Consider the following 72089-nt stretch of genomic DNA (forward strand, 5'->3'; position numbering starts at 1 on the left):
ACCAGCGGCCTTACGTTCAAAGTGGGGATGTGTAGTCAACGCATCGACACCCGAAGTCCTTATGCCGGCTTTCTAGACTGGGGTCCGCTACCTCTTACTTAAGATAACTCCCCCACGATGCTGGGTCAACATCAAAATTGTTGAGTGCCTCTCCGGAAATTGAACCCATGACCACGGGCACCGAAGGCAGGCTTTCAGTCTTCTATAGACGAAAACTATAGTTACCCACATTATCTAATACAGAAATAAGTTCTGATTTTCTAATAGCTGCTGATGGTGATAGTCAAGGTTCACCGAAGCATGAACCCAAACCCAAACTGAGATATTGATGTCACTGGAACGCCTCAAAAGTCATTGTGGGTAAGTGAATTGCCCGGATGTCCGGAATTGTCAGGATGAAGGGCGATGGTGATGTGAAATGCGGGGCTTTCAGAGGTACTACTTATGATAATTGGATTTATAATCTATGTTGGCATAAACCCTCTTCAAGAACATAACTGTTAATCTTAGCTTTGAAAATGTTACATAAGGAGTTTTATTGCTATTATTAGGTTGCATTAGGAATTATCGGATTTATTTTAACGCTTAATTTTCTATCTCTTCTAATTTACGAATATTTAAATCACAATTATACCCTTAAAGTCAATTAGTGATATTTTAAATCATGAAATGAAATGAAATCTTTAAGTTTAACGTCCCGCGGTTATGCCGGTTAGGCTAAAGGAGACAGTGATAATGAGAAATGAGTGAAATGGTGGAATGAAGGAAGTGGGAGGAAACGGGAGAACCCCGAGAATACCTACGAGCACGATGTTTGTCCAACACAAAGTCCACACGACGCGTGCTGTGATCGAACCAGGAAACCCAATCACCGGAGGTGAACGCTCTACCACGGAGCCACCGCACCCTTCATTTTAAATCATTTCGAACCAACTTTATATACGGTTAGTCTTACTATATTTGAATAATTGAGACCAGAAGCAGTCTACACAGCTAAGTCCAAAAGAATCTTGGCCGACCTCCTGATAAACCACGTCTTTCAGAAAGGTGAATTGTGGCAATCCGATACCCACATGAGGAAATCTTCGGTTCAGTGTGAAAGCTTCCATAAGAACCAGCACTCTCATCAGTGAAATGAGCTTTGGTAATTTTTATTCAATGTGAAAGTACCTAACTATATTGCTAAAAAATGGCATTTATTTCAAACAAGTCGCCATTACAGTTTTCGTATTTAAACACAACACTCATGAAAACTCATGTTAAAGCGCGACTTGCCCCTGAAAAAGAATATATATCTGTTTTTAGTTTCTCGTGTTCCTCAAAGTACACCCGGACTTAGTGCAAGTGCCTTCCGCTCGCACTACCTAGCTACAAACGCCTACGATCTTGGTACTAGCACTTGTTTCGGTTTCCAGATCTCAAATATTTATCTTTCAGCCTGATTCTATGTATGAATCCGAAATTTCAAATCTAGATAAGGGGCACCAAAATTCATAGTTTATTCTCGGTGCTCATATTGTGATTTATTAAATAATTATTAAATCTAATTGCAAGTTATACATTTGATATTTTGAGCAGACTGAGCAAGATAAATATACGTAAAAACTAGTCAATACTTATCTTAACTGTTTATGTTTTCTTAACTGTCAATGAAATAGGTGTATTTTAGAATTTTAAATATTCGTGTTTTGTATTCCGGTTTCAAATATAAATATGTATGTATTTCATCTCGGTCCTGCAACCGGGTGGACTTAGATTCGACATTCGAACTCTCATCCGGATCAAATCAGATTATTTTTTAGTTAGGCAAGCATTTAATCGTTAGTGTAGATTAAAGGAGACAAATAGACTTGCCAGTATTCTTCTTAATTTTCTGTTTTCTTCTTCACTGTCAGGACTTCGTGAAATTTCTTTCGGCGAATTTTTGATATTCAAGTTTATCACAATTTGGGTGGGATGTGGGTTTGGATAAGAATCAAGATCTGAGATCCGAATTTCGAACCCAGATCCGAATTTCGAATCCAGATAAGAGATCCGGACCCAGATCCGAGATCCGTATCCAGATCCGGATCTTCGAATCCAACCAGATCCGGATCCGGCCATCCCTAATATATATAACGTTACCCTCGCGTTCCCCCTCAGTTTTACCCCTACTATATATGAGAATTAACATTTCCCTTTGTAATTATTATGGACATAACAAAATGGATACTCAGAACAGTTTTGGTTTTCAAACACTAATGCCAAGAAGCAAGCATATCTCCATGAAACAAGCATATCGTTTTGTTTATTTCTTTCTTTCTTGACTCTTCGATCTAGTCAATCGCCTGAAGGCAAAACATCGCACAGCAAACAAGCTGCTTCGACACGTGACAACGACAGAACGAAAGTCTTGATTTTAGTACTGAAACTACACTCAGGCAAAAAAAAAGCAAAATGCCCGCACGCTTCTGTGCCTTGTAACATTGGGTTTAAAAAAAACAAACACAATGTCAGCTGTCAGACAACTGATAAGACTTTTATACAAATCGTCGTTGTTTGAAACCTCTTTATTCCTCATAAAAACAATATATCCAGATTCGCGAAAGCCCACAGAGATTGTATTAGAAAGTTAAAAAAATATCTTTATCATTCAGATCATTTATTATTATTATTATTATTAGTAGTAGTAGTAGTAGTAGTAGTAGTAGTAGTAGTAGTAGTAGTAGTAGTAATAGTAGTAGTAGTAGTAGTAGTAGTAGTAGTAGTAGTAGTAGTAGTAGTAGAATAACCACATAATATTTTTCGTTAGTCCATACAGCAATTAATACTTAACAGCAGAGGTAAAAGTGCTTGGGAATGCAGGGAACGCCGTCCCCCACCTCCAAAACATATGTACGGCGTCCCCCCAGTTCCTAAGAAATTACAATGGGCAGAGATAGGCATGGGGGACGGCGTGATGTCATGCCGCAACCTACCGTTCCCCTACCTTTTCAGATTCACTTTATCTTTGCTTAGCAGGAAATCGATACAAGAGTTAGTAGGACAGCCACTCTTTATTGATAAAAATCGTAATTTGGCGTTATTAAAAACAAAATTTCTGTGTCTAGAGGTAGAAGAGAGGGGACCATGGAAGTTACTATTGCCACGTACAAAAATGAAACCTGTATTCAACACTGACTACGTATAATTCAAGGATTTTTTTTAAAGCAAAATGCTTACACCTTTTCAAAAGTAAAATTAAAATAATTACTAAGAAATACATTCATTGAAAAACTCAGGGGTGGCAAGTCCACCGTTTGAAATCTGCTGCAGAGCGTTCGAGTCCAAATTCAAGTAAAGTTAACGTATGGAAGACCCAGGTTCGATTCCCGGTGGGAGTTCATGTCATTCGGATTCGACGTTAATTAGTAGGTCCACGTTTTATATAGCTTCGCTGCTGAAAGGGACGTTAAGTTCAAAATCAACTCAAGAAAAGTTAAAATAATGAGAATATTTTCTACTGTTTTGTCGTATGCAATCCTATGTTAAATAAAACTACATACACTATTTGTTAATGGAAGCATCGTCAGAAATACAGTATCCAATAAATAAAACTTTTCACGGAGGGTTTATCTGAAGATACATACAAATATTGAAAATAGTTTAAAAAGGTGCATAATGCGGAAATACTGTTTTATCGCGTATGAACTTAAGGCTTCTAGAACAGCAAGTTCTGACCAGATATTAACACCGCAGAAGCAGAATATGATCAAAGGATGGACTAAACCAGCGTTTCCCAACCGGTGTGCCGCGGCACAGTGGTGTGCCGCGAGGAAATCGGAACAAAATTAGTAATTTTATAGCAATCAAATTGCAAGACATACAGAAAAAGGTATATTTGTATTTCAAATTACTACTATGAATCTAAAATTTAAAGTTTCATACTGTGTTACTTTTCTGTAGAACATTTTTCTGTACATTTCTAATTTTGAAAAAAAGTATTTGTTATCATTGTTATGACCATTATTGCTTCTTTATTGTTGCAGACTATTTCGTAACTTGAAATTTTAAAATATTATTCAATCCTTCCGGCAAAGTAAACATGCATACGAATTACCTATATTTGTGTTTTAAAAGTAAAAGAGATTCGTTTGTTCGTTCGTTATTTAGTGATCCTCCTTCTTAATGAAAGGTTGGATACAGTTTTCGAAAAAAAAATGTATTTTTAACAACTTGAGCCCTATATCTGATTGTAATTCTTTTCTATTTTTAAATTAAAATGAAAAATAAGCATAATGATTTACCACGGGGAAAAACAGTGGTCTAGCGTTCTTCTCTGTGAGAAGGATGTCAGTAATCAGAAAAAAATACTACAGCATTTTATATTTTCAAATAATAATAATAATAATAATAATAATAATAATAATAATAATAATAATAATAATAATAATAATATGTGTGCCGCGAGAACTCAAGTTACCCTGAAGTGTGCCACAAGTTGAAAAAGGTTGGGAAACGCTGGACTAAACCATAGTTTCCAACTTTACCCAGTGTAAATAAAGTAGGATTGAAACCCACTCTATCCAGTGTACACCTGAGCGTCATGGGGGGGGGCTGTATCCCTATCCCCTATAAAATTCCTCTTGGATCCGCGCCTGTTGAAACCAATTCATATTTCATAACTTCATACACGGCACGATCAAGCACTGAATCTATTGAAATCTTACTACATAAAATAATTATCGAGTGTCTACACTTTTTCTATTAAAGCTCATAGTATATTCTATCATAATATAAATTGTCACTCATGTAGTGTGTGCTAATATAACTAGGGATGCGCACGAGACAAAATTTGTGGCTGTCTTGTCTCGAAAATGTGCTGTAAAAGTGATGTCTCGACTCGAAAAATGTATATTTCTCTATTGGAAGTGCCATGTCTCGACTCGAATTTTGTCAGGAAAATCCTGTCTCGATTCGTCTCGTGCGCATCCCTAAATGTAACTCATGACAAAAATGTTTTGTTTTAAAACAAAATTAAACGGTTGAAGTGGACTCTGGCGAGTAGAAGACATCCAATTTATTAAACCGCCTCGCAACTCACTTGGCAGCACACTTAGGTTACACTCTTCACCTTTTTCCCATGCTATCTAAAGTATCGGCTAATCTTAAATTCGCATTGCCGATTCGGGTTTTCTAACAAGAATTATTATGTTGCAACTTAATTTGGATGTGAAATCCTGACTTAATTAGCATTTAAGAACTTCGAAGTCTGCATTAAAATCATGACAGAAATATAGTTAAATCTCAGTTCTAAATTTTATGTCTACTTTGCATCTAAATACTTGTGCTGTAATTTCTTTCAATGTTGGTAGGAGCCGAAGTTCCAATTGATATCAATTTTTCGCTTTAATTCCCTCTATTTGTTCATAAAATTTTAGAGAAATATTATTAACAAGCAACACTTCTGAAGTGTAACACTCCGATCTTGATAAAATTTGGAAGGTAGATACTATACATGAAATAAACGAATGCGTGTTTCTTATTTTCTGCGGAGAAAAGGGTTTTACGGGGCAAGAGACCCCACCCACAATTTTGAAAGTTGACGCCCCAAAGGCAAAAACCAAGGAAACCGAAGTAAACGAAATTTTACACACATATTGCTGATATAAAATGAGGGAACACGTGTGTCGTATTTTCCTGGGAAAAACGGTTAGGTGGGGACCGTATCCCTCCAAAACTTTCATCACGAAATATCGAAAGTGATAATAGCAATATGACAAATGTGTGTAAAGGACACAGAGAATTGCAACGAAACTTTGTGTATGAACAACATACCAAAAAATAAAGGCACACGTTTTATTTTGTGCTGAGAAACGTATTCAGGGGGCAAAAGCTATCACCCAAAATTTTGAAAGTTAAGGCCCGGAAGGCCAGAGGAAGTGAACCGAACTGAATAAAATTGTGCACAGATATTGTCGACATAAAATGAGGGAATACGTTTTTCTCATTTTCCTGAGAAAAAAAAGAAAACCGTTTAGGTGGGACACACACATCTCCAGAAATTTGATCATGAAATATCAAAACTGCTAATAACAGAAGTGTTTGAAGGACATGACGAATTGGAACGACACATTGTGTAGGGACAATACGCAAAAAATAAACGAATACGGTTTTTCTTTTATTTTCTGCGGAAAAACGGTTTTAGGGGGCAAAAGCCCCTCATCCCAAATTTTGAAATTTGAGGCCCAAAATGCAATAAGAAGTTCACCGAATTAAATGAAATTGTGCGCAGATATTGTAAACGAAAAACGAAATAATTGGGTTTCGTATTTTCCTGGGAAAAGCGGTTGAGTGAGGCACGGACCTTCTAAACCGTTGATTACGGAATATCAAAAGTGCAAATAAGCATACGCAAATGTTCCTAAAGAATATGGAGAATTGGAACGAAACTTCGTAAAGGGACTATTTGCAAAACAGTATATGAAACGTGTTTTAATTTTTGCGGAAAAACAGTGTTGGGGCCTAGGTCCAACCCCCTCCCAAAAAAGGAAATATTACCGTAATAGCTCAGAAAGGAGTGGACCCAAGCAAATCAAATTGTGTGTAGACATTATATGTAAAATAAGGGCTCTCGTGTTTCTCAAGTGTTCCTATCCGTTTTGCTTCAAATTTGGCATACCAATAGCAAACTGGAAATAAATCGACACGTGTTTTTCTTTATGCTGAAAAAACATTGCAAGGGTAAAAGTGCCTCCTGAAATACTATAAAATACGCTATACTGTTTGTGTTTGCTGTTACTTCATCCGCCAGATTTGAAGAAATCGGATGGAGACACGACACTTGTGAAACACGAGAGGCCATATTTTACATATCCAATATCTACATACAATTGCTTTCGCTTCGGTCCACTTCTCCCGCGACTCAACGCCTCGGTTCACTCACAATTTTTTTTCTTTCAGGAAAATACGAAACACGTATTCCCTCACATTACCTCTACAATATTAGTGGACATTTCATTCACTTCGGTCCACTTCTTCTTGTCTTTTGGGGTCAAATTCCAAAATTGTAGACGGGGGCTTTTGCCAACCAAAACCGTTTTTAACCAAAATTAAAAAAATGTATTCGTTTATTTTTTGCGTATTGCCCATACTCGCAGAGCTCCTCCGTGGCTAAGCGGTTAGCGTACGCGCCTTTGGCGTGGGAGACCCGGGTTCGATTCCCGGCGGGAGCTCATGTGGTTCGGATTCCACGTTAATCAGTAGGTCCACGTCTCATATAGCCCCGCTGCTGAAAGGGACGCTAAACTAAAATCAACTCAACCCATACACGCAGTTTGATGCAATTCTTCATGTCCGTTACACGCATCAGATATACTGTTACTAGTATTTTGATATTTCGTGATGAAGGGTTTGGAGGGATCCATGCTCCACCTGGCCGTTTTTTCCAGGAAAATAAGGAAACTTATTCCCTAATTTTGTGTCTACAGTATCTGTCCATATTTCATTCACTTCAGTTCACTTCTTACCTTTCGCGCTTCAACTTTCAAAATTTTGGTTTTGGGTTCTTTTGCCCCTAAAACCGTCTTTTCGCAAAAAAGAAAAACATATTCTTTATTTTTTGTCCACAGAAAGTTTTGTTGCAATTCTTCATGTCTTTTACACACATCTAACATATTGTTACTAGCATTTTTCATTTTTTGTGATCAAAGCTTTGGAGGGTTCGGTGCCCCACCCAACCGATTTCTAAAGGAAAATACGAAACCCGTATTCACTCACTTAATGTCTCAATATCTGTGTACAAATTCACTCCCTTCGGTTCACTTCTTTTTGCCATTCGGGAGTCAACATTCAAAATTTTGTTTGGGAGGTTTTGCCCCCCAAAAACCGTTTTCCCGCAGAACATAACAAAACCCGTATTCATTTACTTTCTGCGCATTGTCCATACACTAAGTTATGTTGCAATTCTTTATTTCCTTTACACACATCTGACATACTGTTATTATTACTTTTGATTTTTTCGGGATCAAAGGTTTGGAGGGGTCTGTGCACCAACCTACTGTTTTTCCCAGGAAAGTACGAAACTCGTACCCTCATTTCACGTCTGCAATATCTGTGCACAATTTCATTCACTTCGGCTCACTTCTTCTTGCCTTTCGGACGTCAACTTTCAAAATTTCGGGTGGTGGCTTTTGCCCCTGAAACCGTTTTTCCGCAGAACAAAAAAAAATGTATTCATTTTTCTGCGTATTGTTAATACACAAAGTTATGTTGGAATTCTTCAAGTTGTTTGCACACATCTGACATACTGTTGGCAGCACTTTTAATATTTCGTGATCACAGGTTTGCAGGGGTCAATGCAGCACCCAACCCTGTTTTCCAGGAAAATAGAAAACCGTATTCCCTCATTTTACGTCTACAATATCTGTGTAGAAATTCATTCACTTTGGTTCACTTCTTTTTGCCTTCCCGGCGTCAACTTTCATAATTTTGTGTGAGCTTTTGCCCCTAAAACCGTTTTTCCGCAGAAAAACCCTTCTCCATTTTTTTTTTTTTTTTGCGTATTGCCCGTACATAAAGTTTCATTGGAATTCTTCATGTCCTTTACACAAATCTGATATACTGTTACTAGCACTTTTGATATTTCCTGAGCAAATGTTTGGAGCGGTCCGTGCCCCACCTAACAGTTTTTTCAGGAAATACGGAACTAGAATTCCCACATTTTATTTTCACAATATGTGTGAAAAATTTCATTCACTTCGGTTCACTTCTTCTTGCTTTTTCGGCGTCATATTTCAAACTTTTGGGGTGGGTTCATTTGCCCCCCTAAAACCGTTTTCCTGCAGAACATTAAGAAAACGTATTCTTTCATTTTTTTGCCTATTGTTCATACACAAAGTTTCGTTGCAATTCTTCATGTCCTATACACACATTTGACATATTGTTACAAGAACTTTTATTTTTCGTGGTCAAATGTTTGGAGGGGTCCTTGCCCCACGCGGCCATTTTTTCCAGGGAAATACGACATTCGTATCCTCATTTTACGTATTCAATATCTGTGAAAATTTTTATTCACTTCGGTTTACTTCTGCTTTTCAGGGGCCGCCGTGGCTCAGTGGTAGAGCATTCACCTCTGGTGCTTGGGGTCCTGGGTTCGATCCCAGCCCCCGCCAAGTGAAGTTTGTGGTGGACAAACACCGTGTGCGTGGGTTTTCTAGGGGTTCTCCGTTTCCTGCCACTTTCTTCATTCCACCATTTCATTCATTACTCATCATCAACGTCTGTCTCCTTTAGCCTAACCGGCATAAGCGTGAGACGTAAAACTGAAAGATTTCATTTTTTCTTCTGGCTTTCGGGCGTCAACTTCCAAAATTTTGTGTGGGAATTTTTCCTCTAAAACCGTTTTCCGCGGAAAATAAAAAAAAACAATATTCATTTAATTTTTTGTCCACACAAAGTTTCGTTGCAATTCTTCATGTCCTTTACACACATCTCAGATACGGTTACTTGCACTTTTGATATTTCGTGATCAAAGGTTTGGAGGGGTTAGTGCCCCACCGAACCGTTACTTCCAGAAAAATACTAAAACCGTATTCCCCCATTTTATATCTACAATATCTGTGCACAATTTCATTCACTTCGGTTCACTTCCTTTTGCCTTTCGGGCATCAACTTTCAAAATTTTGGGTTTGAGCTTTTTTCCCTTAAAACTGTTTTTTTCACAGAAAATTTAAATAAAGGTTTTCCTTTATTTTTTGCGTATTGTCCATAGACGCAGTTTGATTAAATTCTTCATGTCCTTTACACACATCTGACATGCTGTTACCAGCACATTTGATTTTCCGTGCCACGTTCCGTGCCCCACCTAACCGTTTTTTCGAGGAAAATACGAAACTCGTATCCTCATGTTACGTTTGCAATATCTGCGCTTAATTTCGTTCACTTCGGTTCACTTCTTGCCTTTCGGACATCAAGTTTAAAAATTTTGGGTTGGAGCTTTTTGCCCCTAAATCCGTTTTTCCGCAGAAAATTTAAAAAGGCCGTATTCCTTTAGTTTTTGCGTATTTTCAATACAAAATGTTCCGTTGCAATTATTCATGTATTTTACACACTTCTGACATACTGTTACTAGCAGTTTTGATATTTCGTGATAAAAGGTTTGGAGGGGTCCGTGCCACACCCAACCGTTTTTTCCAGGAAAATTCGAAACTCGTATTCCCTCCTTTTACGTCTACAATATCTGTGCACAATTTTATTCACTTTGGTTCAGTTGTTCTTGCCTTTCGGGTGTCAACTATAATATAGGGTAGGGCTTTTATATTAAAACTTACGTAACTTTATGTAACTTTTTCTTTTTTATGAGATTCTTTTTTTGGGAGGTGAGGAGAGAAATGTTTTCCTCTGATATGTGTCTTTTGCCATTCATCTTTTTTGAACTGCTTAAGTAAGATCATTTTGTAACTTTTGATGTCATCCATCTCCGTTATGATAATATTATTGTTATTTTTAACAATTTGTTTTATTCTCTCATTTGCAGTCTGCCACACTGATATATTTATTACAAAATTGAGGTTTGGTCCAGCGCCTTTCGAATTCGGAACCAACCCAACCGCCGAGTTTTTTGGGTTGCCTGCTATTGCAGGAAAACGAGAATTGCAGGTGGTAATGCACTTTTGGAGTCGTGTATACATCAAGTGACTACTACCGCATTAGTTAAAACCCTGCAACTGCTGGCACGACCGCATTTCATAACACGAAGTTAACTTGCACAGTTTGTATAAGTTTCTGTGGGTGAGAGAGCTCTTAAATCTGAAGTGAAAACAGATATGTAAACTTTGATTACGAAAAGAGATTCAGAAGTAAATTTCAGTTCTATTTGATACCCAACATGACTAGCTTGCCATTTATTCATATTTGAAAGCGATTCGTGGCGCCTTTCAAGATGGCGATCATGCACTGGATGCATTCCATCATATAGATGCTCTATCACGGTTCTCAATGGGGAAGTCAGATCTACCAAAAGATTTTTTATTTTTGTGCTAAAAGGATATTTTTCTACATAGCCTACTGTATTTTAAGATCGCGTCGGTGTAGCAGCTCAACGAAGCATTTGCGCATCGAGCCACTATTACTACGTTACTTAGCAACTCGAACTGAATCTTGTCCGTAATTTTCATCAAAATTCAACTCACACGGTTTATGGACCTTCCTCGTCACTTGCAGTGTCAAACTCCAGCTTGAAGACCTTGTGCAGCGAAGTGCGCCTGCAAAAGCTGCTTACTCACACAAACAGAAATATTTACGTATAGAAGCTTATGAGCGTTCGCGTTTGAAGCGAAGAAATCCATCCTATGTGCTCACACCCCATTCACAGAGAATTATGACTATTGCTTCTATTAAGACTAACAAGACGGACAATGCTGTAAATGTTGTAAATCACAATGTTAAGGTAAATAATAGGAATAAACCAGTCAGTAGTATGTATGATAATATTAGAAATGGTACGCAATATTCTGTTTCCATTCATTTTGATCTAATTTGACTCATGTTAAAGTATATTTTGATAATAAGCCGCATTTATTTTTATTGGATTCAAAAAGTACAATTAGCATAATTTCAAGTAATATTTTAAGCAAGAAGAATAAAATTCTCAAAAGTACGACTTTTATTCGTAGAATCACTTGAAATATTCAAGAAAGTGATCAAATTGCATTGGTGAAATTTAAACTAGGGGTACTATTTTATGCATCATTTTCGAGTGTATAAAGATTTTCCTTATAATAGTATAATTGTCCAAGATTTCCTAAAGAATCACCTTGTAATGGTTGATCAAAACAGTAATTCTTTCAAATTTTGAAATTTGGTATCCCTTCAAAATATGAATTATCGCCATATGTATCTGTAGATTAAATTTCTACTCACATAGTTAAATTATATAAACAACCATACTTAGTGGCGCGTTCTGAAGTTCTACCTCCAAACTCAAGTGAACAGGTCACATTGAAGAAAGTAAATGATCTTCCAGATAATAGTAACTTACTAGTTCCTAAGGAATTAATAGATACTCAAGCAGAAATTTTTGTCTGTAAAACAGTAGCAGACGTAATTCATCCAGTTATTTCTACTCTTAATCCTGAGAAAAGTAAACTTAAAAAAAAGAATATAGATTTGTGTTCTCTGGACCACGTTATCAGTAGTACAAACTTTCATAAACAAAACTGTGCTAACGATAATGTATATCAAGTGAATGCAGTAAGTACAAAATTTATTCCTGTAGGTTATGACAAAAATCGTTTATTGTTAATCCTGAATTATTGCCACATAAACAACAACAATTATAGGATTTGGTAACAGAATTTTATTCTTGCTTTTTCTGGAATGAATTTGATTATGGAAGTGCTAAAGGACATAAACGTAAGGTTGAATTAGTATATAGCATTCCACTGTAGACCGTAATTTCCCATAGCATATCATTTACGGGATGAGGTTAAAACATATAGACATTTTATAGAAAGGAAAATCATTGAACCTAGAATTAGGCCTTATAATTCTTCGATAATATTTGTTAAAAAGAAGAATAGACAATTTAGATTTAAAGAAGATGGGCGTTATATTAATCATAAGATGGTTTCAGACAGTTTTCCGGTCCCTCCTCTTCAGGAAATAATGACTAATTTAGCAGCACGCATATATTTATGTTTGAGTCATGTTTTTGGTACTGTCTATTATATTCTTATTACTGAAGAGTCAAAACTCACTACAGTTTTTCAATACCAGCTCTTGGTTCATATCATTATAATTTATTGCCTCAGGAAGTAAATTCGTGTGTCAGTAATATGAATAATCTAACGAAACTTACATTAGAAGATCTTCCACAAGATAAAATATATTTCTATATGAATGATTATTTTTCTTTTACTAATAATTTTGACAAATTGTACAGCTAACAAGTAGTTGTTTCCCAGAATAAAGGAAGTTTGCTTAATGCTTTCCCTAGAAAAAAAATCTAAACTGGAATATTCATTGGAAGTTCTTGGTCACACTGTTAGTAAAGATGGTTTGTCTATTTCGAAAAGATTCAAAAATTCTATTTTTATTTATCAATGTCCGAAACAAACAAACAGGTCAAAAGATTTATTTTACTATTGACTTCTTTTGTTCGTTTATATTTGCCCAATTGTAATCAACTGGCAGAATCTTTAATTTCATTGATCAAAAAAGATGCTCCTTTTCGCTGGAAAGGACTGCAAGAAACAACATTGAATAATATCAACCAGGCCATCATTTCAGCTCCTTGTTTAATGAGATATAAGCCTGACTACGCTCAATTTCTCCATTTTGATGCAGCAAAGTTGGGTCTCGGGACTCTTAAAGTAACCTCAAAATTCACCTGACCACACAAGTCTAGTTCCTATTAGTTGTTGCTGTAGACCGACCAGTCCTAGCGGAAGAAAATTACATCCACATCAGCATGAGTTACTAGCATTGCTGTATTCTTTACTTTTATTTAGATATTTTCTTTTGGGTCGTCATTTAAAAAAAACAGATTGTTATAGTTTGATTTATATGAAATAAACAAAGAATGTAAGCAAAATTTTCCTTACAGATACATATGGCTTAGTACACTTTAATCCTACAATTTTACTATCTCACATCTTAGTGGCTCTAGCAATACAGAAGCAGACGCTATTCAACAACGATATTCATACCCACCTTGAGACTTGGCATATGAAAAAAAGAATGAAAAAATCGGAGAATCCTTTTAGTCAGGATATAGCTAATTTATTTTCAATCTTAGATGAACTAAATTTGGCAAGAGAGCAACGTAAAGATCCTCTTTCAAAAGATATATTTTCTTGGTTGAAACAAAGAAAAGCTAGAAATCCTAAGATTGAACGGCAAGCGTTATATGTTATTATTAAGGATGATATTTTTATAGAAAGCAAAATATTTTAAGGTACAAAATTTGTAGTTGCATTTCCTACTTCTCTGCGCTACAAAACTTTTAGTGCTTCTCATACGTGTGCATTAAGATCATCTCATTGGGTTATTCTAAAACTTATAATATATTAGTAAAAGCAGTGTATCTTCCGAACATGAAGAAATATATATATCAGAAATGTGTTAAGTGTACATTTTCCAGTTTTCAAAATCGAAAATTGCTTTTCCATGTTTTTCATTACTTACTTATTCCTCTTCTATCTATACATATTGATGTTGATGGAACCTATTCCCCCAATAATATGTTGAATCACAAATATATATAGTAGTTGTTGTAGACAATTGTACACTATATATAAGTGCAAATTCTCCTCCCGATGTTACAGCAAGAACTTTGGCTTGATTTTCTATCGTAAAGTCATTTTAAAGTATGGAAGTTATTTATGAAATTGTTTCAGATAAAGATAGTTTATTCACTAGCGGATTATTCAAAGAATTATGCTGCTATGATTGTTGCTAACATGCATTTTGTAAATGCACATGGGCATTACAATAATCGTGTAAGTGGAATCTGTAATCTAAATATGCAACAACGATTGTAATCGGCATTATGTGACAAAAATTTAGGAAAGTGGATTAATTTGATACAACCCATAGTTTCTCACTTAACGTTTAATGTTACTAAGAATTTATCTTCTCAAATTTCTCCTTTTGAGTGCCTTTTTGGTTTTAAACTTAGGCCACTTCATCAAGCAACTATAAATACCCCATGTTAATATGAAGACAATGCTATCCGTTTTCAGCAGTTACAAGAGATCAAAGATAGAGCACAAGAAAATCTTTATAAGCAACATAAAACGACAACAAAATTTTTCTGACAAAAGACACACAAAACGTGCTTTTACAGAGGGAGAAAAAGTTTGGATATTCGATAGTACAAGGAAGAAAGGACACGCAAAAGCATTTAGTGGTAAATTCATTGGTTCAGGTATTATTCAACGAATAGAAAATCCGACCTCGTATTATATTAAATACACGCCCGCCCGAGGATCCTACAAGGTAGATAGTACAACAGTTCAGAGATTGAAAAACCTTTACGAAAAGGATAACCCGGGAGAGGAAGACAACCTTGAAAATTCTGACGAAAAGATGCCTATCAACGTCTGCATTCAAGACATTACGATGAAAACGAAGAAGAGGATACACGAAGATCATCAAGGACCAAGAGCTGAGGAAATTTACAATGGGGCCAATGCATAGAAGAATAAACTTTCATCGCTTCTCTTCACATTAAGGATGTTGTAATTGTCGAATATTTACCAACATGGACTACAATAGGACAGAGATCCACAGCAAAATCCCAAAATTTGCGTGGAATATGGATATCAATCAGAAGGTTAGTGTTGATAAAGGAAACATAATGGATATAAAAGCAGATGCAACAGTTAATCCAACAAATAAAACTTTGATACCTTTAGGTTGAAGAGTCAAAGCAATTCAATACACTGCGGGATCCGAATTTTTAGAAGAGTATTTAAGCATAGCATCTTTAAAGCCATGGGATCGAAAATTGTCGATGGTCATCGTTTACCAGCTAGTTATGTAATTATGACATGTGCACTACGAAATTCGGATAAGAAGATTTTGCGTGAGACGTATAAGAATTGTTTCAAAGTTATGTTAGATAATGATCTTTCTACGATTGTATTTTCTACTATTTCTACTGGAGCGTTGAAACTTATTAAGTTAGATACTCCCAAAATTGCTTTGGGTACAATGAGATTATTTCTCGAAGAACCTTTTGATGATGCAGACCGTATCGTACTTTATATTTATGATAAGGAAAATTGGGACATCTATCAACAATTACTCCCAATATACTTTCCCATAGACGAAGAACCTGTTAGTCCGTACGTAACATCTGTGCGAATCACTTTCTTGAAGATAGAAGCAGATTGGAACATTTTATAGTTGGACGATGAACTTTCTTTAGTACTGGCTATGCTTAGAAAATAGTTTTTCGTGATTTTGAATTGTACATCCAAATCTGTTGGTGGCGAACTTCAAAAACTAGAAAACTTCGAAAAATCGCAAACTTCCAAAACTAGAGACTTCAGAAACTTGGATTTCCTTTCAAATTACAAGGTTATTTACAATCATCTAACCTTAGTTTATTTATATATTTCAAATATGTTGGTATCTTCAAGAATTCTAACATTCAATCTGTTTGGAAAACGTAGTATTTGGCTACAGAAGTTTCTTATATTTTTACTTCCGAAATCTGAGTAGGTGAAGAATGAAGAAAATTATCTATGAATTGATAATTACATAGATACATCAAGAAGATGCAAGAAGATAAATTCCAACATTTTGCAAGAACGCTTTTCCATCCATTTTGTAGTCTATTGTTCGATGCTTTGATCGATGTCCAGGATTCGATGCCCGAGGATAACAAGATTCAAGAGAGAAGAAAGAGGATAAAGAGATTTTGTATATTAGTTAGGGTATTAGGCTATATGTGGTGAATAGTTCTATCGTACTGATTTACTATAGTTTGATTATATCCAGTGTATGGGGCTATAACCATACGTTGGAACTTTTTTCCAAATTCCAAGGTCGCTTTAAACTTAAATAACTTAAAGCTCATTTTCCTCAAACTGATATCAGTACCCTTATTGTGTCGTCTAATTTTACTATCTTTGGTTAGCTGTATAGTATTATAACATTTTTTTCTTTTCGCGTATTGGTCACATTCTATTTTGAAGTTATTATCTACATTAGAGGAATGTATATATATATAGGATTCCATTATACTTATGACCTATTTTATTCATTTAATTATCATTCTTTATTTTATTATAGTTTATAAATTAGCAATCAACTTTAATTATTTTATTTGCATGTTATTTACATCAATTTTGTCATCATTCCCACCTTTCCCTTTCTATTCTTAATGAACACTAATAACAGTCAACACTAACTCTTCAAACTACAAGTTACCCACAACGATATTATGCAAGTATTAATGTTTAATTTTCTGTTTGCTTTCCATCTTCGCAGAGGCGCTGTAAATACATGTATCGGCTTACAGTTAAGCCCCCGCTGATCTACAGTAAACTCTCCCTGAAATACGTATTCAGCATGTGATTGAAGTTACTTTCAAAACAAACAGCATATTTTATAATGCACTCTTTAGTCTCTACAAACATTTATTTTTTGAATCTCTTCGATTTATTTTTTTAATTAAAATTTTCGTATAATTTCGTCACGTGGGTGTTAAGTATCGCATAGTTGAGTGTACCTCTGTCTTAGTTTGTTAAATTCAATTTTCATTATTTAATCAGATTATTTTCTTCTACGACTGAATTTATCAGAATATTTGAAATCTTTAATGTTATCAATACAGAACGTTTACTTATGATGTATATTCTCGGACAATTTGAATAAGCATATAATTCATCATTACAATGATACCAATAAACGCAAGACTACTTTCCTTTTTTGTGCTGTGCATTACCCTCCTCATAGTCTTATGCTTCCTAGTCCATTGTTCGTCTAGGTCATGCCTTTTTATCGAACAAAACTATGAAGACCACGTATGCAAGGGGTATTCATCATGAAGATTTGAGGATGATCACAGCGAATGTAGAAGAGGCCTTTAGTTGGAGAAGTCTATCTCCATATTCAATTATATATCATTCTGAAGGTTCATTGCGGCAGAAACTCATCGCAGATTCATCGCATATTCATCATGGAAGAAGACTCAATGCCCATAGCAGCTTGACAGGATTAGATTCCAGTTGTCTACTAGTTCCAGTGTTACCAGTTTCCTCCAGAAAGAAGAAGTAAGAGAGATCCATTCATCATTCCAGATAACGAGAGCGACGCTAGTCAATCTGGAATTACTAAGGCTAGTGCTCTTCCTTTCATCTTATAAGTGAAATCTATCTCTCTTTACCTTTCCTTTCAACTGGTCACTTTTTTATTTAAAACTGAAACATTTGAATTTCATTAAATTCAAACATGACCTTTCACAGTAAAGTACCGTACCATACAGTACAGTAAAGTAAGTAGGGCATCAGTTTTCATCCCCATATGTTACATCCTTTTTGTAAGTATTTAGTAATTACTTTCTCTGCTTCTAACTGATTGTCGCACACACAGCACGTAAGTCAGGATCAAGAAACCTCGTAGATAGGGAGATTGAATTTAGGACAATAAAAAGACATTACGAGCCATTATGTATTGATTGAAGGGAGTTTTCCACCGACTTAAGGTACCAACCGTGGTCTGTGCCCATTCGAATAATTGCAAAACAATTAGTATTAAGGAACAATTAAAGACCTGTTCACTAAATTTTGCTATCCAGCTAAGGTTAGCCTCAACAAACATATATTCGGCTGGTCTGGAGCTATTTCCGATAAGTCCATTTAGCGCATAATGTCATCTTAGAAGTATGTGATGAAGTAACTATAGCTCGTTTCTTTGTATATGTAAGCATATATGTTACTACTTTTTTGATTGTTTAATTTTCATTAGTTATTTTTTTTAATTCTGTGAAAGTTAACAACATACATCATACTAAGAACCATGACTGTTTAATTTACTCATTTCGATATTTTGTTACAGCTTTATTCCTATAAAAGTAATCTGGATTACTACGGAGAGGAAAGTGAGGTATTAACACCGCTAGGCTTTTGCTATACATATAATATGTTAGCACCTGAAGATATGTTTACCCACAAGGCGTAAGTTTGTACTTGTAAGTTTCTTCTAATATAATTAATTACGAGGTTTGCACGAAACGTAATGTCACGTCAGTTTTTATCTGTATCCATTGTTTTGTTCTATACGTTTACTACCTCAAACTGTATGGATAACTGTTTCACTGACACAGTTTTGTTTATGAATCTAATTTCTATCCTTTTATCTAGCTTTATGTCAAACCAGAAATAAGGCATGTACGCTTGCACAGTACAATTCTGAACTGACATTTCCAAGCCAAACTTTAACGTCATAAGAGAGTCATCCTTGTCAAACTTGGTTTCACGAAGGAAGTTCTGAAAATTTTCAAGGGGATGCTTATACAATTACGGGACATCAGGAGTATAAACTAAACAACTGCAAACCAAGTTCCCCGTGATCTTAATTGTAATGTTCCAAGAGTTTAATGCCTTTGTTTTTATCTTCCAATGTGTCTAGATGTAAGGTTTCTTACCATGCATCTAGTACATCCTTTTCTAAATATCAACTGATTCAGTGGCACGAGACGCTTATTTATAAAATACCCAGGTGCAACAACATTTCATTCACAGTTACGCGCAGTAAAGAGTGTCTATGAAACAACTGACTATACTATTTATATTATGTTATTACGTGGAAAACTCAGAAAATAAGTAATTTTGTAAATATACCGAGATGAGTATTTTGAAACCATGATTACTTTTCGCTAAAACTTGCAGGTTATAACAATCTCAATTTATGTTAATTTCTTCAAAAGGCAAATAACTTACCAATGTTACATAACTATCGTGTCATAATTTTAGACGAACTTTTAAAACATATTATTAATTCCTTTTACTAAACCAATAACAACTGAAACATATATACATTTCAGGGATGAGCGTGGTCTTACCCTCAAAACTGCCTATATCTCGAGTTAACTCACGCTGTCATTTTTCAAAACGAGTTATCTAACGATAAAATCTACTAAAAGAAGCGCATTAAACCAATCTATCTGAAATAAGTGCACTCATCCACAAAAATGGTTAAAGCCGTAGATCTTCTTCCCACCTTAAGCACTATCGCTTTGAATGCAAAAGGAAAAGATAATAGAAAATGTCAACTTTCTCTAGAGCAGATTTTAAAAACTCGTTTTCACTTATGAGAGCTTATTTATATGTTGAATTCCATTTCCTTCACTTCAGAATATATGCGGTATCCTAGTCTAGGCAAAACATTAAAATACCCTTTGTCTCCCTCAGAATAATATTTTGAAAGACAATATTTCTTATTCATTGTACCAGTAGTAAAATCGAATTTATTTTTCACATTTTTAAATATATTAATACAATCTACATTTTAATATTTGCCTGTTACTTTCCTTCTTATTGCTTCGAATCCGTTGATACGAAAATGACAGTTTTAAGGGACTTAGGAAAATTTAGGCGCAAATTTATGTTTTGGAAATTGTACAGCTACATAGGAGATTAAAAGTTATTTAGTTAAAATGTAAGAGACCTAGTCGCATTTATGTGACATTGGGTGTGCAATTTTCGATAAGTTGACATTATTCTCAGGCGCCTGCTGTAATAGTTTTGTGTGCACTCACATGTCTCCTCTATTTGATTTGTGATGTTTGCTTAAGGATCCAAGGCATAAAAGATATTTGGTCAAATGATCAGAATATAGTCAATAAGACCACCATTTGGATTCAATATGGTGTCCCCATGAAGAGGTCAATTTAATACTTAGACAGCAATATCTTATTACAGAAGTAAGTTGGAAAGTTCTTTTCGTGAATTTTTAGTTAATTGGTATTTCCTTCTTATCTATTGTTGCCATATTAAAATATTTCTGTTATTGTTCTAAAAGAGTAAGTGCTAGTTTCTAAATGCTGTATCAATGCCTACTCTTTCTGCTGCAAAACACATTGAAAATCTAAATCAAAGAATAGTTTTCGTAACCTTTGATCAGCCAATTTGTCATAAAGCCTTTGGAATTCTGTCGTCGGCTGTTACTGAAAGCCCTTCGTCTGCAGTTGAAGTCAGTCTGGAAGGATTTCACTTCTTAATGTCTTTTCTGGGTTCAATCAGTACGATTATCGGAGGAACTGCTTAGAAAATCTTCGGAATACACTGTATGCAAGTAACAGTATAGTTCAAATGATGAGCTGTCGCCTTACGTCCTTAGAGCCTTACGTGCACATTTTCTCACACAGCAAAGCTTCACTGAACTAAATTTTGAACTATTAACTGAATAAGACCTTATCAAGCGTCAGTTGGAGTTTAAACATTTCATTATTATGAATGTATAATTGCTTTCAAGTTCTGTCAGTGAACACAAATATCCAGACAGCTCTTACTGTATTATATCAGAAAGTAGATCAACTGACAACTCACAGTCAAACTACAAAATTATGGATCCAATACTACCCACACAGCAAGGAATATTTCCTCAACCAAAAGAAAATATTTTCCTTGATTTGCAAAAGGTTTTCCTTCTCTGGAGATTTCCATTCTGGTTTCCCTAATGTATTCCGAATATTTCCCGAAAATATTTTCTCAAAAATGTTTGTAAAACATTTTAGAAATTACCGAGAGTACATTTTGAGAATGCTTGCCAGAAAGTAAATCCAGGAAAATATTCACAAAATATATTAGAAATGTTGTTTTGGATGTATTGTAATATGTTTTCACTGTTCAGAGGGGAAATATTTTCGAAATGATACTAAAAATATTTTCCATATATGATACGGAAAACAATGAAATGAAATATATTCCATATATTTAAAAAATGTTTTCTAATACGTTGTTAACAATATTTTCTATTTTTACGAGAAAACATATTGAATATATATTTTTAAAAACGTTTAGAATATTTTAAAAATAAATTCTTTCGTAATATAACAAATATTTTTTAGAAATATTTTAAAAAGGTTTACTTAATTTTTTACAAAAGTATTTTGGTAATCTGCTCATATAACTTAAATGAAGCATTTCCGACCAATATTTTAGTATTATTTCCAGAATATTTTATCGAATTTTGAATATAAAACGTTAAGACAGGGAAAGGAAAACATATTAAAAATGAATAGAAAATGTTTTCCGTTATGTTTTGGAAAATATATTGTGTTTTTAGTGAACCACATTTTCCTATATATTATAGAAACATTTTTACATTGTTTTCAGAATATACTCTTTCGTTACTGGAGAAAATATATTCCTTGTTATACCTGAGAAGTATTCCAAATATTTACCGGAAATATTTTTTTAAAAAATGTTTGGAAAACATTTTATGAAGTACAGAAAGTATATTTTTAGAACATTAGCAGGAAAATAATGTAAGAAAAAATACACAAATTGTACTAGAAATATTGTGTTGGATGTAATGTAATATGTTTTCACTGTTGAGAGGGGAAATATTTTCGAAATGATACTAAAAATGTTTTCCATATATGATACGGAAAACAATGAAATGTAATATATTCCATATATTTAAAAAATATTTTCTAATACGTTATTAGCAATATTTTCTATTTTTACGAGAAAACATATTGAATATATATTTTTAAAAACGTTTAGATAATTTTAAAAATATTTTTTTTTCGTAATATAAGAAATATTTTTCAGAAATGTTTTTAAAAGGTTTACTTAATTTTTTACAAAAGTATTTTGGTAATCTTCTCATATAACTTAAATGAAGCATTTCCGACCAATATTTTAGTATTATTTCCAGAATATTTTATCGAATTTTGAATATAAAACTTTAAAACAGGGAAAGGAAAATATATTAAAAATGAATAGAAAATGTTTTCCGTTATGTTTTGGAAAATATATTGTGTTTTTAGTGAACCACATTTTCTGATATATTATAGAAACATTTTTACATTGTTTTCAGAATATACTCTTTCGTTACTGGAGAAAATATATTCCTTGTTATACCTGAGAAGTATTCCAAATATTTACCAGAAACATTTTCAAAAAATGTTTGGAAAACATTTTATGAAGTACAGGAAATACATTTTTAGAACGATAGCAGGAAAATAATGTAGCGAAAATTTTCACAAATTGTACTAGAAATATTGTGTTGAATGTAATGTAATATGTTTTTAATGTTGAGAGAGAAAATATTTTGGAAGCAATACTAAAAATGTTTTACATACATGATATAGAAAACAAAATAGGTTCGAAATTGACTCTCCATAGGACGTTTAGTCTTGGAGCCACTTTTCATACCGATTTGCGTTAATGCAACGCAAAAGTAGTGTTTCATTTGGCCGGCTTAGAAGTCACGCAGAGGTTGGTATAGTTCTGTTCACGACATAAAATGGGCTATTTATGTATGCTGTGATATTTTCAGTTGAAACATGGGCTGATCCTGAAATACGAATTTAATTATTAGTGGAGATTGAGATACAATATAAAGGAATGTTCCTTGCCGGCCTGGCATCATTGGAATTTTCGTATGTTTCTCGTGCGTGTGTATTTTTTCAAATTTTAAAAATTTTATTCTGAGTTTTATGCAGGATTTATACTGCACTAATTATTATCCGGCAAAGTAAAGTACAGGAAAATAATATATGAAGCTTAAATACTATCACGTTAAGTTGTGTGAAGCGAAGAGTTATCTAAAAGAAGGAATCATGTATTCTCCGATTTCTGATACGAGATCTATAGGGAAGTTAATGGATCGATTCAGAAGCTATGTAGATACTGAAAATACTTTTCCGAATAGACTTATAGCCACAAAGCTAAATTTTGACGACACATTCGACCTCTTAAATAAAAGGAAAGGGGAAGTGATGGCCAAAGACAATTACGGAAAAAGAAAAAGGAAGAACCATCAGCAGAGGAAGGTAGATATGAACGTTGGAGATATTTTCGATAAAGTATCTTGTGAGCATAAAGTGTAAAGTTAATGTAAACTGAAATGAGTGTGCAATGAGTCTGAGAAAGCCAACTATAGATTAGTCTATTCCGTGCAGTTTTACTATCCGGATCCATAGTGTATGCAGTAGTAGGAGTAGCAGTAGAAAGGTTAGAAGCTCCCCCCCCCCCCAGGGATTCGTTGGGTTCTGTTCTCAACATAAAATGGGCAAATTAAACACTTTCCAAAATTTTTCTGTACATTTTACAATGTGTGGATCCGTATAGTAAAACTGGGATATAGTATACGTAAGACCGTCTGAGTTCCAGGAGAAACTGGACGCTCATACTTTTATGGATTATTCATTGAGTATCTACGAACTTAGAAAGGGGGTAACAAACCCACTTTCATTTACTTATCCACTGATACGAAAATAAGAAAGAACGTACCTATTTGCCCTTGTACTTTATATGCTATAGCGCATTACATTATATGCAACAAGGATTTTGGTCTGCATCATGATATAAATTTAAAAATATTTAACATTTTTCGAATCGAAATCAACAAAATTTATTCTAGAAAGTAAAAATAGAATGTTAAGCACATATAATGAAGACAACGCAGTGATTTAATTTGGTAACGTATAAATATATAATATGAAGTATCCTCGCGCACGGAAGACAGGGGGTTCTCATGTATACTATTACCTAAAACTGCACCGTCTTTTCTGTTCTAATTTAAGGTTCCTGATTGTAAGGGCCAGGCTTGGGTAATAAAATGTGGGGTCAGTTACATAAGGCGAGAATAAAATTAATCGTAATGTACAGAATAAGGTAATAGTATACAACAGCTCCTCATCGTGCTCCGTACTCGAGGATAGTTCTTACTCTTGCACCACGTACAGAAATGGTGGTATGTCATGTACAAGTGGTAATAGAACACATAAGAAACCCAGATCATGTTGTACTCACACTGGAATATGCAGTATGAGAACATCGTGATCTGCGTTTCTTATGTGTGCTATTACAACTTCTACATGAAATACCATCACGTTTGTACGTAATGCAACAGTAAGAACTATCCACGAGCACAAGACATGCAATATGCGTTCAAGTCCCTTCTCCCCCCCCACACACATAGTGAAATATAAAGTACAAGGGCACTACAGAGGCGCACATAAAATGCACCGTACTCGAGGATAGTTCAAACTCTTGCACCACGTATAGAAATGGTGGTATGTCATGTACAAGTTTCAATCGATAAGTAAATGAAAATCGCTTTGTTACCCCATTTTCAAGTTGCTAGGTCCTCAATGAATAATCCGTAAAATACTGAACTTCCTGAGTCCTCGGGAAATGATGAGGACCTGTTGTATACTATATCCCAGATTTATTCTGGCCAATATTTATGTTAACTTCTTTAATCGGAAAATTCACTGTTTACTAGCTTAGAGAGTATTTTCAAAGTGAAGAGCTACATTTCTCGAAGCAGATTCAGTCTAGGAAGGCTTTAGCTTTGTGCGAATAAATATAGTGTCGTAGAGTTCGGATATACACCATGCTACAGTTCAAAATGACCCGTGCTATGTGGGAACTAGCAAGCACTAGTGCTGTCTGAATCAGAACGGTAAAGGTAGAGGAGGCAGCAAAGTGTAGGTGCGACTGCGAGTAAAGAGTGATATTGAAAAATAGAACAATTTACATATTTCTCCTGTACATTTTAATGGTTTATTCTCGCATATAAGAAGCAATTAAGAAGTTGTCTTTTACTGGAACATTGCCTTCATAACTTGAGTTCATGGTGGCTTATTTGTGCAGTATGTAAATACAAGCGTATACTTTGAATCAGGGTGGATTGATTTAAATCACTTGATTTTTTAAATAAAAATCGTTGATTTAAATCAAATTCCGAAATAATTTAAAGTGAAAATAAGTAAAGTCCCGTTTCTGTTCTGTTATTCCGATTTTATGGAAGATGATAATCATAATACAATGAGACTCAAATGTACAGTATGTACAGCTTTGAAAACAAGTGTCATGCAGAGGATGATTAGGGAAAATCCCGTTTTGAACGGGTAACAGGGCAATCCTGTTTTCTTCTCTTCGTAACATAGGTTTATGTTGTAAATCGTTAGCTATTCCAACGGGGAAATCACCATCGACATTTAAGACGAAGATTCTTTTGTGTGTGCGTCTATATATTTGTTCCCAGATAATACGGCGTATCCTATCCCTCTCCGATTTTTGTTGTTGTTGTTGTTGTTTTGTTTAGACTTTATAACTTTAGGCAAAATTTATGTATTTCGTGCCGCAAGCTAGTTACAATTTCCTTTAAAATATGCCCCTGCCAAATATCAGTGACTTTTGAGGAAAAAAGTGTCACTTTAATAAGCGTTGCTGTACTTTTTCCTTAACGCTTCAACTTTTAAATTATATCACCTATTTTTAGGTGATAGGATAAAATCTTTATTATTCGATTAAAAAAGTACCAATAAAGCTTTTTACTTTGTTTTTTCAAGATTGAAGGAATTGTAGAGCACGTTACATATGCTTTCACTTCTCTCTGCGTCGAGACATAGGATGTGAGGATGTCATAAATTAAAAAAAAAAAAAAAAAAAAAAAAAAAGATTTTTTGTGTCTATTTTTATTATTTTTTGGCGGGCCTACTTTTTGCATTCAGAATACTGAAATTCTGCACACTCGTTCAGTGCACCCTTAGTATTTTTCAGATGATTTCAGATCTCTGCGTGAAAACAGGGGGGTCCAGAGGGGCGAAAATGTAAAAAAAAAAAAAAAAAAAGATATTTTTAACAAAAAATAGCTTTCTTCGCGATTTCCCCGCCTAAGATGGAGATATATGAATGGTACCATCTGAAAGGCTGTTCTTTTCCGAAGAGAATGATGTACGAACCATGATCTTAGGATAAATAGGGATGTTTCAGTAAACTGTTACCTGAGATCATGTTTTATACGGAAATCTGGGGTATTCGGGGATATTATTTTTTGCGGGCTTACTTTTGTATCTAGAAGTTTGAAATTTTGGACACTCATTCACTTCACCCCTTAGTATTTTTCAGATTTGTTTCAGATTGTTGCCTTTAAACACAGGCGGTACAGAGGGGTAAAAAGTTAAAAAAAAGGGGATATTTCTTAACAGAAAATCCGTTTTTTCGTGATTTTCCAGCCCCAAATAGCCTACACGATGGACACATTTGAATGGTACCGTTTGAAACTGTTTTATTCTAGGATAAATAAGATGTCTGAGGAAATTTTTATATCACGTCCGTGTCATCTGGGGTATGGTGAGGATGTTCTTAGCTCATTGTTAAATATTTTTCCCGCCCTTATTATTCAAGATAGAAGCTTGAAATTTTATACACACATTTAGTACACCCTTAGTATTTAACAGTTGATTTTGAGATCTGTGCGTTAACACAAGTGAGTCCAGAGGGGATCAAAATTTGAAAAAAAAAAAAAAATCAGAAAAAATCCCGACATCTCTCAAAATTTTCCGCTTCAGGGACATGATAGGGAAAATGTGAGTGTTACCGTTTTAAAGGCTGTTCTATTCTGAAGAGAATGAGGTATGAACCATCATCCTAGGATAAATAGGGATGATGCTTGACTAAAAGTCTATAATTTACCAAAAAAAAAAAAAAAAAAAAAAAAAAAACCATAATTTAAAGCTAAGAAACATTGTTTGGGATTGATATAGGTTAACGATTGGGGATTAATTCAAAATTCAACCCCAATACTTTCACTTAAATGGCATAATTGGCATTTAATACTAATTTGTAATGCTTTTTCTTCAGTTCGCGAGTTGTATTATACGAGGAGAAAGATTTGATTTAAATCAAAAAAATCGATTTAAAAAAAATCATCAAAAATGATTTTTTTTAAAAAATCATGATTTTTTTCCACCCGCTTTGAATTACGTTTTAAAACTTACACGTCAGATTACGATTTTCATCTGATTATTTCATCCATATTCACATTCCTTATATTTTGATTACTTATATACATTCTTGAACAGAGTCAAATTTTAACTTTCCGGGATGAGTGCTGTAGTAATTTATGGCAGAACGAGCGGATGTATTTTTTGTAACAGTAGAGGTTATACAACTTGATTTTAATTTGTATTGTAATGTATTTGTTTTAGTTTACATGTACGTGGGAATGTACTATTTTAGGTCCGTATAGATTTGCAAAATTTACAAAAGGAGTACTACTTTTATTTCAGGAGAGCAGTGTGTAATTAACAGGGTTGGCTGGTTTAAACCAGCTTTTTTTTTTAAAAAAACCAACTGGTTTAAACCAAAAGAAAAAAAAACGAAAAATGCTTTAAATCGTGTGAACTTCATGGTGACGTTTCCACATATCAAACCATCCGCATTACTTTTATCTACTTTCCACCCTTTAATCAAGGGGTCCCGTGTTTAATTCTCGGTCGAACCACAACCCATCTTTCAAGTGTAAACCAAGTAGCGATTCGAGGTGTCCCTCTAAGCAGGAGTCTTCTCCGTGATAAACTTGGTATTTCATAAGGATGTTAAGCCTAAACATACGAAATGAAACCAAATGATATATTTCTACTTGAATGAATGCCTGTTGTTTTATAAAGAAGCCAAGGTTGCTTAAATATATTGATAGAAATTGCCCAATTTATCAAGTGCCTATGTAGCTTCCAACATCAGCTTGGATTTGACTTGGTTTTAATTTTATTGAATGATATATACATACCAAATTTGTAATTTAATACCTCAATTTTAGCGTAGTGATTATGATCCGTTGACCTTAAAATTTTACATACAGATACATGTAAAGTAATAACAGGATTTTCCTAATGGCTAAGGCGGGAGTTTCCCGATTTATATATTTATAATTCTAGGTATAATGTTTTTACTTGTGTAACTGTTTGTCTTTTTGTCCTTCTGAAATTACTCTTGACAATTATATTAACAAGTAGGACCATGTAAAGATCAGTACCACGTATTTTTATCAGAAGTCCTTCGTGACTGAGTCGGCAATCGCATTTGTGACCAATTAGTCCCGGTTTCGTGTCCAAATAGACAATTTCTCTTGGATGTAAGTCGAGAAGCGGTTTGGATTCCGCTTTAAGCTTGTGACCCCTTCCAGCATAACCTTGTTGTTGCATAATAACACCAAGGGGAAAAAAACTAATTTCTGTCCATATTTAATATGAATACATAGAGTAAATTATTTAAACCAAAAAACTGGTTTAAACAAACAAACAAAAAAAAGTTTAAACCTCCCCCCCCCAAAAAAAAAAGTTTTTTTCAATAAAAACCATGGTTTTGGCCAACGCTGGTAATTAATAACAATATATAATGATTTTAGTCTTTACGTAATCATTAGCTTACGCGCATACGCACCCTCGCTGACGCACTTATTCCTTACGGACGCAACTTCACGCTGCCCCATTCCTTGTTGCGCTCCTGTCCTGACTCGGTTATGTAGCATTTGTAGTTTTTAGTGGCAACCACATACCCATGTTGGTTGGTGTTTATATCACAACCGTTTCAATGGCATTCCTTTGAACGCATATTTACACCCGTAACAAGTAAGCCTTCCTAAAGTGTCTTTCGCTCAGTAATATAACTCTTCCCGTAAGAAATACTTTAGTTGCTGAGACTGAATTTACTGATCAAAGATTTGAAATGTAATGAATTTGAGTATGTGGAGCTAGGACAGTACTTTATACTTTTACTTGTTATCTGGCGTATATTGTCTTTCACTTTGAGTTCTGTTACTATGCTGAATAAAATTAACAAGTCAAAATACAGATATAGGCGTAGTAACAATGCAGAACGGGCTGTTCTTTTTATTTATATATATATATATACACACACAAGAAAGGGAATTTCCATAAGTGATGACAAGTTATTGTTGTGTTTGATCTAGTTACGCATCGTGGTTTTAGTTGTTAATTATAGAAACGAGCGTAGCGAATCTTCTACAATTCGACGGCATTTGTTTATTTGTTTTTCGTTTGTTCTATGTTAATTATCGTAAAAGTTAAAATGAAAACGCTGCGTGTGTCTTTCTTCAACTGGCGGAAATAATTTTATTGCTTGGGGTTGTGAAACTTCAAATGAAACGTTTGTTTTATATCTTAACGCTTATGCCATGTAGTCTAAAGAAGACGTGGGGATCACGGTGGTTCATTTGTAGAATGCTTACTTCTGGTGCGTTGGGTAAGCAGGTCACAATACTTTTTTGAGAATTCTTACATATTTATATAGAAAGCAAATTTAGGGAAATGATAATATTTATTTTTATTATTATATTTTCAGTTTTAGCTGAAAGGTTAGAAACAGCGGAAATGGAACTAGCTAGTTGTCATGCGAGGAACAAAGTGCTGGAATGCAACATGAGGGATCTTAAGACGTCGAAAGAAGAAATGGAATGTAAGCTGAAGCAAGAAAGACAAGCTCTAAAAATAGAAAGGGATCATGATAAAGAAAAGGTTAGTGAACTATGTATGTTCAGATAACGTTCCATAGTTATACTCTTTATGCTAAACGAGATGGATGAAGAATGAACGTAAATAATTAAGAAATTACATTTTTGTACTCTCCCGCAGGGAATCGAACGTGAGACTACGTGCCCGAAATGCACACACACTAGTAACTAGATCAGCGGGCAGTACTATGTATTTTCAGATTACGATATTCATTTCTTCTTTTTGTATTAGAACAAGTGTAATTTGTCAGTTAATTACGTTACACAGACACAGTTTATTCAACTGAGTGTGAAATTGGGGGGTGGAGGGACTGTAGGCACGGTATTAAATAGTAGATCTCTCAATGCACCTAGTTCGATCCTAGAGTATTTGAGTTTATGATGGACAAGGTGATGAGCGTGAGTTTTCTTTTCCCTCCACATTTTCTTTTCACCAATTCTTTCATCAGCATCCCTAGTTCGATCCTAGGCTGTGCGAGTTTATGATGAACAACGTGATGAGCGTGAGCCGCAGCTTGAGGCGTGAGCGTGAGCTTTGGCTAAAAGTGTAATAATTGGTTTCTTTCTTTACCAAAGTTCTACATTTAATTCACATAATGATGCCGAGTGAACGTTAGCGAGTGGAGACGGGTTAGTGCCCCGCAGGGCACGTTGTTTTCTGTTTTTATTACAGCTAAATGGGAAGACGTTCCTGTGTTCTAGAAGATTGCTGCCTTCTTGGTTATGTCACTAACCGTATGTCTTGGTTATGTCAGTAAACAATATAACTTTCTCCACGTTTCTTTATATTAGTATATATCAGGGTTGGCAAAAACCATGGTTTTTATTGGAAAGAAAAAAACGGTTTTTTGGTTTAAACCAGGTTTGTTTGGTTTAAATAATTTGCTCTATATATTCATATCATATATGGACAGAAATAAGTTTTTTTTTTCATCCTGATGTTATTATGCAACAACCGGGTTATGCTGGAAGGAGTCACATAAGCTTAAAGCGGAATAAAAACCGCTTCTCGAGTTACATCCGAGAGAAATTGTCCTCCATTTGAACTCGGAACCAGGACTAATTGGCCACAAATGCGATACGTCTGCCGACTCACTCACGAAGGAATCCTGATAAAAATACGTTGAACTGATCTTTACATGCTTCTTGATATAATTGTCAAGAGTAATTTCGGAAGAGCAAAAAGATAAACAGTTGCACAAGTAAAACTATTATAGAGAATTACATATGGACAATTTCTAAGTACTACGGAGTACAGAACTACCTTAGTTCAAGTTAGTTAACAATGACTTTTATTGGTCCAAATTAAAGAAATACAACGACTTAATTTGCATATCAGTAAGAAAAGTGAATAAAGATACGAATTATTTGAGTCCACTTTGGCTCAGACTCATTTATACATAAATAGATACCAAAAATAGTTCTCATTTCACTAAATGCCTCTCGTGGGGTCTGTATGACCCCCCCCCCCCCCCCACACACACACAAAGTACGACATTTCGAAGTATTTTATCAATAGTAAACATTGAAACGAAACAATATTTAGAATTTTTCTTTGATTGCAATTACATAACAATAATAACAACTACAAAAAAATCACAAACATTTATAAACTTAAAAAAAAAAATGCTTTTGTAGTATAATCTTTTTGAGTAATGAATGGGGAATTCAGGTCTGAATATAACACGAATAATATATGGGAGTGAAACGTGATAACCCACAAATGTGTGTTCATCAAGATTTTACAAACACTTACACTTTTACGAACATTTTTCGTTTTTTGGTTTAAACCAGTTGTTTTTTTTTTTTTTAAAAAAAAACAGCTGGTTTAAACCACCTTGGTTTAAACCAGCCAACCCTGGTATATATATAGGGTGTAAAAAAATTTAAAGCATCAAACCTACAGAGGTGATTTGTCACATCAGAGCAAAGGAATAGTTCATATGGGCCTGTGGTAAAAAGTCCATACTTTCGAAGCTATAGACTGTCGAAGACATAAGAAAATAAACTTTAAAAATCTATAGCTTCAGTGTGGGACCGAGCGCAGTCAAGGAAGACATCACTTAAGAACTAGTATGTGCCCTATTCAGATACCCATGTTTCAAAATTCTGCGGTGCTTGCGTATCAATGGACAGTTTATGAGCACTTCAACTTTTCTGAGTATTCCTCAACTGGCTCTATAAAAGTTAATGTGTAAGTGCCGCAAGATTCTGACATATGGATATTTGGATAGGGCACGTACTAGCTCTTAAGTAATGTGTTGACTCGACTGGGATCGGTCTCACAGTAGTGGAACTCTGGACCTCTAAATTTCCTTTTCGCACGTTTTCGGCAGCCTGTAACTATAGACGTTTGACCACGGGTTCATATGAACTTTTTTTTTTTTTCTTTTCGTGTGCAGAGTAAGAATTAAATGATAACTTAGCTGCTGATAGTCGAATTTCGGTTAAAACTACGCTAGAAGTCGTGTAGCCGAATAGTAACCGAGTAGTACTCAGTGATACTACACTTTGCCTTTTCCTGGATTACTATAGTACGGAAGGTATAACGTCGTTGCTTTCCCGTGAAAAGTTGTAGTGACGTTTATGGGGAGTTGCCAGCTTGGTTACTCGTGGCTCGCTGAGCGCAGTGAATGGTGGCTGGTGATTTGCTATCCTCTTACCACACCCCCAGTGACGAGCAGGTCCAAGTGCGGGAAGCTAATGACGCTATACCTTCTGACCTTTAGTTACCAAGAAAATTGTCAAAAGGTGTTAACCAACTTACTTGGTTACATTAAGCAAAAGGAATAACAGCTGTACAGTTTTGCGGTAAAAATAGCCGTCTCGTCTTTGTAATTGCTCATTGCACTTAATTATTGCCGGTACTTGGGCTGTTATAGACAATTAGTTATTTTAACCCCTCTTCCTTGGTTGCAGGACTCAGTTATTCAGGATAAATTAACACGTCTCAATTGATCTTTCTTTTCGAGTATCGAAATGCTTATATAATATTAAATTAGCTGCAGTATGGGATATTTCGAAGTAAATTTTTCTGGTCACAGTATGAAACATCCTCAGATATGCTAGTTGTTGTCGTGTATGCGATGCACTAACCAATTAAAGTAGTGTATACTAATTACGGCTCTCGATTAATTTAATCGTGTGGTTGGCGTAATCATAAATATATTCATCTTTATTAAAAATTAGTTGCTATATAGATGTATATGTAGTATATAAGCGAATTTTAAAGGGAAATGTAGACATAGTAACTCCCACAGGATTTTTTTACAGGGGGAAGTGGGGAAAATTACCGACATACAAGCAAATACGCGGATACAAATACCTAGAACCACATAATATTTAATGTAAAATAACAATTATTACAACTCACTGCTAACTTCACTAACTGTTGTGTGTGAATAAAAAAATTTAGCATATTTTAATACTAATTAGGAAAATCCATTGCTAAAGCAAGTGCTCCCTGCAGCGGGCGGCTATGGTTACAGAATACAGTTTTAGTGTTATTGATACTTCGTAAGTGAAATCCTCATTTAGTTGGGCGAGGAATCTAGAATACAATAGTGCTATGATAAAGAAAAGAGTAAGTTTTTATATTTTAGGTATGTTTTGTATTTGTAACCTGTTCTTTCCGAAAATATATTCTCCTTTAGAACAACTTAACTCCGTGCTTCAGAAGTGCAGAAGTACAACTCTTATGTAAATCAGGCGCAAATATATGTATTGAAAATTGAAAGTAAAGATTACCATGAAAAAAAAAAAAAAAAAACAATGATAGAACGACAGTGCGAAAAATACGAACCAACCAGTGCTAGATAGCCACTGAAAAGCACGAATATTATTAACAGAGTGAGCACAAGGGCGTAGCAGGATGAGCTTGGTGTGCTTCCGTATGGAGCGGGCATGTCAGCGACGGTGGATATGCACGTAACCGAGGGTAGTGTAAAAATTTTATATCCCATACAACTATGCCTTACATCTAATAGAGCTTTACTTCACTCCTGTGGTTCTGCATCATCACTTTACATAATGCCTTGAGTTCATAATAGCTTCCTTACGGAGTACTATGCATTACGTATTACGTACTTCTACCTATGATAAATATTATAATATATATAAGGTTCCGATATACAGTTACATGTAGATTGCTATTGCAAAATGAATCAACGTATAAATAACATAAATAATGGTTTGCGCCTTCCATTTCAAGTCAGCCAAAAAAAATTCCATCACCATCTCAGATATTGTTGAAACTTTTTTTTATAGCAACTAGACATGTTTTTTAAATGACCCGTATTTTTTGTTGTCGGAAAAGATTTTCCCGCCAAGTAATGGGCCATCAAAACGGGAAGTACAATTTACGAATTTTAGAGAACGTGGAAAATGGTAAACTTCGTAGCCTCATCATTCAGCTATGGAGACAGATAGTTATAATTCTTGTTGTGGTATGTACACTCATGACAAAAATTATTGTCGCATGTCTATAAATATGTTGTTGTGGGAATATAATTTGATAACGAATTCGTCCGGTATTTCTTATAATGTTAGTATGTGTATAATCGGGAAAGACGATGTATGTGGCAAATTTCATGTCAAAAGAGCAGTAAATAAGAACAATAAAACGAAAATAAAACTTTCTTGTCCATTTAGCAACATTTTGTTTTACTCATTCTAATTTTCGGGTTTGTAATTCTTTTCTTCTGAAATTTACTACGAATATACATTTCCCGATTATACATGTAGTATCAGTATTAATAGTACCCTGCAAAATCATTATCAAATTATATTCTTACAAGACAGTTATAGATATGCGACAATCATTTTGGACATGAGTGTACATAGGGATATAAATAAAATATATTTTATTATAGTTTGGTTTGCGCATGCGTATCTTTTGGTACATAAATTAACAAATGAACGTAAGTTTATCTCGAAAGTCGAAGTTTGCGTCGAGCATTTCCGGTTCGAATTTTAAAATTCTATTTTACGGTTGGTAAGACCTGGTTGGTACGGTTGGTAAAAAAAAAAAAATTGTATTGCTTGTGTGTGCAACCGTCTTGTCGCAAAAAAATTCGAGAAACCGTCAAATTTTCAAAAATCACCTTTCTCGAAATCACCATAATTTAAAATCCTGAAATGTTGTCAAATTGTTCAACTTTACATGAATAATAAACACCCCAAATAGCATTGTCGACCAATGCTTCATGAATGAACTACAGCCTCTTGAAGTTAGCGAAGTTTCATTAACTTCAATATCACCGTTGGTAACACTGAAAACAATGAAAGTGCAACAATTTGATGATGTTTGTGGTTCACATTCATTAAATAAAGAATAAAAGTTTTTCCTGGCTCCTTTTTATTATTTTGATCAAAAAGGCTCTCTCAAATAATAAGATGAGCCTCCCCTTCTCCGTTTTCTTAAACCGATGTAACCTGAAGTGTAAATTACGATTACAAAACAAAGTTTCACTGATTTTTTTCCACTCTGAAGTAATTATTTGCTTACTTAGTGTCTTCTTCGCTAATAGCATGTAACCATGGCAGATGCTCCAATAGGTGTAGGTGCACTCACAACTCGTAGCACGTTGTCGATAGTCACAAAACACTTATATTCTCTTCTCTTATTCTCTTCTGGAAACCTGTACCCTGTTGAAGGTGCATGTGGAAACAAAGAAAAAATAATGAAATGAAATCTTGGGAGTTTTACGTCCCACGTTTATGCCGGTTAGGCTAAAGGAGACAGTGATTATGAGAAATGAGTGAAATGGCGGAATGAAGAAAGTGGGAGGAAACGGGAGAACCCCGAAAAACCCACCAGCACGGTGTTTGTCCAGCACAAAGTCCACACGGCGCGAGCTGGGATCGAACCAAGGACCCCAAGCACCGGAGGTGAACGCTCTACCAGTGAGCCACCGCGCCTCCTGGAAACACAAAGAACACTGCAATTTCATGTAATATTTGATTTATTGATAATATTTCTGCTATCCATCACTGGTTATTATATATGTATGTAACAAAAGTTAATTTTTGCAAATTTCTTAAATCTACACTTTGAATTGCAGAAGCTCGATTTTGGGGAAAGCATGAAGTTAGTCCATAGTGACCCGTTACTGTCATAAAAGCCAAAGATGACTTCGGTAAATACCAGTTACCGGTCGCACACTTTCCCACTTTTTTTTTTTTTAATTGTCGAATTCGGTTTTTGGCAACAAGACGAGAGTAATACCCGGAGTTGGTACTTGCACTATACACACGAATTTTTCTGCTGGTTTAATACTGTGAATCTGTTTTTCGTTTTCCCGTGTTGCCACATTCTTATCCCCCCTCTCCCCAATACGTCGCAGAGACCCTTACCACGGCCGGTTTCACTGAAAAGCCACTCCTTTATCGGACCTGTCTGCATCTTGGACATCTGAAAGCAATTTTTAAAGTGGAATGCAGCACCATCAGAAATCACTGAAACGGTTTATTAAATTGTAGACACTTATTTTCACGTACTCGAACCTTTTTCTATAACGCATATTTTCGCTTTTCTTCGAGTATTTTTAGAATCTTATTCATGGCTATGAGTACGAGCCGAATCGTGTGTTTTGTCATCGCTTATTATGGCAAAACTGTCAGTTGTTTCATAATAATATATCACTCCCGTAAAGGAGATTTGCTCGTTTCTCCAGTGATCACTCTGAACTTCCCTTTGCAGAATAACAGTCCAATTTAAGCGAAGTCCACATGCAGTAAAATGGAATTTTTATCTTGAAATTTTACACGGTGCTTTGCGGTAGCATTTTTTTCCACTTTCATTGTTGCAAGCTGTGACTTCAAAGTTAACGAAAGTTCGCTAACTTAAAAAGGCTGTAGTTCATTCATGAAGCATTGGTCGAGAATGCTATTTGGTGTGTTTATTATTCATGTACAGTTGAACCATCTGACAAAATTTAAGAATTTGAAATTATGATGTTTTCGAGAAAATGACGATTTTGAAAATTTGACGATTTCTCGAATTTTTTGCGATAAAACGGTTGCACACAGAAGCGATACTTTTTTTTGGGGGGGGGGGGGGGGAGCGGGTAACTAGGTCTTACCAACCGTGAAAACAGAATTTAAAATTCGAACCGGAAGTGCTCGAAAAAAAGCATAAACTTCGACTTTTCACATAAACTTACGTGCATTTGTTAATTTATGTACTTAAAGATACGCATGCGCAAACCAAACTATAATAAAATATAGTTTATTCATATCCCTATGTGCATACCACAACAAGAATTGTAACTCTATATGTCTCCATTGCTGAATTGTGAGGCTCCGAATTTGACCATTTTCCACGTTTTCTACAATTCATGAATTGTACTCCCCGTCCTCGATGGCCCATTACTTGTTGGGAATTTTTTTTTCGACCAAAAAAAAAAAGCCCCTTAAAAACATGTCTAGTTCCTATTAAAAAAAAAAGTTTGAACCATATCTGAGATGGCGATGGTACAATTTTATTATTTATTTTTGCCTCAATTGGAACTCAGATATCTAATTTAAGTTAAAAACAATGTACATTTCTCATTAATTTTTAGTTACTATAAAGATGTGACTTAGAATTTGTAAAATACTGTACATATTTTAATTTTTTGCATTTTCTTTTTCTATAATAGATTATTAAAACACATGGTACAAAACGTAAGAAATGTTTATTAAGCACTGACCTGTTCCGAGAGATCAGAAAAAATGATTACGAGCTGGTTTTGGAATGAACATAGCTGTTCTTTATGCTATGTATTGGGTAGTTCAGGAAGTGAGTATTTATTGAATGTTTTATTATTATTATTCGATATACCCATTAAACCATATAGTTGAGACTATTGTATTGATAGAAAGTTGAGACACTATAATATTAATAAATTTTCATAGAAATAGGCACTAACTATACATTTAAATAGGAAGAATGGGTCAAATAGAATTTACTGTAGGCAGCCAATGACACCCCAAAATAAACAAACTTCTGTTCTTTATAATATATCGAACGTAAAGGAACGACATTGGTTGATTTGGCGCTTTATTGATGCATTTCGAAGGAAAAAAGAGAAGCAGGACACGAGACAATGCTTCAAGAAGACGATCCGCCCAAGAAAAGAACAAAATTCCCGACGAGAGTTCACGTCGTGGTTCGGATTCCACGTTAATCAGTAGGTTCACGTTTTGTATAGCCTCGCTGTTCACGGGACGTTAAACTCAAAATCAACTGAACTGAAAGAAGAAAATATATTCAAGCTGATAAAAGAATTCGCCGTACAGAATTTTGAAACTGTTGACATTGCAGAATAATGCTGGATTTGGCCCATAATTCCGTCATGGAATGTTAATGTCATGGTAATTGTAACATAAGACAAAGCAAATTATTCAATAGGTATATTAGATTTCACTGTTGTTTCCTTTCCAATTATCTGTGTTGCAAATACGTAGTAATAAGCAGTAATGCAGTGTAATGAATTGCTATGAAGTTATGAATACCCTTTACGTTAGAGATATTGTAAAGATAACTTCACAGAAGTTTACTTTGGGGTGTTGTAGGATGCCTACAGCAAATTTTATTTTAGCCCAATATAGATTCATGCTGAAAAATATTTCTGCAGGTCATTGTCTCCGATTTTCCTGAAATTAGGATATATCATTCTAAAAACAAAATAATTAGACCCATTTTTTTCTGCACTATACACACACACACACACACAAAAAAAAAAAAAAAATAGAACTAAATTAAGCATTTGTTGCAACTGAGACTTTCAGTGACTGTTTGCCATGGCATTTTAAAGAAAATGTGGATCAAATTTAACCTTTCCGAACTTCTTAATTTTAGGTTGTGCAGTTATTTTTTGAGTTTTAGTGATATTAATGCCTATTTTTAAGGCTTTTAGTACATAATCATCCGGTTTCTATTTTTGAAGTACATTATAACCCATTTAAGTAGATTAACCTATTTAGATATACGGCTTTGCGTCCAAACGTCTCGCGCCCAAACGTCCTGCTCCGGTATCACAGGGTGGTATAGGAGCAGAGGGCTGGTGTTATTTATCATTAGCCTTTAAGATATATCTATAAGTGAGCATAGTGAGAAGGATCACATATACTTCTACCTTATTAATTTATACAGTATGGCGCTAAATTCGGTGTACAAAAGCAGAGGGGTGATTCCTGAGAGTTAAAAAAAAAAAAAAAAAAAAAAAAATCCAATAAACATAGGGCGGAAAATCCATCGTTTATGTGTTATAGGCTGCTGATGAAATCATGAAAAAATGAACTTTAAAGTTTCATAGCTCCAAAACTATGGGACCTACCTTGGTCCGGTCAAGACTTCCCTATCCAAAAATGCGTGTTTCAGAATCCTAAGGTGCTTCCACAACAATGTTTATAGAGGGAGTTTGACTATGGGCCTATGATATAAAGTACTCTCCAACTACCTCCATAAAAATTGTTGCGTGAGTACCTTAGGATTCTAAAATATGTATTTTTGGATAGAGCACATATTAGTTCCTAAGTGAAGTCTTGACCCGACTTTCGTAGGTCCCATAGTTTTAGAGCTATGGACCTTTAGAATTGATTTTTTCATGTTTTCGGCAGACTATAACACGTGAACGATGGGCTTCTCGCCCTAAGTTTATTGGAACTTTTTTGTTTGTTTTACTCTCAGGAAACACTCCTCTGCTTTTGTATGACGAATTTAGCGCCATACTGTAGGTATCGTTAAAAAAAAATTAAATATTAAGCTAGGCTTAATCTGCACTTTTTAAAAAAAGTTTATATCTCTATTACTTTATGGCAGGCATGCATATAGCGGAGTTGGGATTTGGGCACCAGAGTCCAGCGGGCAAGCTCTGTGTCGGTTTTCTACATTATTTATTTACAAATACTGAACAAAAATTCAGAATAAATTAAATCTTTTAAAAGTTCTTTTTTTTCTTTTTAACTCTTTTTAAAGCGAGCTTATCTTCTTTATCTTTTAAGTCGAAGCAGGAAATATAAACCACCGAACGATTTCTGTGTATGAACTCTGTCAAACTCGTAACCCAGCTGAGTTACTTTCCTTCCTTCGCTCAGTAATACACATGCATCTACAGTTTCCATTTTCATCCTAAGTTAAGTTTATTGTGTTCTGTAATATCATTATTTTAAGTTTGGATCATAGTTTCAATTCTATATTTACACTATAACTTTATTCAGCGTACCAAATTTGAGTGATAGTTATTAAGATATTTACTATATAACTTCCAAAAGTATAGGAAACAATGTTTTAGTATTTTGGATAGCCTGAGGTAAGATAAAAAACCCGCATAAAACGCTTCGTTTGACTTAACCTTGATTCTGAGATATCTTTCGTTTTTAAATTTTGTCACACATGCTACAAGTAGTAATTTTACAACAATTGGTTTATTTTAGGAGTCCACTGTGTTTGGAGGCTATCAACCGAGATGATTTCAAGGTACGCCGCACACAGGTACTACATAGACGGTACCAAATTTGACCGTAAGTAAGGATGAATCCCAGAAAAAGGAAGAAAGTGTTGTGACTCACCTAGCATTTCAGTGTCTTCCTATGTGATAAACTATCATCAGCCTCCCATCATTAGCGCGCGGCTTGCTCAATTTGCAGATTCGACGAAAAACGTTTTATATATAGAGTGTTTGGCATAGATACATTTAGTATAGGAAGCCCAAAGTTCATAGCGTCAACGTAACACCAATTTAAAAATATAGACTGAAGATCTAATTAATTCTTATTGACTGTGATTTTTTTATTGGCGTAGCTCGCTTCGTGTGATGTGTATGGTACTCATTTAAGCTAATTTGCGGGTATATTATGCTTAGTTTTAATTTATGGCAGTTAAATCACACTTCAGATCCTAAAGTAATGTATAATATACCTATTTCGTATCGCTAAATATATTCTTAGATGAAGGTGACAGAGAACTTTTCAAGAAATAGTTTAACTTATTTTGTGTTGAGGGGGGGGGGGACGTAAGTAAACGCATGATTCTGCTGCTTGGTTTTCGGTGATTGGTACAGTCATCTTCTGAACTACAATACTAGGGTGTGGGGAAGAGTTTGTAAGGTGCAACTCTGTTCGAACTTTTCTTACAAAGTAAGTGTGCTTTTTTTTATGTTAAATAAAACTTGTTAAAATTGATACACTGATGAGGTGTATATACATTTCAAACTATTTTAATGTACGGTATGCAATTAGTAGACTTAAATTAATATAGACTTTTTGTTTATGTATTTACATTGAATATATTGTGTACTACAAATGTATACTTTATGTAAAATTTAATACATTATTACTGTAATTATTCTCAATAAATCTACAGGATTTTATTTTATGTATTGTCTTTTAAAGGTTCATTCCTTTATTTGGCTTTCGGTTTATGTAATTATAAGTAATGTAGGATGGTGGAATTTTGATCATTTTAAGGATAATTTCTTTATTATATACGATAGCTCAAAGAAATAATCGATTGTATATCGCATTAAATATTTACATGATATAAAATAAGTTATTTTCCCCATTTATCATGTATAAATCTTACCACCAGTGGGGTTCTGTAGTATAGACACTGGTTGCCCAAGTACTTCACAAGTTGCGGTATAGTCAATGCGGTCTGGTTGCTTGAGCACTGACTTCAGGAGTGGTAGAATGAATGACTATTCGGAAACAGTGAGTAGCCTAGTGGTTAATGCATCGACACGGTAAGTTGAAGTTACAGGTTCAAATCTTAGTCCAGTCTTGCATTTTCTTTCCTTTTGTAATTATGTACTTTAGCTTAGTAGACCTGATTTCTTTATACTCGAGTTATTTCATCATGACTTTCAACACAAGGACGACATGAACCACTCACATGTTGATAACTGGGATGTCTTCCTTGTGCCCTGTCATTTATTCTACGCACGACAATAGCTGTTTTAGTGTTGTGTAAAACATACAACGAAGAGCACAATTAAGACACCTCGACTGTGGACATCTGAGTGGTCCACGTCGTCCTTGTGTTAAGAGTCATGGTGCAATAAAATGGTTTCATGGTGATATAATCACGTTTTATAGTGATTCTTTATAAGAAAAACTCATTATATACACGTGTTCGTAAGTTTCGTATATTTTTAATACTTCTGTAAGAAACTGTACTATAGCATTTTTTTTAGTTCCATTAAGAATACTTTTCACAAAATGCATGTGATTTGTTCCGATTGTTATTGTTCCTCCATATCATTTTTCAATGAATATTGGCATAGATATAGAATGTGTGTCCGAGATAATTTAGTTTTCTTCACTTGTATTGCACAGTGCCCCCTGCGGTGTCGCCTTGTAATATTAAGGGATCCCGGGTACATGACAAAATATTTAGAAAATATTTTCTGTACATGATAGAAAATATTCAGAGAATATAAGGTAGACAAATCAAAAACATTTTCAAATTACTTTTCTTGGTGTTTTGTAGCAGTAGCAAATGTTAAGAAAATATTAAACTAGTTTCAGACGAATTTGTGCTAACAAAGAAAATATTTACGATTTATTTTTCAAATAGCAATTGATATGTTTTTGATTTGTTATTGTATGTAGTTTCAGAACGTACTTAAAGTATTTTCTAACATTTTCTGGTTTTCGCAGAGAAATATTTTAAATTCTTTCTGAATATTTTTCCGTCATTACTACCATAACACCGACAGTTCGAAATACATTTCTTTCTTCAACCTATAAGTTAGAATACGAGAATTTATTTCAACAAATTTACGTGATGATAGAAGTTTCCGTATGTTCTAAACCGGTTCCAACATACACAGACTTTTACCACTCCATCAATTTGTACAAATGAAATCCAGATATTTTAACTTACAAGAGTTGGAAAACTGTTCAGTATTGAAGAAAGAAATGTATTGCAAACTGTAGGTGTTATCGTGGTAATGACGAAAAAATATTCAGAAAGAATTTAAAATATTCTATGTGAAAACCAGAATTCGTTAGAAAGTATTTTAAGTACGTTCTGAAACTAAATACAATAACAAATCAAAAACATATCAATTGCTATTTGAAAAATGAATCGTAAATATTTTCTTTCTTAGCTCAAATTCATATCTGAAACTAGTTTAATATTTTCTAAACATTTTCTACTGTTACAAAACACCAAGGAAAATAATTTGAAAATGTTTTTGATATGTCTACCTTATATTCTCTGAATATTTTCTGTCTTGTACAGAAAATATTCTCTAAATATTTTGTCATGTACAGAAAATGTTCTCTAAATATTTTGTCATGTACAGAAAATATTCTCTAAATATTTTCTGTGATGCACAGAAAATGTTCAGTAAATATTTTCTGTGATGTACGGAAAATATTCACTAAATATTTTTTGTCATGTATAGAAAATATTTTTTGGTATGAGTGGAAAATATTTTAAAATTATTATTTTACAGAACATTAATTTTTGTTAAAAATGGATTAGAAATCTTCAGAAAACATTTCAACTAAGTACCCAATACATTGTAAAAATATTTAGAAAAAATTTCTTTATTTTAGACAAATGATTTTCAGTGTTATTGGCAAATGATTTTAAAATATTCCATGCGAAACATTTTAAAAACCATTCCGTTAACATTGTATAAAACGTTTCAAATACATTTTCAGTAATGTGTGGAAATGGTACAGAAAACATTTTTTGGAAAACTTTTCTAACGGCGTATAAAATATTTCTACAATGTTTTTGAGTATATTGCGAAAATATTTTCAGTATTATTTGGAAAATGTTTTCAACAACATATGGAATATATTTCCTTAAGGGAAGTAGGATACATTTTCTGAAGGAAAATGATGGTACGTTTTAGAAACGTTTTGAAAATATTTCATTGCTGTGTGGGTAACATCTTGTAGAAATTGTGCTACTTTACATTATGGCAGAACGTGTTGGTGTTTGGAATCTTCATTTGCGTTGCATTGGAATGATGAGCTTTTTTCATGCTGCAGGACATTTGAACTATCCCAAGGCAGCACATATTTATTTGCAGCGCACACTGGCTCTACAACACAAAAAGCCTAATGAATACATGAAATTTGTAAGGATTTCCTACTGTACTATGAGAAGAACAGATGAATACTGCACTGAAATTAGGTCAGACGATCATCGAGCAGTTTCTTATGCAGTCGATGAAATCCATTAGATCCATGGATCCGTGAAGTCCATGAGATCTATGAGATCCATATACGAAAGTTAAATGCTTCCAATGTTGTTAGATGGATAAACTCTATGCTAACTATAACTAAGGTTGCTGATAACAGAAAAAAAAAACTTGTGAAATGTTACCTTCGATTTCAGATCAGCACGTAGAATCCCGAGATTCAGGAAGAAACAAGGACGCCTTTGATGGTAAGATGTTCGAGTGATTACAGATACATAATCCCTCCCATAAAGATTCGCCTGATTTAGTGTATCTTGCTAATAAATTGATTGCTATAATTGGTATAAACTGTGGTTTTGCTAAATACCTTGGCCTTCATGCAATGAAATATATGACTGGCAAACCATTTAACAATATGCATCTTAAGAGAAAAGACGCAGTCAAAACTTTTGGAATGATTACTAAAGGTATCACAATCAGAGAAGACATCGTAGGTATTAATTCTACCGCACGTTTTTATCACATAATCTGCATTGTGCGCTGTAATGAAAACCTTGCAACATATCTTCGATTCAAGCTAGCAGCTTGGTCTCCGGCACTTTTTTAATAACGTATTCACGGAAAAGAATTGAGAAAATTCGCTCTCTTTGCAGTCTTGGAGAGTTATTCAAAGCCAGATCATAGCTTTCCTATATCCAGTTGAGAGTTATTTACACCATCGACGGAGATTACTAATTGCATGCAGTAGTTTGGCAACACAATCAAACATATAAACAAATAAGAAGAAATATGTTACATACGTTACAAACTATTACGGCATGGATGTGAAGGTTGTGTTTGATGATTACAATAAATGTACGAAGGGTAGTGAATGCACTCGTCGCGGGATATCCTCCGAAGTATTTGTGAAGGAAGATAATATCCTCTCGTGATGTGTTCCTTACAAATTCAAAGAGCAAGACACGACTTAACATTTTCAAATCATTTACAGCTAGTAGGGGTTAAAGTGCTTTAGACAGAAGTCGATGCTGATATATTAATTGTGACGGCACACCGAAAAGAGATTAGTTATAGTCGGATAGGATACAGACCTCTTAGTTTTACTAATTTCAAAAGCTCTTTCTCAGGATGATACGTATTTACATGCTCGTCCCAAGCAAAGAGAAATATCCTCAGAGAATATACAGTAGCAAAGGACTTCAATAATCTTTGGGTTAAATTAAGGACTTCATGGTCTTTCTTCATGCTGCTACGGGATGTGACACTTCTTCGGCTCTGTATGGAAGAGGGAAAGCCAAAGATTTTCATAAGCTTATGAATAATTCAGAACTATAAACGAAAGTTACTTTTTAATGGAGAACAATCGTCTCCGAATGATGTTGCTGAGGATGGAGAAAAGTTTATTTGTATACAGTGGAAAAGTTACTGATAATCTGAACCAGTTGCGTTGCGAGCTCTATTTGAAACCTGGGGTGAAACAGAGTGTTTCTGGAAACTTCAACCTAGCTACTTTTTCCCCTACCTAAGGCGAAACAAGACAGCATTCATTAAGAATTTTCTTAGAAGTTCAACACTGGAACGAAGTAAATCAACCAGACATTCCACTCAATGGGAATGGAAATATACAATGTAAAGTTTATTCTAATACCATCTGCGAAAGAACCCGCCCCACGAAATACTATTCGCCTAATATCTTGTAGTTATAAAAATAATGTAATAATAATTGCGAATGCAGGGAAAAGTGGAATTCAGTGCTATAACATGTCTGAATTCTGTACAGGATAGGATATGGTTTCAGTACCCGTTTGACTCCAGTGAGTGAAGACGATATAGAAAATCCTTCCAGTGCATGTTGATTTTCATAATTCGGAGAGATTATATGCATATATTTTTTTACAAAAATTTACATACAATAATCCTTATTTATCATTCTGTTGTATGTTGTAATAAACAAAGATAATTTTCACAAAATATATGTTTGTGTAACCTAACTTAGTTGTTCTGTTATTGCTATGCACAAAAGTTATATTTCATAGCTACAAGCAGTTTTATCTCTTCCCCGGAGAAACTTATCTGAAAGAAAACATTAGCGACTAACAAAATGTTCATTAATAGAAAATTTGGTCTCACGACCCTATAGCATGAAAAACAAGCTAAAGTACAACACATGTTCATATAACCTGTACAAAGAAGTGTGTAGTAACTTCAAGCTTCACAATTGCATTACACACTTAATTAGTTAACTTAAAAAACGTTTTACTTGGAGTTGTATTTTATGATAGACAAATGAAACATGCAACTAAACATAAAAATATTTTATCTGCAAAAGGTAATATCAGGATAGCAAATTTTATTGGATTTAGATGTAGTTTGGTTTAACGTTTTGAATTATAACGTATATGAATTTTTCGTATACAAGAAGGATACGGATACATCTATACACTATGTTGCAGGCACACTTGTATAGAAAAATTTGTGTAAGGTAATACAATAAAATAATAGTTGTGAGAATTATAATTACCTTCCAAACTGATTTCGTAAAAAGCATGCGTTTGTAATACTGAGTGTCGGGTTTTGTTCCCGATGGAATAACCTACAAATGTGGGAAGCATTATGGTGGTTTGGATCCTCCTCTTCCTTGAACTGTAGATCGTGTCTTATATAATATTGATGCTTAAAAAGGACGCTAAAACTCATTGGAAAACTAATAGTTAAAATAAGAAATAAAGAGACGTTATTTATTAACACGCTTACTGCTCAAATTCATAAGGCTGGGATTTCACATTAAGGAGAAGTGTTACGAGCGATATAAATTCGAAGCTAAGAAGAATAATGAAACTCAAATTAAAGTAAAATTCACAAGTAATTCCTTTAAGTACCGAACGAAGGGAAGAACGCAAAAGCTATTAGCAACGTTTTGGGAGGAAATAGCCATAACGTAATGCCTTTATTTGTAATTATCTCTTAAGGGAAGAGAGTAAAAATAGAAGTGCGTATTATAACGCGCCCGTAAAGAATCCGGTCAGTAAAAAAAAAGAAATAAACCAGCCTTCATCAATAGGGCGCTTTGGATTCGGGAAGTCTGAAGACCCTTGTATAATATATCACAGCTCAATCCTCCAACAACCCTTACCTTTTATTGACTTGAACATCGTCAAATTCCACCAACCTTCGATTGAATGGAATGTATACATGACTCCAAAAGTGCATTACCACTTGCTCTCCTCCTTTTCCTGCAATAGCAGGCAACCCAAAAAGCTCGGCGGTCAGGTTGGTTGCAAATTCGAAAGGCGTGGGACCAAACCTGAATTTTGTAACAAATATATTAGTGTGACAAACTCCAAATAAGAGAATAAAACAAATTGTTAAGAATGACAATTTTATTATCGTGACGGTGTTGGATGACATCAAAAGTTACAAAATGATCTTACTTAAGCAGTTCAAACAAAATGAATGACAAGAAACCAATACCAGAGGAAAGCATTTCTCTTTCCCCCAAAAATAATCACATAAAAACGAAAAAGTTACATAATGTAAAGTTTTAATATAAAACCCACATAAAAATTTAAAAAGTTGACACCCGAAAGGCAAGAACAACTGAACCGCAGTGAATGAAATTGTGCACAGATCTTTAAAACAAAATGAGGGACACGGGTTTTGTATTTTCTTAAAAAAACGGTTGGAGGGGCACGGACCCCTCCAAACACTTGATCACGAAATATCAATAGTGCTAGTAACAGTACGTCAGATGTGTGCAAAGGAGAGGAAGAATTGCAACGAAACTTTACGTGTGGGCAACATGCAAAAAATAAACCAATACGGGCATTTTCATTTTCCAGAAGAAAACGGTTTTACGAGGCAAAAGCCCCACCTAAAGTTTTAAAGTTGAAGCCCGTTAGGCAAAAAGAAGTGAACCGAAGTGAATGAAATTGTTCACAGATATTGCAGACGCAAAATAAGGATACGGGTTCCGTATTTTCCTGGACAAAACGGTTGGGTGGGGCACCGACCCCTCCAAACCTTTGAACACGAAATATCAAAAGTCCTAGTAACACTATGTCAGATGTGTGTAAAGGACATGAAGGATTGCAAGGAAACTTTGTGTATGGATAATAGCACAGAAAAAAGGAATACGGTTTGTTTTCTATTTTGCGGAAAATGGGTTTCAGGGGCAAAAGAACGCGCTCCAAAATTTCAAACTTTGCGCTCGAAAAGTAAGAAGAAATGAACCAAAGTGAATGAAATTTTGTACAGGTATTGTAGTCACAAAATGAGGGACTACGGGTTTCGTATTTTCCTTTAACTGGGGTTGGGTGGGGCAGGGTACCCACCAAACATTTGATCACGAAATATCAAAAGTAACAGTATGTCAGATGTGTGTAAAGGACAGGAAGAATTGCAACGAAACTTTAAGTGTGGGCAACATACAAAAAGTAAACCAATACGGTCATTTTTATTTTCTAGGAGAAAACGATTTTACGGGGCAAAAGCTCCCACCTAAACTTTTGAAATTTGTGGCCCGAAAGGCAAAACGAAGTTAGCCAAAGTGAATGAAATTGTACACAGATATTGTAGACATAAAATTAGGGAATACGGGTTTCGTATTTTCCTTGAAAAGGGGGTTGGGTGGGGCAGGGTACCCACCAAACATTTGATCACGAAATATCAAAAGTGCTAGTAACAGTATGTCAGATGTGTGTAAAGGACATGACGAACTGCAACGAAACTATGCGCATGGACGATGTGCAAAAAAGGAAGGTATAAGTTTTATTTATTTTCTTCGGAAAAACAGTTTAAGGGCACATAAGAACCCACCCGAAAATTTTGAAAGTTGACGCTCGAAAGGTAAGAAGAAGTGAACCGAAATGAATAAAATTTGGCACAGATATTGTAGACATAAAATTAGTGAATACGGGTTTCGTATTTTCCTGGGAAAAACGGTTGGGTGGGGCACGGACCCCTCCAAACATTTGATCACGAAAGCATTGAAATGTTAAAGGTGCCTCCTGAAATACTATAAAATAATATATATACTGTTTGAGCTCATTGTTGATCTTCCAAATTTGAAAAATCAGATGGATACACTTGTGAAACACGAAAGGTCTTATTTTACATATCCAATATCTACACAAAATTTCATCGCTTCTGTCTACTCCTTCCGCCACCAGACGCCTCGATCCACGCTAAAGTTTTTTTTCTTTTAAGGAAATTACGAAACACGCATTCCTCCATCTTATCTCTATAATATTTGTGCACAATTTCATTCACTACGGTCCAGTTGTTTTTGCCTTTTGGGCGTTAATTTTTAAAAATTTCGGTGGGGGCCCTTGCAGAAAATAAAGCGTACTTTTTTATATATTGCCACTACGCAAAATTTCGTCGCAATTCTTCATGTTCTTTAGGACTTCTGACATACTGTTATTAGCACTTTTGATATTTCGTGATCAAAGATTTGGAGGGGTCCTTGCCCCACCTAACCGTTTTCTCCAGTAAAATACAAAACTCGTATTCCCTCATTTTATGTCTACAATATCTGTGCACAATTTCGTTCACTTCGGTCCACTTGTTTTTGCCTTCCGGGCGTCAACTTTCAAAATTTTGGGTGTGGGTTTTTGTCCCCTGAAACAGTTTTAACGGAGAAAATAAAAATACACGTACCGGTATTCGTTTATTTTATGTGTAGTATCTACTTACCAAATTTTATCAAAATCGGAGTGTTACACTGGGGAAGTGTTACTTGTCAGTCATTGTAGAATTATTTTCCCTGTTTCTCCACCAGGAAGAAATTGTCTGACAAGTAAAGGGTCCAAATGGATGAATCGAGTTGCGGAATGAGACGTAGTGTGTCTGATAGAGGATGTGGAAATATGTAAATGTGCAAAGTTATAAGGGCTAAACGTCATAAGAAATGGAGGGGGTCAAAATTGATGGGAGAAGGGCTATGCTATGTTATTGAAATACATCAAATAAACTGTTGAATTGTGAAAATAGTAAAGATAGACTATGCAAACGGTGGTAGTTTCACATATTGACAAAATGTGATCTACAATGGGCAGAGTAAATCACGAACTTCCGGCTGTACCTTGAAATCCGCCATTTTGAAATCTGTGATAATTTTGGAAATGGAAAAGTAGTGATGTGATTTATCAGTTAGGGCCAGCATGTTCTCAAAAGTCAATTATGAACTTTATTGATCGTTATCCGTACTTATTTGTTAGATTTACGATAATCTTCATAGTTATTTACGAAAATTTAGGAGACTGATACTCGTACGTTGAAAGTTTGGACTATCACGAAAACACATGTAAGTTGAACATGTTAAAACCCAAGAAAACTAACCTCGATATTTGATATCCAAGTTGTATATTATTATATTTCACTGTCGAATATAAAATTTCAGTGTTAGTTTTCTTGGTTTGTAGATATGTGAATTATTTCTTGTCCATAATACGACTAATAGCGCTAAAAGACACAAATCAAATTTAGTATTGTACCTTTAGCATTTCTTACAATCAACGTACAATTGTAGTTATCAGCCTTTCGATAATTATGAGCCTCATAAACTCCTTCTTTCTTACAAATATTAGTATCAAGTATTAGTATCTTAACGGTAACCCAGTGATAAACTGTAAGCAACCCCTGTAAAATGAAATGAAGTATTTCATTTTAACGAACACGATTATGCTCTTTAGACTAAGGGAGACAATGATTAAGGCAAGTAAATGTTGATAGAAGATATGATGGAATGAGAATGTGGAAGGAAATTGGAGTATCCCGAGAAAACCGACACACGATATGATGGTGTACACCACAAAGTTTCTTGGCTTAGGATCGAACCACAGGCCCCACGTAGCAGAGACAAGCTGTTTACCACTGAGTCAACGTGTCCTCCCCAATCCCTAAGAGACGCGGGCATCCAGTTAAGAATAACTGACAGAAAAACGTACTTACCATTTTCGCACAAAGAAAACTCCACGAATCCCACATTCTGGTCGTTTGTACTTCTTGTAGGTTGGTTTATCATACGCAATATTTAGTATATCGATACATCTGTCAGAATCATACTGTCTCCAAAGTAGGGGCAGGATGACTTAGTGATAGAGCGTGGATACCATCGTACCCGTGAGATTTCTCGGGATTATCCTGTTCTCTCCTACATTCTCCTTTCACGAATTATTTCCCAAAAATTAGCTTCCATCTATTATCTCTCTTTATTATTGGATCGGATTTCAGTTTAGCATCCCTTCGGTTGCAAAATTACATGAGATATGGAGCTACGGATTAACGTGAGATCCGAAAATGGTGGTCATTCTTATCTTGCAGATGTAAGTGGCTGATAAATCGTTAGACGAAGTGGGATTAGGCTAGATGGGATGGATCCATCTGAAAAGGTAAGGGGACGGTAGGTAGCGGCATGAAATGAAATGAAATCTTTGAGTTTTACGTCCCACGGTTATGCCGGTTAGGCTAAAGGAGACGGTGATGATGAGTAATGAATGAAACTGGTGGAATGAAGAAAGTGGGAGGAAACGGGAGAACCCCGAGAAAACCCACGCACACGGGTTTGTCCACCACAAAGTTCACTTGGCGGGGGCTGGGATCGAACCCGGAACCCCAAGCACCAGAAGTGAACGCTCTACCACTGAGCCACCGCGGCCCCAGGTAGCGGCATGAGTCATGATGTCTCTCATGCCTATCTTTGCCCATTGTAATTGCTTAGGAACTGGGGGGACACCATACACAGTTTTCTGCAGGTGAGAATGGGGTCCTCCGTGTTCCCACGCACTTTTACCCCTGCTGCTAACTATTAATTGCTGTGAGGACTAACGAAAAATATTCATGATAATAATAATAATAATAATAATAATAATAAAAGGATCTGAATGATAAAGGTATTTTTTTATTTCTTTACAATTCCTGTGGGTTTCCGTGAATCAGGTTATATTGCTTTTATAAGGAATAAAGAGGCTTCAAACAACAAATATGATTTGTATAGAAGAAAAAAAGCCTTAACAGTTGTTTCACAACTGACCTTGTGTCTGTTTTTTTTAAACACAATGTTACAAGACACAGAAGCCACGAGTGCGAGCAGCTTGCTTTTTTCCCTGAGGGCAGATTCAGTACTAAAATTAAGACTTTCATTCTGTCAATTTATGTGTAGCTATCAGTCAATCACACAGGTTCTTTGCAACGCTGAATTTTACAAGAAAGGTTTTGTTCATCGGATAGGAAGCGAAGTCCATCATACGTTGTAATCACTTCCCCTCTTTTGCACACTGGGTGAAATTTAACTTGTATACTGTAGTAAAGTACAGAAAAGAGAATGCTATTTTTTAAAGAGAGAATGACATTATCGAATAAGATTGGCCATTATCGCAATATATTCGAGATGAAAAATATTGATTTAACAGTCGTCATACTTAGTTGTCTGCACTGAAATTCCCATAATGTGATTTCTTCTTTTCTAATATGAGCACCGAGCTTCTTCGTGGATAAAAGGTTAGCGCACGCACCTTTGGCGTGAGAAACCCGGGATCGATTCCGATGAGAGCTCATGTAGTTCGGAATTGACGATTAACCAGCATTTCCCGTCTCATATAGCCTCGCTGCTGAAAGGGACGATAAAATCAACTCAACGCATATTGAGCACCATAGGAGATATAACTCCGAGGGGAATTTTGTCCCTGGAAAACCTCCCAAAATCATGAATGGTACGAAATATGTCTGCAATGCAACATGTCAATCATTTCCAACTCTATGCTCTGTGACCTAGTTTGCTTTTCATGTTTTCAGTAAACTAGACAGACAAAAGGAAGAATAGAGGCTTTCTTCCAGAAAATTGTGTTCGAGGGTGGGGGGTCACACAGGCCCGAATCCACGGGCAGTTTAGGGGGCCGGGCACACCCTAAATTTTTACATGAGATTGAAATATGAGCATTAAAGTAGTCACCCATTAGGATTTTTTTTTGTCTTAGAATGATACCAGATTTGACTTCTGGTGTAAGCTCAACTTTCAGTCCTGTGTCATTTGCAGGTCTCGTTTCATACAGATTCGTTGAAAAACCTCTAAACATGTGCTGTGACTAGTATGCGAACTAAAGTTTTTTTTAGCAAAAGAGGTATACATTTCTTACTTTAGACTCTGCCCTGTAATCCATTTTTTCTGGAGGCGAGATAGTATGGTTGGGAACGGTCGATCAGATTCAAGCTGCGATCCCACATCAAAAAGACCTTTCTTTATAACCTTGATGTTGTATAAAGTCGAAAAACAAAAATATAACGATAGTTCCAGTTATAGATATTCTACGAAAGAGATTTGTAGCTGGTTTTGAAATAGAGAAAGGACAGTGCCTGAGCTTTATTAATATTACTAGCATATATTACCCGCTTTGCTGAGTTGAAATGAAAATTTAAATGCACAACTCCGTATTTCATGTTTTTAGTACCCGTGAAATATGCTGTTTTCGTTTTTAATGGCATCGATTTAATCAGCATCGGAACGATCATTGATCATCTCGGCGACCCCAAAAATCATGGATTCGACACCAATAATGGTCATTTTCGGTCAATTATATGTATATTTCATCCTCCCCCATGCTGCGAGCCATGGCATTGAAAGTGTCACTGTTTATCTCAGCGACCCCCCACAAATGTGAATCCAGCACTCGGTCATTTTCCATCATTTTTAAATATCTCTTTCTCCCTCTCCCTCAAATTGTGGGGTTGAATTTGAATTTAAACGAGATAGAAAGTACCACTGTTCATCTAAGCGACCCAGAAAAGTATAAATTCGACACTGATAGCGACCATTATCGACCATTTAATATATCCCTTTCTCGCCTTCCCGCAAGTGGCGGAGCTGATCTTGCATTTAAACCGGATCGAAAATGTCACAGTTCATCAGAATGATCCCGAAAACTATGAATTAGACACTAATATTAGTCATTTTCGATTATTATTATATATAGCTCCCCTACCCCCGTGTTGCCGCACACGGCATCAGAATATTCACTGTTAATCTCTGCTACTCCTAAAACTATTGATTCGACACTAATATTAGTCATTTTCGATCATTTTTAAATGTTTATCCTCTCTCCTCCATTGCACCCTCCCCCCTCCTCAATTATTAGGGCTGAACGTAGATTGAAACAGCATCAGAAGTGTCACTGTTTGTCTCATTCCCCGAAAACTATTGAGATTCAACAATAATATCGGTCATTTTTTTATCATTTTTAAATTTCTCTCCGTCCTCCTCCCCTACGTTGCTTCGTCAAAGTGAATAGCCTAAAGTAATCCCTGCCCCTAAACTCATGTATGCTGAAAATTTGATTTAGATCGGTCAGGTGGTTCAAGATTGAAGTCACAAAGGCAGTCATTTATATTTTTTTTACATATATTTCCCCCTCCCCCTCCCCTACGTTGGCTCGTCAAAGTGAAACGGTAAAAGAAACACTCAAGGCCCGACCTTCATGTATATAAAAAAAATTAGATAAAGATTGGTTGAGTGGTTCATAAGTTATTAGGTTTTACTAGTTTTTATTTATACGTCCCCCTCCCCTCCTCCTAGGATGTACCGTTAAAGTGAAATCAGGAAAATGTTTCCAGATCCGAACCTCATATATCTTGAAAATTTGATTGCGATCGGTCAGATAGTTCAATAGTTATTAAGTTACAAAAATAGTCACTTTCAGTCTTATATAAATTGGTATTTATATATCTCCCCTCCTTCTCCGCCCCCACGTTGCTCCGTCAAACTTAAATTACAAATATGATCCCAGGTCTGAGGCTCATCTATGTGGAAAATTTGATCAAGATCGGTCTAGCGGTTCAGGAGTTATTAAGTTTTATTTATTTTTACATTCCTCCCTTTCAGTTCTACTATCAAAGTGAATAGCCTAACCACCCCAGCCGTGAAACTCCTCCATGTTACAAATTTGATCAAGATCTGTTATGCGGTTCGGGAGATTTAGAGTCAAAAACATAGTGTTTTTCAATTTTATATATATTGAGATTAGTGTAAAATCCATAGTTTTCGCGGTTGCTGAAATATATATATATTAGTAGTGTCGAATCTAAATATTTTCCTATGGGGGCAAGGTAAAATTTTACGGCACTTTCCACCAGCCTTTCCCCCTTTCCAACAGAACGGCGGATGCATCGCTTTTACCACTAGCAATCCTCTACATTGAAACTTTTCCCAAATAAGCAGTACTGGCTTCGATAGAAGGGAAAAAAAAGAGTTTGAAGTGCCGGATCGGGTAGGGGAAGAGAAGGTTCACAGTGGTAGGTAAATTTCAATTGAATTAACAATTAACAATTAATCTGTAAATTTAATTGTTAATTGCAATTAACAACTGAAGTAAGTAATCGTTAATTGTTAATTGCAGTTGGCCATTAATAAAGGAGAATCAATTGCAATTAATCAATCGATTGAAAGTAATTGCAGTGGAAAGTAATTACAATTGAATTCAGTCATTCAATTGCAATTGAAATTAATTGGCAATTAATTCAATTGCAATTGATTTCCACAGCAATTACTTTCAATTGATTGATCAATTGCAATTGATTTTCACTGATTAATTTTCAACGCTGTAGTTCAGAGAGGGTGTGGGGCAATGAAAACTTTAGCCACGACCAGTTGACCTACCACCCATCGTGACCCACGACCCACCGTGACCCACTCTGACCCACCACCCACCATGAACCACTCTCACCCACTGTGACCCACATACCCGTAGAAACCCATTATCATCAATTCTGACCCATAATTCATGCCCTCTTCTCTACTGACTAAAGAGTTTAAACTTGTAATAAAACAAGGCTATGAAATTATCACTCATTGGATTTTTAATTTCTACGATCAATCACTCAAGCACCGCTCTATTACAATAACGGTGGATTTGACCTTTCTAATATAAATAAAATAGAGTTTGTTTGAGTGTCTGTCTGTCTATCTGAGTGCGGCCTGTGAACCAGACGAGTGGACGAAAGTTTTATAAATTTGGTCACGGGTAGCTTGGTCTAGGCCCCAGATCAAGACGAAGAGTGTTTTTTTTTCAACCGGGACCGGCCTGGGGACCCTACAAGTTGGCCGAGAGTAACCAAATTTTGGCCACGAATACCTTTGTTCAGGACCCAGACCAAGGCGAAGCGTTTTTGACTAAATTCGAACCAGGGGGTCTCAGGGGGCGTTTACCGGCACAAGTAAAAGTAGTAGAAAATGACCGAAATGAGTGTCGATTTGATAGTTTTCGCGTTCGCTGAGATCATTGGTGAAACTCCGATCGCATTAACTTAAAAATTCACTCTATTCGGCTGCGGACCGGAGGTCAACTGAGGGGAACGGATACCGAAACGTAAAAGTAATCTAAAATGACCGATAGTAGTATAAAATCCATAGTTTTCGCGGTCGCTGAGATAAATGGCGATTATCCCACAGGCGTTGATTTCCAAATACAGCCGCCATTGGCTGCGGGCCAGAGGCGTTGTTTTTTTCAAAATTAGAACCAGAGGATCATAGGTGCTATTTCCGGGATATGTAAAAGTAGTAGAAAATGGCAGATGTTAGTGTCACATTCATAGTTTTCGCGGTCGCTGAGATAAATGGCGATACTGTCATTAGCGATTATTTTCTAGTTCAGCCACCATTGTATGCGGGCTGGAAGTCACCGGGGGTGAATTGCGAGACATGCAAAATTATGGAAAATGACCGATGTTAGTGTCAAATCCATAGTTTTCACTGTCGCTGAGATGAATGGTGATACTCCCACAAACGTTGACTTTCAAATAAAGCCGCCATCGGCTGCGGGCCAGAGGCGTTGTTTCTGCGGGCCAGAGGCGTTGTTTTTTAAAAATTGGAACCAGAGGATCATATGGGCTTTTACCGGAATATGTAAAGGTAGTAGAAAATGGCAGATGTTAGTGTTACATTCATAGTTTTCGCGGTATCGGCTGGAGACCAGAGGGGATTTTTTCACAATTGGAACCAAGGGGGTCTCAGGGGGCGTTTACCGGGACATGTAAAAGTAGTAGAAAATGACCAATATTTGTGTCGAATCCATATTTATCGGGATTTTTCAGATGTATAGTGATATCCCCGATAGTGTTTACGTTCAAATTCAGCCCCCATCGGCCTTCCCAATGAAAACACATGTACGTTGTTCGGTATATATTCACACAAAATATATCCAATTTTAGAAATGTTTCTTAATTGTTCTTCCGTTGATCAGTTTGTTTACATTGATACTTTATCTGATCAGTGCGAAGAACGGGCATAACAGCTAGTACGAAGTGGTAAAGTGTTTCTCATGGACCAAATTACAATGAATTCAATTACATAGATAATTATTATAATTATCATTGATAATTATTACCTTGTTGAATTATAGATACTTTTCAGTGGAAAAAGGATTAAAATTTGAAATCCAAAATCAAGGTAAAGGAGACCAACGTAAATGAAAAAAGTATAAAATTTTTCATATAATTAAGCGTACCGAAACTTAAAATTTCCATGTAATTAAGCTTACTGTACAAATTGTATATCTCTTTTCCCCATAATTTAATTTCCTTGTGCTCTGAACGTTAAACACAAGCTTCAGTAATTATGATAATAGAAAGCAGTGGATATATAATGCGAAGCACTGTATTTTGTTTCTCAATTTGTTTCTCAACTAACATCGATCGTTTTCGATTATTTTTTACAAATCAACCCACTACCAATTTCCCATATGTAGAAAGTCCTTCCTTCCATAAAAGAGATTTTAAAAAAAATGCAAGGACACGTTCTATTTATTTTTAGCTCCATAAATTGATTTCGACTTTTGTGTCGAGCCGAGTTTCACAAATAGCTCCCTCGTTCAGCTCGTTTTAACTCGTTTTGAAAACATGATCTGATTATACTGGAAAGAGCAACCATGAAAAATGTAAACAGTAATGTGGAATACTTTTAGTGGTGCTCATGACAGGGTTGCATTTTGTCTCGTACTTTTAGTGCATCTCGAGAGGTACTTTTAGTGCATCTCGTCTCGTCTCGATAGCAAAACGACTATAGATTTTTATAACGAGACGGCGTCAAATGCCGTGAGCACCGGCGTCATGAACTTGTTCCGCAACCAACGAATTAAGGGATTGTTTTTTGCATAGTTTTGTGCCATTTCGTACGTCTATTCTCACTTTTTGTGCGTCACCGCAAGTGAGAATACAAATATGGCGAAACAAGTTTTTTATTTTCTGCGGAAATACGGTTTTAAAGGGCAAACGCCACCACCCAAAATTTTGGAAGTTGAGGCTCGAAAAGCCAGAGGAAGTAATCCGAAGTAAATGAAATTATGCACAGATATTGTAGACATAAAATGAGGGAATACGAGTTTCTTATTTTCCTGAAGAAGAAAAAACGCATAGGTGGGACCCAGGCTCCTCCAAAACTTAGATCGTGAAATATCAATTGCTAATAACAGTATGTGAGAGTACTTGAAGGACATGAAGAATTTGAACGATATATTTTATAGGGACAATACGCAAAAAATAAACGAATATGTTTTTTATTTTGTGCGGAAAAACGGTTTTAGGGGGCAAAAGCCCCCTCCAAAAATTTTTGAAATTTGGGGCCCAAAAGGCAAGAAGAAGTGAACAGAAGTGAATGAAATTGTGCACAGATATTGTAGACGTAAAATGAGACAATTAGGTTTCGTATTTTCTTATTAAAAACCGTTGAGTGAGTCAAGAACCTTTTAAACCGTTGATTACGAATTATCAAAAGTGCAAATAAGCATACGTCAGAAGTTCGCAAAGAATATGGAGAATAGCAACGAAGCTTCGTATAGGGACAATTTGCAAACCAATAAGTTAAACATGTTATAATATTTGCTGAGAAACAATGTTGGAGCCTATTCCCCATCCGAAAAAAGTAAATATTACCGTAATAGCGGAGGAAGGAGTGGACTGAAGCAAGTGAAATTGTGTGTAGATATTATATAGTTCCTATGTAAAATAGGGCATTTCGTGTTTCTCAAGTGCCTCTATCCGTTTTGCTTCAAATTTGGCTGATCAACAGCAAACTGAACATAAATCAATACGTGTTCTTGTTTATGCGCAAAAACTTTGTAAGCGTTAAAGCTGCTTCCTGAAATACTATAAAATACGCTATAGTGTTTTTGCTTGTACTCGATCTGCCAAATTAAAAAAATAATCGGATGGTGACAAGACACTTGTGAAACACGAAAGCCATATATTACATATCCAATATCTACATACAATTTCATTCACTTCGGCCCACTTCTTCTTGCCTTTTGGGTCAAATTCTAAAATTTTGGACGGGGGCTCTTGCCCACAAAACCATTTTCCCAAGAAAATTAAAAAAACGTATTCGTATATTTTTATACTATTATTTATAGACAAAGTTTCGTTGCAATTTTTCATGTCCTCTAGACACATCTGACACACTTACTAGCACTTTTGATATTTCGTGATCAAAGGTTTGGAGAGGTCCGTGCCCCACCCAACCCCTTTTTTCAGGGAAATACGAACCCTGTATTCCGTCATTTTATGTTTACAATATCTGTGCAACATTTCATTCACTTCGGTTCACATCTTCTTACCTTTCGGGCGCGAACTTTAAAAATTTTGTGTGGGTTCTATTGCTCTCTAAAACCGTTTTTCCGCAGAAAATAGAAAAAAGTATTCCTTTATTTTTTGCGTATTGTCCGTACACCAAGATATGTCGCAATTCTTCGTGTCCTTTACACACATCTGACACATTGTTATTAGCACTTTTGATATTTCATGACGAAAAGATTGAAAGGGTCCGTGCCCCACCCAGCCGTTTTTTTCCAAGAAAATACGAAACCCGTTTCCCTCATTTTACATCTACAATATCTGTGCTCAATTTCATTCACTTCGGTTCACTTCTTCTTGCCTCTCTATCAACAACATTCAAAATTTTGGGTGGGGGCTTTTGCCCCCTAAAACCTTTTTTCTGCAGAACATAAAAACCCGTATTCGTTTATTTTTTTCGTATTGTCCATACACAAAGTTATATTGCAATTCATGATGTCATTTACATACATCTGACATACTGCTACTAGCACTTTTGATATTTCATGATCAAAGGTTTGGAGGGGTCCGTGCCTCACCCAGGCGTTTTTTCCAGGAAATTACGAAACAGGTGTTCCCTCATTTTACGTCTAAAATATCTCTGCAAAATTTCATACCCATCGGTTCATTTCTTTTTGCCTCTCGGGCGTTAAGTTTCAAAATTTTGGGTGGGAGGTTTTGCCCCCTAAAACCATTCTTCCGCAGAAAATTTAAAAAAACGTATTTGTTAATTTTTGTGTATTGTCCATACGTAAAGTTATGTTGCAATTCTTCATGTCCTTTACATACACCTGACATACTGTTACTAGCAATTTAATATTTCGTGATCAAATGTTTGGAGGGGTCCGTGCCCCTCGAACCGTTTTTTTAAGGAAAATACAAAACCGTATTTCCTCATTTTACGTCTGCAATATCTGTGAAGAATTTCATTTACTTCGGTTCAGTTGTTCTTGCCTTTCGGGTGTCAACTTTATAAATTTTGGGTGGGGCTTTCATATTGAACGTTTACATTATGTAACTTTTTCTTTTTTATGAGATTCTTGTTTGGGGGGAGTAGAGAAATGCTTTCCTCTGCTATCTCTTTCTTGCCATTCATCTTGTTTGAACTGCTTAAGTAAGATAATTTTGTAACTTTTGACGTCATTTAATTCCGTCACGATAATAAAATTGTCATTCTTAACAATTTGTTTTATTCTTGTATTTGCAGTTTGCCACACTGATATATTTGTTACAAAATTGAGGTTTGGTCCAACGCCTTTCGAATTTACAACCAACCAAACCGCCGAGCTTTTTGGGTTGCCTGCTATTGCAGGAAAAGGAGAATAGCAGGTGGTAATGCACTTTTGGAGTCGTGTATGAAATTTGATAGCTGAAATAAAATAACATTTATACAAATGCATATAATATGAGAAATAATTATCAAGAATTTCTCTTTTATAATTTTTATTAATCTCCAGAAGGAATAACAAGAAATAATTCGTCATGAGTAATAACAGATATAAGAATTTAATGCAATAAATGATTGCGAGGTGAACCTTCAAAATTCCGCTTTTTAATTACCTTTCTTTTTCTTTACTTTCAAATAATTAAATTATATAATCTCATAATTATTATCGAACCTTCTGTAGTTTCAATGCTATCTAAGGTCACATTTATGTACACAACTTTCAAATTTTACTGATATAAGAAATCTGGGGGGTAGTACCTCCACCTAACCTTAATCTTAATCCAATTTTTCCTCTTTTCTTTTTTACTCTTTAAAAATTCAATCCAGAGTTTATTAATGCCAACTATAATTCAATCGTTACAACTGGTCAAGCGACGTACTCATACGAATGTTACACTGAGATTGATCCCATCAAAAATTCCAACATTAATTTTAGTTTTCCTTATAAAAAGATTCTCATGTAAAAAGTATATATATATTAATATTTCGAGGCGATAAAGTGATATCCTCCTCCTTTGCTTGCTGCAAATCGTTCTTAAGGATTGAGCTGAGATTTGGTCAAAAACGGCTGAATAGTTTAAATGCGGTCTAGGCAGTTTTCTTACTTAGCAAACAACGGAAGCCAATACCTTATTATAGGAAGCGAACTACAGGCCGATCACACGTTTAAAAAAATATCCCGTACCATTGACAAGAGACACAGGGAGATACAAAGAAAGCTATCAATCCGAAAAAGTACCGGTAATTACGTAATCACGAAAGACGAAATAAAGTGGAGTGATCAATTTTTCATCGATCAATTTACAAATAAACGATCCGGTAATTGGTGTGATAATCCAAAATCATTCACTTTCTTGAGCCTTTTTCTTTACCAGATTCGATTATTCGTACTAGGATTCAACTAAATCGCTTCTCATTTAACGATTCCACTTTTTTACCACACTTTACGAAAATCGCGAGAATATATCGATTCTCACTCCATATTTTCTTCTGATATATTCGTAACTGACGCACTAAACAAAACGTGGAACGAAGTACTAACACACAGAAACAACAAACTCGTAATCGTGTCGCGAATTCACAGTTCCTCATGTCACACATGTCCCAAGCAGACATCCTCACACGGGGCATGCCGTACGTAACTCACCGCCTAGGAATCCGCTTCGCTCCAAGAAAGAAGGAAACAGTGTTGCCGTCAGGAAATACTATTCACATCTTTTACCCTTTTCTTACAATCTTTTTAATCCTTATGATTTTACCTTTTACTTTCTTTTTTTATAAAAAAGTTACAACATATTACTTTTCTTTTTCGATATTAAACAGTATAAGCTGATTTTATATTTATATTCTGCTTCTATATTTGTAATAAAAGTCGTCCTGACGATCCTCGTCCAAATCCAAGACTCAGCGGCGGCTTTTGTTACAATATATATATTCAAAACTACCATAATTCTATTATGATAGTTTTAGGAGTTTATATATAGATTTTAGAAATAACTTTTCAATTTCTCAGAGAATAGTCCATGAATTCGGGGAGGTTAAAGTGTTGCAGTATAAAAATTAATATAATTTCTTTAGCATTCGAAAAATTTAGCTTGGTTACTAAAAGTTATATTGCTAACTTAACTTGGATACACTCATTCTATTTTCTTCATAGTTAAAGAAATTTCACAATTTCAAAATCAAATTTAAATCTGCATGTACAATAGAGTCATTAAGTCTTATCACTAAGAAAAAAATAAATTTTCGCCAATAAGCACCTTGCTGATAATAATCTTAAATAAGGAAGAAAACATACATTCATGATAGTCTTGATCCAGGGTCTCAATCAAAGATAATATATAGTGCATCTGCTGAAATAAAGGGATTCATCCCAATCTTTGCCCTGGAGGGATCATCACTCACCAAAATCATAGGATGACCATTGTCCTGTGAGGGACTCAAGTATTCTTCTCAACCTCGTAATACACCATAATACTACTTGACCGCCATATTACGGTCAAGTACGTGCCCAGGATGACCCCATATTACGTGAAAAGGTAATTAACTTTCAGTACTTTATTGCAACGATAATGTGTACATTTATATTTGTGTATATACGTCTTAACAGCAAATACAGATCTTAAATATTGCATAAATCGGAAGAGAAAGATACAGAAAAGGATATAATTAAAATTTGTACAGATTAATGTTGATTTGTTAGTTATTTCATATTTGCGACAGGGATTCAATTTTGTTTGTGGTTAGTAGGAAACAGTATCTAAGTACTTATTTATGTTATTATAGTGACGATAATATTATGAGTTGAAACGATGAAATGCAAGAAACCATGTAAGTTAGTTAATGTATTTAAGTTCAATAACAATAATATATGAAATATTTATGATACTTCGTTGAATGCGTTATTATTAATATATTGAATAGCGAACAGTTGTGAGATTTATAGTAAAAATAGCGAATTGTGTAGGCTAAAGTATGTTTATATATTAATGGTGGTTCAAGCACAGGAAGATACAGTGAGATTAGATTGAAGTAGGGTATAATTGTGTCATGCAAGTTAAAATAGAGTATTTATTATTATGAAGTAACAAAAAGTATGGAAAAATATTAAAACGATTATTCGATCAAGTGAAGGTAGACCTATTGCTAGAGTTAATGGTGACAATTTATCATCATCTGATAAAAGAACTAATATGACCGATCTTATACGGCAACTTAGCCAACAAATTAATTCAATAACAAACTGAAACAAACTACGCACCAGTTAACTCAACAGCTAAATGACAAACTGGAATTAACTACGCAGCAGCTAAGTACCAAATTTGAACAAACTACGCAACAGCTAAATGACAAATAGGAACAAACGTATGCTAAACTGGGACAAATTATTCATAATTTCGTGGCTGCTAAGAGTTCTGTAAAAGCAGTGGAAAGTCTGGTTAATGACAGATCTCTGCAGCATAAGAGACTTCAAGAGAAAATGCAAATTTTAATTGAGAAAATTGAGACACCAGTTGGCAATAACCAACATCTCATTGTTAAACCCAGCTGATGCAGGTAGTAATATAATTGATACACGAATTTGTGAAAAATCTAGGCATCCACAGGAACGCGATTTCGATTCACTAAATATCGATTCCACTTTTAGAAGTGAGGATGAAGAGGAGAAGACGGTTGCTCCTTTGTTGCGGGATGTATTATGTGTCAGGAAAGTAAATGTACACCTAATTTTCGAGTCTGGCATTCCTGCGCTCCATCCGTGGAGAGTATGAGAATTAAATCAATCAAATGTTTACTGAGGGGCAAAAGGAAAAGTTTAATCTGAATAAGACATTGCAGAGGGGCACAAGCTGTGAATACGAATAGTGCATAGTGTAAATAAAGGACGACACCGAAAGAGAAAGCCAGAAACAGCTGTTAAACTTAGAAAAAAGAGTAAAAATTGTTGAAGTGGGAACATAAAACACAAATACAACAAATACGCCGACAACTAAACGTTCACCATGTCCTGACTTTGGTGTAGTGGTTAAGGTGCTGACTTACAAATGCAAAGGTCGCCAGTTCGAACCCTCGGCAAGAACATTTTCAAATTTTTTTGTTAATAATACATACAGTTCATGAGAGATGCTAAAAGAGGTCGTATTTAGTTTTTTGTAGTAATTATTATTGGTAATGTTTAGTACTGATAATACTTTTTGTCTACGTATTGCTTTTATTCTTTCCTTCATTTCAAAAGAGAAGAATATCCGAACAAATGCCACCAAAATTCTTCATATTTTGAATGTAAACGCCATTTGCAATTAGTGAAGAATAGAAATTGAACGTTCCGGTATAGCTGCAAAAAGTAAAAAGAAAAACATGGAAGTGGAGTGTTCGAATCCATACTCATAGTTATTAAAAATACAATTTCTACATGCCTTATACCTCCCGACCACGATTCTACGTTAGCAAGTAAGAGGTTTGTGTTTAGGTTAGGCTGGTTAATACGTTTTGCAAACGGACCCGGTTTAGCATTGACGCACCACAGGTGCGAGAAGGGAGCAAAACACTTTTTCTCTCTCCCTCTGTGTGTCTATTTATTTATCTATCTGTATATATATATATAACGCTATTTGTGAATGCCATAACCACTCTAATTTTCAGCGGATTGAGACGAAACTTGGCACAAACATTATTTGTAGAAAAATCTTGATGAGTTCGTTAACCATAATAATCAGGTGAAAATGTTCAAAATTGCGGCCCTTCAAACTCTTAAAAACTTCCAAGGGAACCAAATTTCACCCATAAATAGGTATTCAGAAAGATTGAATAACTTTTCCTCTTTTACTGAAATATTTGTGCGCAGGGACTTATTGAAATATTAGACCCAATTAATCGCCTAAAGAAGGTTCACGTCTTTCGCTACGGTCAGGCCTTTTTTTTCAGGAGAGGGTTATTTTCGTATCGGAACAAGACGATTGTTAGTGATGATATGAAATTACACATTGAAAGTGAAGTAACTTGTGAAACGTGTTATTTGAAAGAATAACATAATAAATGTGCTTTCCCTTAACACAGAGAACTGTAAATCATGTATTTCGAGTTCGGGAGCCTGAAAGGTAGGCAACATTAGTGGTAAGTAAAATAATAATAATAATAGTAATAATAATAATAATAATAATAATAATAATAATAATAATAATAATAATAATAATAATAAATATAAGGTGTTGTTTTTGGCAAGGCAATATCTCCTTCAATTCTTCTTCAAACGTAATGATTGTAACGCCATATCTCCCTTACAAACAAAATATTAGCAATTTATATCGAGAGAACGAGAAATTGTAGAGTGATGGGAGCAACGTTGGACAGTATGCACTCATAGTACTCAGAACAATAAGCGATTTCAATGCAAAATGAACGAAGAGTCATTGTCATGGATAGTCATGGGGCCACGGCAGAGCCCTCTTTAGGCAAAATGTCAATAACTTATATCGAGAGAACAGGAGGTGATAGTGAGATGGGACCAACGTTGGACACCGTGGACCTATAAGGCACATCGAAAAAAATATGGGGGGGGTCGCCAGCCAGCCTTACTTATTTCCACATAACAATATAAAATTATATTGAAGAAATACACACACGAGTTAGCTAATAATATTTCATATTATTATTAATATTATTATTATTATTATTATCGACAGCGTCTTTTCATTACGTGTGCATGTTTGACATGAAGCCAAAGAGAAGATCCATCATTCGTAGAAAGAATAAGAATAGTCTGTTACTTTAACTGTGAACGACAGCGAAAAATACGAAATGAGTGACTACCTGTAGGAAAAGTAACAATACTTTCTCACAAATGGATAAAAAATCAAGCCGAGATAGATTCGAACTCGTATGGACGGCGCGAAAAGCCAGTTCATTGTCCACTTTTCTTTTAACTGACTCACCGATCGTGTTTCAGTAACTTACTTATTGCTAATTTTATTTGTTTCACTCGTTTAACTTGCTTTTTCAAATAACTTATAACGACAAGGACACGAACACAGAAACATCGAGGACAGTTAAAAATCATAGATCCTCCCTCGCCAGGAATCGACACCATACACCAAAGGCGCACGTACTATCCACTAGACCAGCGGGGAGAGCACCGCTTACTCCCTGTGTCGTTAGGGATTACGACCACTGTGTTGCCAGCTATCACTTCTGTGGATTGTATATTATGATCACATGTTTCTTCTTTGCTGGAAAAGTTAAACCTACATTCTATGTAATACATGAGGTATTTAGACCTACATGCTCTTCATATAATGTAATAAAAGGGTCATGCTGGGAATAAAAGGGTCATTCCTTGGACAAAACCGAAACTATTGGCTTTAGAAATATTTACCTACGAGGCATGCGTAGTAGTATATTTCAGAATGGTTACTTTTTAGTTCAGTAAACGAAGAAAGGGGTATAAAAAATCAAATATGTCGCGTCAATGAGATCGACCAGAATTGACAGAGGCGGAAGCAGATGTGTAGTAATACAACAACTTGTTTAAATTGATAATTAGTTCTTTATTCTGTAGTAGATCTATCACAACTTTACGGGAGACCAGAGGAAGACTTACTAACGCTATCATATAGTAAGCTTTAGTAACACGATCATATACACACAAATGGATGTAACTGTGAGTACTACAACTTGGATTTAACGAAAGCCGTTTAGATATTCAGTGGTTTTCAGGATTGTATAAGACACAAAAAGATAAGATACAATACAATTCATCATACCTCAGCTTCCAGTAGCTAGATACATGCAATTTGTGGTTAGATACTGAAAGTGCTGTCGGATTTTAATACATGACGTATTGCAGAATACAAAATGCTTTGCATTACTTGTTTGTTTGTAGACAGTTACTAGCTTATGTTTTGAAAGGTTGTGTATAAACTAGGGATAGTCAATTCCGGAATTATTACTTACCAGATTCCATAAAGTAAAACCGGAAAATTCCGGAATTCGGAAAATTCCCATTTTGGAATAATTCCGGAATTCGGAAAAATCCGGAATTTAGAAATTTCTTTTTTTGTTAACATTCCGGAAATCGAAAAAATCCGGATTTTTTTCGAAATCTGGAGTTTTTCTCAATTCTGGAATTTTCTAAATTAAGGATTCTTTCCGAGTTCCGAAATTCTTCTTAATTAGAGAGTTTAACTGAATTCTATAATTTTCCGAAATCCGGAAAGTGAAAGTTCCGCTTCTGAAAAATGAATTTATTTTGGTTAATATGAATCGTCGCGGAAATAAGTCTTTGACTAGGTAATGGCGACTGCTTTGAAAGAAATAGATAGTATGAGAATTCAATCTGCCATATTTGTAGTTTCGTGTGGAGAAAAAACAAACTTGTGAACCAACGGTTTAAGAAAAACTCAAGTTATTAATGTAAACTTTGCCGACATAAAAGAAATACGAAAGACATTTTGAATCGAAGAAATATAACATATAAGTTTGCAAGCGGAGACAAAGAAACCTAACGTAACCAGATTAAAAACGAATCGTTTACCGCGTAGCGATCGCGGTTCAGTGGTCGAGGTTCACTTTCTTTTTTCGTTCTTTTTTTTTTACTTTAGGATTTTTGATGGCGATTGATCGGCGATAACATACGTTTTATTATATTCAGATATTTGAATACTCGGATGTTTCAATACTTGAACTATCAAATCTTCAGGAATAATAATAGTAATAATAATAAACTAATAATAGTTATTATTATTTCATAGAAGATTAAAAGCTAGGAGCTAATTATCGCTCAGGTCATACCATTACAAGCAGAAACGTGACATTTGGAAAGAATATTTCGGTTTGGTTTAATGTTGCTCACGAAAAGAGGAGTTTCTCATCTCGTTTCTAAAACAAATAAAATAACATGAGAATTAACATTTTACATTCGAGACGGGCCAAGGCTAACTCAAAATTTTCGTCTCTCTTTGGAGATGAGAATCGAGACGAGAAGGAACATGTTTGGAACGAACCAATAAATAATAACGAACGAGTTTTTCTGACTCTTGTAAATTTATTTTTATGGGTTCCAAAAACTGTAAACACAAAAAATAATTCTTCGAGCTTGACTTCGTAGCACTTGAAAGAAAAAGAAAAAAGGGAAGACATAAAATAAAACTTCTGCTGTACTCGGTTTGCTTAAAGACATTGCCAACTATAATTTTGGAGAATAAACGAACTACCACGAAAGAAAGCAACGAGACACTGATGAATTCTACACAACTAGCCCCTTTGCTTCCTTCTCCGTTTTCATAACAAGTAGCACGCTTTGGCTTCGTGTAGGTGGCACGAAAGTAATCCATCTGATTCCTAAGCAACTCGATATGCTCGAGTTTGTTTTGGGTTACGATAATTTATGACACCATTCAGACGCCTGGTGCTTTTGAATTAGATGAGAAAAGAGGGTGTTAAAAGTCGCACATAATAAGGCAGTGAAACGTGAAAGAAAAAAAGAAACAGAAAACATACTTCGTTCCTTCTGTCAAATAAGAAAGGGTCTATCTTGAAGTAAATTTCAAAACAAATTACAAACTTCCTATGCTTTATTCTTACGATGATTGCAAAGATTGCAAAGGTATGTAGCCACGGGGGAAAGGGGGGCTCTGTCTTTCCGAACTATTTCCAGCTCCAAAATTAGGCTCGTCTGGTATATGTTTAATAAACTTATTTAACAGTTAATGCAAATGAAGGACTTTATAATAAAATATGAAAATTAAAAAAAAAATCATTCATCATCAATACGGTTTCTATACCGGTACCTAATTGAATTAACTAAAATTAATCATATGCTTTATATTCTCATTTCCCTAACTGGGTGCACTGTGAACTCACTACTATATTATTGCATAATAATATCGGAGTTAATATTTTTTCGAGTTTTTTTTTTCCTCTAGTATTTTAACCTACATAAACACGAAGTCAGATAAACAGACTGCTATAAACAGCATTTATTTTCTTATGAATAGCTTATTGATTCATCTTTTACACTCCGGTTTTTAACTTCAGTACTGTCACGATCCGTCTTTTGATAAGGAAGCATTGTGAAAATATAATATGCGCATAGTATGTATGTATGTATGGTGAGTTAAAATGCTTTCATGTTGTGAAAGAGGTAATTTGTTCTGCTTTTAATATGTGAAAAGCTTGCCTCCCCCTGAAAGTAATGTTCTCCTAGAACAACTTGCTGGCTACACCCTTGATTATCCTGTAATAAAAGTTGTGAGTTCTATTTGCAAATCGAAACAAAATCCACTGGAAATTAGACGCGGGACTCAACGCTCGTTTTACCAATTGTTTTATATGGAAACCTTTCAAAGCGTCTATCATGACAACCAGTTGACATAGAAAGATGTAGTTTTCACGTATTTGTTCGTAATTCTTTTCTCTACTTGGTAAACTGAGCAGTTAATGTGCTAGTACAATATTTCTAAGTAGCGCCTGTGATATTGTCAAGATTCACAGTAGCGCGAGAAGACAGCGTGCATAACTGCTTGTCGCGAACTGTCAACACCGCTCAATGCCAATTGGACGCCGTGTGAAGCCAACTCAAGGCCATGTCGTTTCTCATCTGAAATCTGCAATAACTTCTCATATGCCACATTTTTCAAATTCCTGTTTTTATAATCTTCACTCTTTACCTTCCACAGTTCAGGTAAATTTCGATAAAGGTCAATAAATTCTCGCCAGAATTCTTGATTCCTATTCATTGACGCAATAGCGCAAGAAATAAGCGTCTGTACACTAGGCTTCCTTCTCGGAAATAAAGCTCGTGTTTGCACAAACATGCCCATACACGGTCCACGTGTTTGCGCAAACATCATGTTCGTGTAAACAATTTTCGAACGAGTTCGATGTGGAAAATGTTTGCACAAACGTTTGCGCAAACAGTTCATACAGCGCCACACACGGTCAAACTGTTTGCACAAACAGCCTTGTTTGCGCAAACCGTGGACCGTGTGTGGGCCTTGTAAAATGGCAATTAAAATTTTCATTATTTGGATAGGGTCTATATGTATCAAGCCAAGAAATACCGTCCAAATTCTTTCGGAAAAAATACGCAATTTTATTAGTCCACTTCATAGCAGAGCCCTGCACGGGCCGGTAGTAGTAGTAGTAGTAGTAGTAGCAATAGTAGTAGTAGTAGTAGTAGTAATAGGAGTAGTAGTAGTAGTAGTGACTTCCAGTTCCGGTGACAAAGAACTGGAGGTAGCGGGCTATACACAAGCCAACTTTTCTTTAATTTTTTCCTATCTTTACTCATAACGAAGTTGGTCGATGGCTCCGTACTTTTGATACACCCGATATATGAATGTTCCGATTTAATAAGATTTTTTTACATACATGAACAGAAACTCCGATTATATTCTTTCTACATAAGCAGCCTCCAGCAAAGAAATAAAGACTTTATTTTATATACTTTGCTAGTTTACAATTGGTTTTAACTCTTTTTATTTAAAAATTGCGCTTCATTGTTGTTCGATAGCTTTCGATTATTATTCAAGAATGGACATATCGGATATCGTTTTTCTTTTATTTCTGAAACTATAGAAACCAATATTCGTGATTCAGCTATGTGATCTGTGCCGGCGTAAAAATGGACGCGGAAGCGGCAGTATAAGACTGAGTGAAGTACCTATTTTTTATTTGTGTGTGATTTTTTTTTTTTTAAATGAATTTGACTTCAGATTAAGGTAAGAAAAAAGTTTCAAGTTAATTAAAAAGGTCAGATTGAGCTAGCTGAGTAGTAAAGAAAGGTATAGAACTTAGGCTTACATGGTAGTTTAGGCCTAATATATAGATGACTAACATCTTGTACATTAGTGTAACATATCAAGTCCAACTTTTCTGCTAGGTGGATAGTTGTATTTAATCAGTTAATAGTCGATTCAATAGTTTTGTGGATTAAAACTTAGCTGCAGGTTTACAACTATAACTCAGCAGAAAATGCATTACGTATTTTCTTAGTGTTCTTTGTATATTAATTTGTAGATTTAGGCCTAATTTATGGCTTTTAGTGTAATGGAGTGCTTATTTTATATTTCGTTTCGGTGGTAATTTATATCGAATAGGTGAAAACTTCATAGAATAGGCTAAGTCAAGATTACGTTAGGATTGTAAGACGCGGGTAGGGGAATTCAATATAGAAGGTGAAAAATACACTAAATTGGGGTCTTTAAAAAACTAAGAATAAATTCACAAAAGCAAGATAGTTACTTATGCAGTTAGGGACGCTAACTACAAGATACGATGGAAGGTAATAGAAAAAGCTGATCATTGTAATTATAGCCATAATTAATGAGATCTGCAGTTTCTGAGGTGTAGAAAAGACCTTGAATTGCTTAGTACTCTTGCATTTGAACAAAACAGTGAGCTCTCTTGTGGCAAAGCAGTTAGCATACATGCCTTTATCG

General features: G+C 35.2%; 1 protein-coding gene and 1 long non-coding RNA gene across 3 annotated transcripts; both read left to right on the plus strand.

Annotated features, from left to right (window-relative positions):
- The first annotated feature begins 15456 nt into the window (after window positions 1-15456).
- LOC145661168 (ADP-ribose glycohydrolase MACROD1-like) lies at window positions 15457-15870 on the plus strand. Its single transcript, XM_081726617.1, has one exon. The coding sequence runs from the start codon at window positions 15457-15459 to the stop codon at window positions 15868-15870; it is 414 nt and encodes a 137-aa protein (XP_081582743.1).
- Window positions 15871-22808: 6938 nt separating this feature from the next.
- On the plus strand, window positions 22809-40633 carry LOC145660617 (uncharacterized). Of its 2 annotated transcripts, none has more exons than XR_014126844.1 (4): window positions 22809-22919; window positions 29802-29974; window positions 37611-37750; window positions 40390-40633. It is a non-coding gene; the product is annotated as an uncharacterized LOC145660617 (long non-coding RNA). The 2 variants fall into 2 exon arrangements; XR_014126843.1 differs by lacking the exon at window positions 22809-22919 and adding an exon at window positions 22955-23476.
- Window positions 40634-72089: the final 31456 nt, after the last annotated feature.

This window comes from Thermobia domestica, chromosome 9 (assembly GCF_964235325.1).
Source record: "Thermobia domestica chromosome 9, izTheDome1.hap1.1, whole genome shotgun sequence".
NCBI lineage: Eukaryota > Metazoa > Arthropoda > Insecta > Zygentoma > Lepismatidae > Thermobia > Thermobia domestica.

Excerpts from the sequence above, each read along its gene's own strand:
- LOC145661168 (XM_081726617.1), top strand. The coding sequence starts at position 15,457 with ATGGGATCGAAAATTGTCGATGGTCATCGTTTACCAGCTAGTTATGTA.